The 71,752-nt window shown below is 41.0% G+C and overlaps 4 protein-coding genes and 1 pseudogene across 8 annotated transcripts; 3 read left to right on the top strand and 2 right to left on the bottom strand.

Moving 5' to 3' along the window:
* Window positions 1–657: 657 nt before the first annotated feature.
* Window positions 658–4,013, bottom strand: LOC120464407 (uncharacterized). Of its 5 annotated transcripts, none has more exons than XR_016147234.1 (6): window positions 2,903–4,012; window positions 2,390–2,469; window positions 2,063–2,140; window positions 1,877–1,932; window positions 1,249–1,309; window positions 658–976 (listed from the first exon to the last, which is right to left on the bottom strand). XR_016147234.1 is itself a non-coding variant. In XM_089122718.1 (4 exons), exons 1-4 carry the CDS (start codon window positions 3,044–3,046, stop codon window positions 933–935), a joined length of 327 nt encoding a protein of 108 aa, XP_088978844.1. In that variant the 5' UTR covers window positions 3,047–4,013; the 3' UTR covers window positions 658–932. The 5 variants fall into 5 exon arrangements, 1 of the variants encoding a protein (XP_088978844.1); XR_016147235.1 differs by having other exon boundaries at window positions 1,245–1,309; window positions 1,881–1,932; XR_016147233.1 differs by having other exon boundaries at window positions 1,881–1,932; window positions 2,903–4,002.
* Window positions 4,010–5,125, top strand: LOC148997528 (uncharacterized). Its single transcript, XM_089120071.1, has 5 exons — window positions 4,010–4,018; window positions 4,154–4,271; window positions 4,399–4,506; window positions 4,596–4,763; window positions 4,943–5,125. Exons 1-5 carry the CDS (start codon window positions 4,010–4,012, stop codon window positions 5,086–5,088), a joined length of 549 nt encoding a protein of 182 aa, XP_088976197.1. The 3' UTR covers window positions 5,089–5,125.
* Window positions 5,126–14,897: 9,772 nt separating this feature from the next.
* Window positions 14,898–16,096, bottom strand: LOC148997527 (uncharacterized). The gene is made up of 5 exons (XM_089120066.1): window positions 15,878–16,096; window positions 15,690–15,790; window positions 15,477–15,610; window positions 15,194–15,367; window positions 14,898–15,125 (listed from the first exon to the last, which is right to left on the bottom strand). Exons 1-3 carry the CDS (start codon window positions 16,094–16,096, stop codon window positions 15,493–15,495), a joined length of 438 nt encoding a protein of 145 aa, XP_088976192.1. The 3' UTR covers window positions 14,898–15,125; window positions 15,194–15,367; window positions 15,477–15,492.
* A 2,034-nt stretch (window positions 16,097–18,130) lies between these two features.
* LOC148997526 (uncharacterized) lies at window positions 18,131–20,493 on the top strand. The gene is made up of 6 exons (XM_089120061.1): window positions 18,131–18,153; window positions 18,370–18,750; window positions 18,866–19,104; window positions 19,214–19,426; window positions 19,527–20,300; window positions 20,414–20,493. Exons 1-5 carry the CDS (start codon window positions 18,131–18,133, stop codon window positions 19,931–19,933), a joined length of 1,263 nt encoding a protein of 420 aa, XP_088976187.1. The 3' UTR covers window positions 19,934–20,300; window positions 20,414–20,493.
* Window positions 20,494–69,220: 48,727 nt separating this feature from the next.
* Window positions 69,221–71,287, top strand: LOC148997525 (general transcription factor II-I repeat domain-containing protein 2A-like; annotated as a pseudogene).
* The last annotated feature ends 465 nt before the right edge of the window (window positions 71,288–71,752 follow it).

Raw genomic sequence — 71,752 nt, 5'->3', positions numbered from 1 at the left:
ACAGACGTCCAACAAAGTCCCTAGTCAGATGTGCAGATTTTTAACCAGTTTCGCACGTCCACAGACGTCACTAGGGGGTCCTACCCAGCAAACATTTTGACGTTTATTGACCGTTGAAAAGACGTCCATCCGAGACGTCCCGTCATGGTTGAAAAATAGTTCCAAAATGGAAGTTGAACCGACGTCTTCGACGTCATCTGGCCGTGAATTGCACGTCTTTTCTGCGCGTCCACGGACGTCTAAATGGGCTTATTTTTTTTAGTTCTGCAGGATCTTGCTACCTATTGTATGTGTATATATATATTCCTGCATATAAAATAATTACACCCATATTGTATAAGTTCGTGAAAGTCAATCAATCAGGATATTTCTACACATCTGAACTTATAGGTTCTAAAACAGGTCCAAAATCGGTCCGGTCAGACCTGGACGTCTATAAAACCGTTTAAACACGTCTACATCAACACATTACTTCTGGACTAAGGCAAAAGAGTTATAATTTACAACAACATTTTATTGAGAATATTACATTTGAAATGTCTTCCAGTTGTTAAACTGCTAAAAAAATAAAAATAAAATAAAAATAGTACAATGACATTTTCTGACAGTTGTGACAGTTTCACATTAGGGTTAAGCAGCCATTAATCAATACAGAATATAACAAAAGTACAGGAACAGTCAACACATTCTATAATATTACAGAAAAGTCGTTCTAAAAATATTCCACCATTGATAAATAGAAGTCAGAGCTGTGGCAGTACTAACTTTCAGTTACTTCAGTCTTGCATTACTGTTAAACAGACATAAATAAAATTATTTAGAGTCTTTGAAATTTGTTTATGGCTTTAAGGTTTTGGTTTTGTTTATGGCTATTTTTATATCCAGCTCTTCTTGAGTGTGCTTCAGGTGTTCGCCATTGCTGCATCAACATCTTAATCTGTGGCGTTTGGGCTCCACCTCGTCACAATCACAGCATCTGAGGGAAGAGAATGCGGTTTAAAAAAAGGCTCATTTTTAGGTTAATTACGTACGGTGTTTGAAAATGTCTGAAAATAGCAATGTTATTTTTCTGCATAATAATCTTATGCCAATAAAAGATGTTCTGGACTAAATGCGTTTGAAGAGTGAAATAATTAAAATAAAATTACATTAAGGAACAAGAGATGTATTAAATAAATATTTGTAAAATGTAAATTCAGTTTTGGATAGGACAACCCCATGGCTGGAAAAAAACATTAACGTACATACCCTCACTTCTGTGTTCTCTCCCGAATGCAGCGGTCAAGAGGCAAGACAACATTAGGAAATTCTGTTCATGAAAACATAACAGACTTAAATAAGAGAGTAGTTTAATAAATTAAAAAAAAAAAAAAACAGTAAACAATATTGTTTTATTTTAACTAGGCCTACTTTGTGGATGTAGCAAGGATTTAGACGTATTGTTATCCAATTCTACATAGTAAACTATTGTAGCCATATAATGATCATTCATAATGACTAAATCTAAGGTAGCCAACCCTGGTCCTCGAGAGCCTCACTCCTGCTATTTCCAAACTATCCCTGTCCTACTGCTGAGTGCTGACTATTAACGGATTAGGTGTGTTTTCAGAAGCTGCAAGGGCAGGAATAGTTGGAAAACAAGCAGGGTAGTGGCTCTCGGGGACCAGGGTTGGCTACACCTGGTCTGCGCATATTTTAAATTGTGTAATAAGACTGCTGTTCAAATGTTCACTTAACAGTGTAATAATGACTTAGATACTATGAAATTAGCTGGCTGTACTTTAGCTTTTTCTTGAGCAATGACAGACATAGGCTCTATATTTGTATTCAATGTAAATTGTGTAAAAAAATAAGATGCAAATAGCAAAGTTCTCACATACAATGGGGTGTCCTCTGGGACTGGGATGATAATGCAGAATTTGGAACTGGTGACTATAGACATTAAAAACAAATGGGTGAAAAATATTTTAAGTAAGTAAAGACACCTTAATCAATATAAACACCATTACAAAACAAACAAACAAAACTTTGTGAAGGACATAAAACAAGAAAAATGCCATGCCTCTTTCGGTTTTGCCAGATGGCCTGGAGAAGGATTCCTGAATTCTACGTCTGACAGATGGCTGTTCGTTATGTCACCCTGAAAGACAAATTGAAAAATAAAATTCACAAAAGTGATCACAAAATTGGTAATCTTTAGAGTATGGTTAGAGACTTGTAACAGAGCAAAACTGGAAAACTGCCTTATAGAGAGTACATTAACTGTCTTCTAAGTGACAATAATACACTCACATTACATTCCAGATATTATCAAAAACATAAGATTTATTCTTTGCATACAGACAGTATTTATAATCAAATGTGCAAAAATGTACAGTCAATACTTTACATTTAAAGCTGAGGCCATGGTTGAGGAATCAGATAGTCTCCATCCAGATATGTGCCTATTTTCATTGTGCATTACCTCACCTGCACAAAAAGTTAATTTTATTGTAGTGTAAGATATAAACACAGTCAATCACAGAGCCGTTTTGGGATATTATGTTAACACTTATGGAAAACATAACCTGACTTGGACCTGAAATATTCTGAAAGATCCTTAATGGTCCGAACCAATAAAGGGTCCGTGCAGGAGTAGCGCAAGATTCGTTCCGCTTTCGATTCGCAGATTCGTTCCGCTTTCATTTTGTTTGACTTTTGCAACGTTGCGGTCGCGTAAGCGCGACTTATAACAAAATCTGGTCTCACCGGCGGAGAAATGGTCGCAATCTGAAATCCTGCCAAGTTAATTTTATCCAAACTCAAACCTTTCAGTTGAAAGTGTACGCATCATTTATTCCGGTTCCTGAGTCAAATTACAAAACTCAAATCACATTTATAAAATAATACAAAATGTACTTACCAAACAGCAGATTTGTAGTAGTTCGTCAACTTTTTGTACAACAAATTGCCCCCGATCATCAAGTCCTTCTCGCCTCGTCGTGGTTGAAGAAGAAAAAACAGGAAATTGGCTGCGTAGTTGCTTTATCGCGAGATAATCAATCATATCGCGGGATTTGTTATCAAATCTCGGTAGCACAGTTAAGTGTAAAGGTTGAGGACGTAATTGTACATCAGAACCTCGTAAAAACTATTTGGGGCATTTAAATTATTTACTGCAATATCAGCCAAGGTGTAAGCATAATTGCTTTTTCATATTTCATAAGGATTTCATAGCGGGTCACGACGGACTATAAATGCACGTGTAAAGGACGTCACCTACTGGACGTCAACTTAAAACTGATCCACAACATGAATAAATGCAGTGGCTTTGCAATCACTTGACTACACTGGGCATTTTGTGATTATAATTTACATTGTATACAAATCGTGTATTTCATAAAGATAATTCCTGATAATTGTTTTCTGTCTGGCTAGACTAGACGTGCAAAAGACGCCAGTGGACGTATTCACAGCCAGACTAGACGTGTAAAGGACGCCATTGGACGTCTTCACAACCTCTTAAAAACTACTTCGGCAATTACATTAATTATTGCGGTATAAACCATGCGAGGATTAAGCGCAGCTTTTGCATATTTAACAAGGATTTCATAGAGGGTCATGATGGACTATAAATGCACGTGTAAAAGACGTCGCCAAGTGACGTCCTTTCACCCGATAAACTGTATATAACTACACGTACCTAAAACTTAAAATAACTATTATGCATGCAACTGTAGACATGTACAAATGCATCTGAATGCATTTTTAGGAAATTTTCTGTGTTACATATTTTTACCGATTTATGACGTCCTGGCCGCAACTATTTTTGGCCAGGGACACGACGTCGCCGTCGGACCAATGTTTGCTGGGAACACTCGTCTTAACCTACACTTCATTATTGTGCCTATTAACCATACATTTAGTCTAAGATGTCCATTTACAGGACACCGTTTCCAACTAAAAACGGATCAAGTTTTTGAAACGGTCTCTGTGTAAACAGCAAAAACGCCAATCTCTGAAAATGATGATGTCATGCGTATTGTGTTCAGATATAGCAGGGATCTCAAACAGTTTTTCATTTGAGAGCTACTTTTTAAAAACGAAAGAGGCCGAGAGCTACTCATGTAATACACTACTTAAATCTCTTACATAATCTCATGACTCATTAAAGATCTCAGAGAGGGCAAAGGTGGAAGCTGCCAGCTTCAGTGATTTCAGCCTGAGAAATGGCATCACTGAACAAACAGCACAGCAGTGGGTGTGTGATGTTCAGGAGTGGGCAATCACAGGTAAATCATGCACAGTGCTCGGACTCTTCAGAAATACAACTGTTAGTTACTTTGTTCAAATATGAACTACATAAGGTGATCAGAATCTTTCAAATGAAACTATCGCTTGACTGTGTTACCTATTCAGAGCCAGGTAGCACAACACAACAGGGAGCAACAGAGGATCTCAGGGCTGAGATAGAAAATATCATAGTGTCCCTGCTACGCAAGAAGCAGGACCTCTATTGTCAGCATGGTTGGTTGACAAATATTGAAATGGCACATTGCAAATGCAAACAAACAAAAACTCTGTTTTCCTTAGAGTTTTATTGTTTCACTTTGCAGATAGCAACCAGACCAGACAAAGAAAGAGAAGAAAAATAAGAGAATTAAAAAACAAACTAAGACAAAAGATTGTACTCTACGATACTGTTGCAGAGGATACGATTGATGGGGAATTGGCTTCCAATTTGACAGAGGACTACATCCTGCCTTGGGAGAGAAGTGAGGATGGTATGGTAGCCTATCTTGACATGTTTTCCAAAATGTATGCCTACATGCCTATGGTATAGCAATGACAAACTCTCTCTATCTCTCAATCTGTCTATCTATATGTGTATGTTTGTGTTTGTAACTTAATTGTGAATACTAAATCACTTTTTCATATTTCCATCAATTCCCTCTACCCATAGGCCACTCCTTCAGATTAAAACGGTCTGTTTTTGACCAAACAATGCTAATTAGACGGCTTGAGGAAGAGCAGAGCATCCTTGTGAAGGAGATGTCTCAGCACATCACGTCTCTACGAAAGGAGATAAAGGCCCAGATAGCAAACTGACATTGAATCAACGTGGAAATATGACATCGAAACAACATTGATCTGACATTGTTTTGCTCATCGAATTAATGTTGAACCAACGTCAGACGCGTCATTCTTTCAAAACTAACGGAAAATCAACTTGAAATCAACGTGTTGTTTCAACGTTATGAAAGCAAACCAATTTTCGATTTTCATTTAGCTTTGAAGAATGCCGCGTCTGACGTTGGTTCAACGTTAATTCGATGAGCAAAATCAACGTTGTTTCAATGTCATGAGAGACGTCGTTTCCACGTTGATTCAATGTCAGTTTGCTGTCTGGGTGCAGTGGATAAGCTTCAATAGAACATCAGAATGGGCTGTAAGTGAAATTCTGAATTTTTTTTTTTTTTTTCCTCACTAAATTAGTCCCTTTCCTACTGCTCAACTCACCTCAACTTGACTACAGTAATTTCCTGATTAGCCACATTGTGTATAAGCCGCAGGACAGTGTTTTATGCAAGTTAAAAGAAACAAAACCATATCACTTCCATATTAACTGCCCCCGTGTATTAACCTAATAGCTGAAGAAATTTTGCAAAATCAATATAAACTGCGGCTAATAGTTGGGAAATTACGGTTCTCTGGTTACAGACGTTTTGTTTACCACTGCATAAAAGTACCATTTAATGTAATTGGTGGCTATAGCGACACTGAAGTAAACATCACCAACGTGGAAAAGATGGTAACAGCAATGACTATAGCAGATAAAATCAACAGCATTCTGTATTCATCACAATACAGGCACGTTTTTGGGGAGATGGCAATATTTACTCTTAGGCATAAAAAAAAAAAGTTTGGTTCCGGTTGATTGTCAGTTCAGGTCATGGGTCGGTAGGGATTTTTTTTTTTTTATAATTTTTTTTTCAGTGGCAGCAACGGATGGGTAGGAAATTATTCAGGGCTTGACATTAAAGGGATAGTTCACAAAATTATTTTTTGATATGTTTTAGCTTACCTCAAGGGCATCCAAGATGTAGGTGTTTTTGTTTCCACAGTATTTTCAATTTTGATATTTTTAGGTCAAACCTGTGCTCCGCTCATGTGTGTAGATTTCTCTGCGCGAGCGTCAACAGCGCAACCTTACCATCAGTAATACAGTAGGCCTACATTTATTATCCACAATCGATCGCAACTTGCAATAAATGTAATAAAATCAGAATCATTCTCTCGGTTAAGTGATTCCCTAGTTATTTTTTGGTTTGTTATTGATGTTCTAATCCGGCAAAAAAAGACAGAAATGACAAAAAAAAGACTTGTATAATATGTATTATAGTTCAGTTTGACGAACGATATCTGCCTCGTTTGTTAATAGCATTGCTGGAGGACAAGATGCATATAAAAAGACGGTGCTGTACAAAAACGTAAATTTATAGTTCGCCTCAAAGTTTTTTATTTGTGTATTTATTTAATTTTTATTATTTCTTCCCCAAGCTCATAAAATAAATTTGGGTCGTAATAATTGACAGGGTCGGTCGGAAACCGGAAACAAACAAATTTTTTTTTTATGCCTTATCAGCCGTCCTGTCCGTGCTAACACTGACAGATAGCTGCTGAGGGCATGCTCAGACATTACGATGCTGGTGATAACGATGACAACTTAGCAATCTCCAATATTTACATATCATCGTTGGAACCTCAACAGAGGTGTAACCAAAAGTGGTAGGTACAGAGTGCTAAAAAGTCATGTTGAGCTGGTACCAGTCTATTTGTTTAGTTTTGTCCCACTGCCATCACACCCATATTAGTCATACTCCACCCTCACACTTTGTTTGGTCTATCCTCACCTCAACCCCACCCCCCAGTAACCACAGTATATGACAATTAAATGTCCTTGTTTCACTTGTTTAAGATTTCATGCAACAAACAACCAAATGTTTCTCTCTATGTGGCTCTACATGCTATGATTTTGGGACAATACTTGTAATTCTTATGTTTATGTATGTTACAGATTTTGGTGACATGTCAGAGGATGCTGCATCTGGTTGGAAAAGTGTCCTCATGCGGAGGTCCTCCATACTGGGGAGTTTATTCCAAAATGCTGTGAGCACGTACAGGGCTATAGTTGACGACCTCCAGATACAGGACACAGAATGCAGTACGGACATTGATGACGAGTATGACCTTAGTAGTCCAGAGTCAGAAGATTAGGAAAGAGACCACTCTATGTTTTGTTTTTAAAATCTGTCAACTTTGTGTTTTATTTTCCTTTTTCTTTTCTTTTTTCTTTTTTTTAAAGCCTAATCCCACTCATAGGATCTCATTCATGAAACGTTCGTAAATATACAAGTACATATGTGAGTGATTTGTGCGTAAAGAGACATTGCAGAAAATTCTTCTCCTGATTCACAACTACTTTGAAAACATCAGCTTACACAGAAGTGTGTGTGTTAATGAATTCCAATCAGTTGTAAATGGGACGTGCACGCTCATTCTCTCAATTACCATAAATCCTGCGGACAACTATATATGGGCATCATATTATGACACCAAAGGAAGGATTTCAATGTTACGTCAAAAGCGTTTTATTATCAGAAGTTTATTCAAAACGCCACATTTTATTTTCAAGCGTACATAGTGGTGTATCGGGTCCTAAAAAAAAGATTTTTTGAGGTAATAATGCTTTTACCTTAGTGCTTAATGGAAAAATGCTTTGCAGCACATTACAGATGCAGTTAATGGAGTTTCATCTGTTAATCGAACAGTCCCAGAAGTGAAAAGAAAATGGTTCGACATGAAGCTTGGCTGCAACACTTATTACTTGCAGACTAGTTTAAAAAAAAATTGAATAAACAGCTTGAATATATATATATATATATATATATATATTTTTTTTTTTTTTTTGAATATAATAAAAAAAGACTTGCGGACTTGTGTTCCATTTGCAGAAAATCCGTACGTAATTACTATATATATATATATATATATATATATATATATATTTTTTTTTTATGATGTGTAAACATGTACCCGATTAAGGTGAATTTTAAAATGATGCCTTTCAAAACGTTCTAATGTTAAACGCACTATTTACGCGTGGCAGGGAGCAGGTGTAGATTTCTTACGAAAAATTCACGCCAGAACCACTTTACACACGATTTACAATTTTTTTTTTCTCCTCGTGTCTCATGAATGAGACCCATTATGTTCTGTTTATGTACAAATGAAGAGTTCAGATGCAAAAGCCTCTAAGTGCCATTTGAAATTTTCTTCTAGAATGATCATTTTTATCAAGCTTTTATATTTAAGTTCAGTGATTTCACTTAAATGGCAATGGTGATTACCTATTAATTGTTATTTAAGTAAAATTACTGAACTTAAATATACAAGTTTGAAAAAAAATCATCATTAAAGAAGAAAATTTGAAATGGCATTTAGAGGCTTTTGCATCTGAACTCTTCAAATGTACATTTACACTGTAATTACACTTATACATAGCCATATTCTACTGCTCTCCATACTATTCATCCTGAAACATACACTTATTCTTACTACTCATAATGTTTCTGCACTACAATGGTACTGTTACCACACTGCACATAGATGTACATATGTCTATATGGTTCATACTGAATATCCATATTTATTTTGTTTTTCTTACACTGCATACACATTATTCTTACTACTATTATAATGTTACAGATACTACTTTTCACATATCGTATTGTTCATGCATTGTTCATATTACATAGCCATATTCTGCTCTTATGTGGTAACCGCTAATTCACTGCACACATTTATAGTTCATTTTCATTATTCTAAGCCATGTTCGGTAAACCAACTGTATACTTCTGTCTACACTGCATTATTGTCCTGTCTACTTTGTATATCACAATGCTTGTTTCTCTGTAAGTTCGTTCCTTCTTGACTAGTTCACATGATGTTTTGTGGAAATTGTATAGAGGATAAATTGTTATGGTCTTAAGGAAATAAATAGAAAATCCACCTTGAATATGATTTCCCGTTATCTCAGAAGAAATGTAAAAGTCTTCCTACTTGAGTATGGAAAGTGTGTATTTTTGACAACTCTGTCCATGAGTAATAAATTAAAAAAATTAGATGCCCGCACTCTGCTATTTCTCTCATACTTTTATTGTGCAAAAATGCAGGGTCAAAACGTTGCAGCACAGTATTTATGGGGAAAATAGCAGAGTGCGGGTATCTCATTATTTTAAGTTATCCAGCCCCCTTTTGCCCGGCACCGCACATGTGGGGATGAGCCAGCCCGATCTCATGAAAGTTCGTGTCTATGGCACGAATGTCATTTCTCGTGGCATTTATACGCCAAAAACAGTTTTTGCGTGTATTTGGCACGCGATTTTCGCGTACATATGATACGCACTTTTTTGCGTATAATACGCACGAACTCCCCACCCCCCTCCCCCCTAAACCTAACCCAGGGTTTTTTAGTGCGTACCATATACACGAAAAAAACACTTTTGGCGTATAAATGCCACGAGAAATGACACTCGTGGTATAGATACGCATCTTCATGAGACTGTGTTGGGATGAGCACACTACCATTACTGCTCAAATAATAATCCCTTGTACAAGCATTCCATGCTTTTAATGTTGCCTACTTTAACCAGATCAGGTATATGACTATGGATGGATTGCCTGTTTTCTGTTAATGTGGATTGTGCATAGGCTTAGGGTCACTCTTTCGCCGACTAAATGTTCATGGTAATCCATGAACCCAAACAATAACAATGTCCTTTTTTAGACGGTGACTTTATAGTCCTATTGGGTCCATGGGTCCATCACATGATTTCTGTAAAAAAAAATAAAAAAAATAAAAAAAAGTAACGCCATGAAAATTAATTATTTTGAAATTCACTAACAAAATAATTTTTAATTGAGTGGAACCGGAGTTTGTAGTCCTTGTTTTCCCCACGGATGAATCGGTGGTGGCATTACAAATTCACTTTTAATCTATTCAAATAAATGGCTGCAAAACATGATCAAACTGGATTTTATTTTGACAGGTCGATTGTAAAGTCGACCTGAAGCCTTAGGTTTCCAAATGAGCAGACAACATAAACCAACATCCAGATCAGGCTACTGAGGGAATCTGTGTGTCGACCATAGAAGGTTAACATGATCAAACTGAATAAATTACAGCACAGTGCAATAGCGCCATTGTTAGACAGTTGACCTGAAGTATTCAAGTTTAATGAGTAAACATCAAAAGCAAGACCATGTTGACCGTGGGTCCACCACAGATCCATTCCAGATCAGTGGTAATGTCGCAAGAGGCACAGCATTTCTCTGAAATGTAAAGATATCAAGGCTGGCTAAATGGAAAACGTGATCAAATTGGATTTTTCAATGACGGGGCAAATGTTGATTATACCAAACAGTCGACCTGAAGACTTGATTAATTATTTAATGATTAAATGAGCAAACGCATTAAAACATCCAGATTCCAGTGAGTAACAGAACTTCGGTTAGGCTAACAGAATCAAACTGAATTTGTATGATGACAGGACAATAACAGAGGTTAACGTCATTATGGCTTTTATTGTTGGAAAAGAAACTAATACTTCAAATGCTGCATTTCTAAATGAGAAAGCACTCCGTTGGGTGAGATCTGTACTCCGTCACTCAAACGGGTATCCGTGTGTGTGTGACAGTTTATAAAAATACTTGCTGCAATATTAATAGGATGTGAGGATTTTAAAAATATCTAAGATTAAAAAGGTAATGCATCCAGTATTCTTGTAGTAATAGGGATTGAAACAATTTATATAATGAAACAATTCATAATTTCAGTCCACATAATTGTGTAAAAAAGTTCCTCTGACATGTCTTCAAAGGGTTAAAATTAATAGAGCAACATGTAAACGTTCGAGTGATTAATTAATTTTGTTGTGCCTAATTTATGGGTAAAATGTGTTCATCTGTGATCGCCAAAGTGATCTTAATCGATGTGGCGCGATCGATTGCTTTTGTCTTCCACCCAAGTTTCCGGGGAAATCGCGGTCTTTTCCTGATAACAGTAAAAGTTTTCAGTGAGGAAAGTTGACTCGTATCACTCTCGTGATTATTTCTCCCCTTTTTCAGGGGTGTAACATGTGGACCACGGAAGATGAGTGTCATTGACTTGCGCTGGAGTTATCCGTGGTATCAGCACAGACTCACTCCGTGCCGCTATCACAGATTTTAGTTCTGACCGTAGCCAAGAGAGAAATAGGTGTAAACGCCATCAAACTGGATTTTATGAGGACGAGACAAAACGTCAAGTTAATTACATGCCATTATTGTAATAGAGTCGACATAAAGCTTGAGTTTCTAAACAAGCCAGCCACATTCACGTCCACGAGGTCAGGTTGTTGAGGTCCGTGGTGCCATCACGGGACATCGGTTAGGCTAAATGAACTGAATATGGCAAGACAGTGCAACAATAACAATGTCATTATGGTTTTTGATGTTGGAAAATAAACTAACACTTCAAATGTTGCGTCTCCAAATGAGAAAGCACGTCCGTTGGGTGAGATCTGTTCTCTTTCATTGAAACGGGTATCCGTGTGTGGACCACGGAAGATGAGTGTCATTGACTTGCGCTGGAGTTATCCGTGGTATCAGCACAGACTCACTCCGTGCCGCTATCACAGATTTTAGTTCTGACCGTAGCCAAGCGAGAAATAGGTGTAAACGCCATCAAACTGGATTTTATGAGGACGAGACAAAACGTCCAGTTATTACATTATTGTAATAGAGTAGACATAAGCTTAGTTTCTAAACAAGCCAGCCACATTACAACGTCCATGAGGTCAGGTTGTTGAGGTCCGTGGTGCCATCACGGGACATCGGTTAACTGAAACAAACTGAATTTGTATGACGGCAGGACAGAGCAATAGCTGTAATAAAGAGGTTAACGTCATTATGGCTTTTATTGTTGGAAAAGAAACTATAACACTTCAAATGTTGCGTTTCCAAATGAGAAAGCACGTCCGTTGGGTGAGATCTGTACTCCGTCATTCAAACGGGTATCCGTGTGTGGACCACGGAAAGTGAGTGTCATTGACTTGCGTTGGAGTTATATCCGTGGCCGCATCACGGAATTCGCGGCGATTCCGTGATGTTTCCACGGATTTTGAGTTAAGGGCCCGTGGTAGGGCTGGGCGATATGGCCAAAAAATCATATCTCGATATTTTTTGGTCAAATGGCGATATACGATATATATCTCGGTACTTTCTACGTTTTCTATTTAGATAAAGAAAATCTTTATATATAAAAAAAATAAATATTATATATATATATATATATATATATATATATATATATATATACAGTATATTCACATTCGGCCCAATGATATCCTACAAACAATGTTGATATTGAAGGATATGGAAACAAATATAATATAGGCTATGCAATATATTATGTGCAAAAAGCTTTTGTTTTTATTATTGACTAAAAGCTAAACTAAAAATGAAAATAAAAACAAAAACAAAAGCACAAACTAATTATATTAGCCTGCATTTAATTACCCCATTATAATCACTTTCACTTTCATTAAAAATATATACTTGTAGGTTTAAAATTCCACATATGGCACATTTATTTTCTCCAACAACAAATATTTTAGCAATATGTTTATTTTAGTCAGAATTATTGCGTACTACGTAGTACTATTCACACGCATGCGCGCGCCGGCGCTCGTTCAAGGAAGCATGAATTTTAGCGGAGATTTACTTGCAGAAGCTCGTCCTCTTCTGACATGGACATATTTGTTGTGAAATGGACATATTTGCTTTACTTTCTAACATTTACAGATGGAGAATATGTGAAATGTAAGTTGAGCACTGAGGAAAGCACCACATCTCAAACGCATTAAACAGCGCAAGTATATCTGTCAGTCAGCAACAGTGTCTGTCAGAGCATTTGACAGGGCGGCAAGCTGCCTTAAACTTGTTAACTATATCAAAGTGATTTTGACGCAATTAATATAAGCTTGTGTCATGTTTAGGACAAATTGTACTACGTAGCCTAGCTACTTTCACTGCAGCAGCTCACACTGCAACCTCCGCTATTTTTCAGATGTGCTCATTTCAAACTACTGTATCGATATAAACGGTATTGCCTCATTCCATATCGTTTCAAAAAATATAACGATACATCTTACATATTCGATATATCGCCCAGCCCTAGCCCGTGGACATTTCACAGAATCCTGTGAGACCAGGTTGGATGGAACAGCGTGTCCACACTGTATGGAGAGTATACTACGCACACACCACTGCCATAAAAAGGTTACCACAATATCAAACTGAAGACCTCAATAGACAAATCCGGCGAAACTACCGGAAGTAAGCGGGCGCCATTACTGAGCTGTTGCTGGGTAGCGTTGCGCCATTGCCTTCTATTGTTTTAGTTGCAACTTGCGTCCACTGGAATAAACAGCTCGCGATTTACGACTGTCACTAACGTTACAACGTTAGCCCTTGTATAATGTCGAGTGGGTAAACAGTTTCCGTTATAAATTGTTTCAATGGTGGCAGTAAAATTTCAATTTTGAAGAGAAAACATTGTGAATACCCCGGGTCGACTGCCCCTGTCTGGTGCCGTACGGTTTACACAGATTTCCTGGGCGAGTACAAGACGCGGACATTCGCGTATAATAACAATTATTTAATGACATAAGTAAAAAAATATAATAAATGTGTGATCTAGTGATCAGCAAAATCTCCTCTCTTGTTATTTTTTCTATTCAATTTACATGCTATGGTCATTAAATGGCTTTCCTGAGCTGAATGTAACGTTATGTGACATAATTGTTCTCCTGCTGTTATATTGACCTCTTTCCATGGTTTAAAAACAGTAGTTGGTCGATATTATGTATACTTTCTAGCTGTAACGTTACCTTACCCTTGCCCGTTGCAATGTAAAAATGAGATAAATAATGGACACAAATGAAAAACATGAAATTGTTTATTTGATTTCATTTATTTATTTATTTATTGTTGCCAAATGGACAGATCTTTTTTTAGTTTCCTCGGTAGTGACGTTAGCCTAGCTTGCTTGCCAAGCTATTTTCATAAATAATCTGTAAGATCGTTTGTACCTTCATCTGTGACTGGACTGGAGGCCAATGTCTAACATCATCAACCTAACAAGTCTGCCTGGCTGTAGCTGTCATCAGGGGTGCGTTATCACCTTATCTCCGAGGTTTGTTTACATACCGGTGCATATGTCTATGCCGGTGTAACAGCTCAGTAATGGCGCCGCCACAAGATGGCAGCCTACACAAGAACGCTCGTCGGATTCGTCTATAGGCAACCTCAGAATGCACAAAGATCCAGGGCAAATTCACTGGTCGTTTATATACGGTAGACCGGAGTCAGATAATTAGGATCTCCAATGGCACTTTACTGTTACTGCTGTCTCTCCTTCTCCATCCGGGTTGAACTGCTGTTTTCAGGCTCCTTCCCTGCCGTGGATTCCTCTGTCCCCTGCCGCTTGCCCTCTTCACTCGAACATCTGCTTTTATGATCCCCCTCGTGAACGCGATGATTCAATCTCCGCCCATCTCACAGCTGCCGCTCGTTTCTCCTTTGCGGAATCCAGCCGAACTGTTTTTCATGGGGCAACCGGTGGGGTGTTACATTAAATTAGCTCCCCATGGAAACAACACCGCGTTCATTGTTCCGCCCAATTGTCACCTGGTGACAATTACATGTAGACAAACAGTTCAGAATGTAAATGTAGTTCTTGCTGCAGTTATTGGCTGCTAAATTGTACATTTTACATTATTGTTTTTTTCTGCCCTTACAAGACAAATGAAAGGTTTTCTTACCAAAACCACGCTCATCACCAAAGTCTTTTATGGTCATGCCCGACCAGTTCTGCTCAGACACACAGCGAAGGATGAACTTGTCATCTTCAACTGCTGCCTTCGAAGGTGGTGTCCACAGCCGTTCGATGTCCTCCGGCTTGGGACAGTTGACCTTCCACCCCTCCTGTGTAATAAGCCGTGCCACCTTTGCGGCTGAAGGCTTGCGGACTGTGAAATGTGCTGAAAGACAGAATGACGTTACTTTGTTTGTGATGAGTAATGCCATGGTTGGATGAAGAGATGTGTACCTGACTAATGATTCCAGCAGCAGAGCTGCGTTGATGACATCCTGCGGCCGGACCGCACCAGCGCTGATGGACAGGTAATGGTGCAGCGCCTCCTGTTGCTGCGCCGGGAGCTTTTCTGCAGCCTCCTCAACAGCCCTCCGCACACACTGAGCAGAGAAAGGAGCCAGCTTGTACCTGCAGAAACAAAAAGGAAATATTAATTGTTATGTGACTGTGATGAGGCAAGATACAAAGAAGTGTATCCGTTCACACACACACACATGGACCCGTGTAAGGCACTTACAATTTATGGAGCCGATTCATGTCCCGAGAGACACTTTGAACCTCCACGCCGGATGACGAAACAAAGAAACTATTGCAGAGTTTCTCCGGCTGAATGTTCTCAGGCCTGATTCGTCTGAAGTACAGCTCCAAGCACTATGGAAAAAAGACAGATGAGTTATTCCATTTAAAACTATGGTGGTGAGAAATCAACAGTTTGTACAGTAAAACTTACAGCTTCCTCCTCAGAGCGATCTGCATACTCGAGGTTTTCTCCCTCTGTACGCCGATCACAAATCTGTCACCCAGCTTGGTCTTGTTCACCCACTCAGCATCCTGGAAAATATTGAAAAGGCGTTATTTACAAATGCACAAGTGTGCCAATATTAAAGCACATACAGAGTGTGTACAGAGTGAACTTACCGTCAAGGCTTCCACAGCTCTGGGACGCTGCATGTGGACAAACACCAAGAGCGCCTCGCAGTAATAGCGGTAGAGCGTCTGGTCCGTGTTGGAGAGCTCTCTGCCCGCCTGGAGGTCCCTCTGGATCCTGAGCACGTCCGGCTTCGCCACTCTCACGATCTTCTGGCAGTGTTTAATGCCAGGAGCCCTCTGAACCAACCGGCTGTTTGGATTAAACATAACAGACAAGACTATTAAAGTTATCAATAACATAAAGTGAGAAAAGAATTTACATTTAAAATGTTTAAGGTTTGCCCCTTACGTTTGAGGAAGATCAGATGAAGGAGCAGAAGCATCATCTTCATCACAGTCAGACTCGCGGGGCTGGTTCGTGATAAAAAAACCACGCTGAAGAAACATGATGACGCGAGAGCGGTGATGAGGCAGGAGCGCACAGATCTGGTTGTAGTCCCAGGTCCTGTTCATCCGAACCCACTCTCTGCTCGAAGCCTTGGCTTTCTGAACCTCGGCAGCTCTCTCCTCGGGCGTGCGTTTCTTCATGCAGACTCTGGCCAGGTGAGCAGCAAGGTTTTCCTGGGGTTTGTGGCACTGCAAGCAGTGGACAACGGTATGATCAGCGGACCTTAAAAACAAAATTACATGATATAGAATCCATTGTTTAAACTATGATCTGAAAGAATGAGACATAAGTAAAAAAAAAGAAATAAAATACTCTTAAATATGCAGCAAAACAGGGCATTGTCCTATTACCATTGAAATGGAGCTCAACAGAAAATACACAAAAACACAAACATTACCTCTTCTCAGCTTGTCCTTCCATTTCAGCAAAATCCGATTCAGATTGTCTCAGCAGTTCAGCAGAGTAGATAGAATCCAAGAGAATCTGCGCAGACCTGATAATGGGCCATCATGAGATAGCTGAGCCATCAGTGAGCCATCAATGAGCCATCAGTTTTACTGCCTGAGCTTGTGAAATGAAACTGAATAGTTCTAATGGTTTTTAAATGGGCAATCATATTTACTGCCAGGGATACTTAAGTGTTTGTTGGCTTAAGAGATGGAATTCATTTAAGTCCTGAGGGAAATAATCTTTTCCCCTCTCTGACCAGCAATAAGCAGAAACAAATTCGTACAGCCATTTTTAGTGCAGTCACTGTAAAGCTCAGAGGCCTAATTCGAGGCCTGTTTGACCCCTGCTCTCTCAGGCTGGGAAAAACATGAAACAGCCTGATATTATTATTTAATATAAAACTAATCTAGGGGTATGTGTGCTTTCATACCCCAACACTTATTTGTCTTTACCATGTTCATAGAGGGAATGAGAGGTCGTCAGGTTAGCTGACCTCTTTGCCGTGGTGAAAATCTGGGAGCACTTTACCAGTTTTCAACTTGGATTATTTTATTAAAATGAACGCATCTCAGTCATTGTTTATGCTACATACAAGTTTTGCACGTCTATTGAAAGCTTGAGACCTGCACTTTAATGTGTTTGCATTGAATTATCTGTATCTTGTTCAGGGAGTTGATAATACAGACTAAAGTTGCGGCGGTCACCGCTGAACTCACCCCAGGCCTTTGTCGTTACTGTTTTGTGCTAAAACGTCTTTATTTAACTCAAATCTCAAGCTTTCTTTCTGCTTTTAGCATCAAATTAATCAGTGAGTTCGGAAAGATTAAGAGTTGAGAAAGATTATTTCCCTCAGGACTTAAATTAATTCCATCTCTTAAGCCAACAAACACTTAAGTATCCCTGGCAGTAAATATGATTGCCCATTTAAAAACCATTAGAACTAATCAGTTTCATTTCACAAGCTCAGGCAGTAAAACTGATGGCTCATTGATGGCTCACTGATGGCTGACTGATGGCTCAGCTATCTCATGATGGCCCATTATCAGGTCTGCGCAGAGGCAGACACCCATTGTATAATACTGCGATCTGATTGGCTGGTTTGAGACACTCAGGAGGTTTATCTGGGAAGCATTCTGCTAGAGAAATCACTTTTCTTCAAATGATTCTACTGTGCTGATCTGCTGAGGACTCCTGGATTCTGCTGAGGACATCTGGATTCTATCTACTCTGCTGAACTGCTGAGAACACTTGGATTCTATCTACTCTGCTGATCTGCTGAGACAATCTGAATTGGATTCTGCTGAGGACATCTGGATTCTATCTACTCTGCTGATCTGCTGGGAACACTTGGATCTATCTACTCTGCTGATCTGCTGAGACAATCTGAATTGGATTTTGCTGAAATGGAAGGACAAGCTGAGAAGAGGTAATGTTTGTGTTTTTGTGTATTTTCTGTTGAGCTCCATTTCAATGGTAATAGGACAATGCCCTGTTCTGCTGCATACTTAAGAGTTTAAGGTTTAAGTTTTTATCTCTTTTTTAAGTTTTGCTGGTCAAGGGTCACATTAGGCCTCTGTTTTAAGAATTCACTGTCTTCATTCATTTGATTTGTAAGTTTTGGTGTGTCTGCTTTGTCTCACAGCCAGAAATTCAACCGTCGCATCATTCACTGCTTGCTGTGTGGGAAACCACAGGAGATGCTGTCGACGCATCTGAGCAGAGTGTGTATGAAAAAGAACACACCCGAAGAACGGATGGAGGAAACAAATAGGGCAAAGGAGTCTGCCAAGGCGTGGACACGGCAAGCCAGGAACTGGGACTACAAGGAGATGGTGAAACGTTACCCCCACAGACCATCCAGACTGGCTCTTCTGAAAGAGCTTTGCCAAAGAGACTTTTTTGTGGCTAATGCTCCTGAACAGGCAGACTTGGACTCAGAACAGGCGTCCACCAGCACGGCGGGTGAACCTTCTGGAGCAGCCGGTGGCCACTCTGAAGCAGCCGTTGTCAGCTCCCTGACACGGTATGTAATTATCTGTAATATAATTATGTTATAAATCTGTTATAATTATAATGTCTCTCAACGCTCATCCATCAGTTCGTTAGTGTGTAACCTCCAAACCTTTTCAATATTGCAGCTCCTCTTCTGACGACTCTGGTGAAGAGGGCACCCAGGCAGTGAAGAGAAGGCGGGTGAAAGAAGAGGTTGGCAGCCCAGCCCCGGACTTTAATGCTTTCCTGCAGGCCTTCCCTGTGGGAATCACTGGCCAACCACCCAACAAGACCCAGAGAGAAAAAGCTGGGTTCCCCGCCGACAGAGTCTTTTATGACAAGTGGAGGGCTCTGCAGTACAGCCTTCGGGAGCAACATCTTTTGTGTAAGTGTATATACTTCCTTATGATCCAATGATTAGATTTGCTCCAACAGAAACATTTTGAACTAGTGTGTGAACCTGAATTTTAATTCAAATGTGCTCTCTTTGACAGCAAAATTCTCAAGACGTGCCCCAACTGCAGCGATGGTGGCCAAAGTCATAGATGCAGAGGGCTGGACAGCCAATCATCCTCGTCCAGAGGACATCATGGCGAAGTGGAGGCCGCTCAGCAGAGCACAGGCGGAGAGTGACCCGTGCATCATCAAGAGGGTGACCAGGCAGAAATGGTCGGGTCTGGCTGTGAAGGCCTTTGGGGAGCAGAAAGGTATGTACAACTGTCTTATGAGCACAGTAAAATCCATAAATAAAATGAATATAATAACATCATGAACAGCACATTAATGACTCCCTCTTTTTGACCACAGGCGTTGTTGCAACCAAGGCCTTCGGGAAGGGCTCCATCCTGTGTGATTTCCACGGAAAGGTGATCACAGGTGCTGAGGGCAGGGAGATGGCAGAGACGCAGGACCAGCTGGGCAACCTGTTTTTCTTCAAACATGGCCCTGACGAAATCTGCATCGATGCGGAGACTTTCCCCTGTGAGTGCCACCCGTCTCTGGAAACCATCGGGAGATGGATTACACACTCAAAGAAGAAGCACAACGTGCAGCCATGCCACTGCATAGTGAAGCTTCAGGGGGGAGACGGGCACGTCCTGCTCTTTCAGGCCACCACGGACATTAAGAAAGATGATAAGATCTGCTTCGACCACGGCATCAAGAAGAGGACTTTTCGTGGGGAGATAGAGGAGCTGGAGTGGCTGAACATTTGATTCTTTACAATTTGTGTCACATTTTATGACACAAGACTATGAACTATCAATGTTTTGTTTTTCAACTGTGAGCTTGCGAATGAACTATAGATGTTTGGACAAAATTGGGAGCTTGCGTATGGACTTGATGTTCATGTAAAAGGAGCCTCAATAGCGTCTAAACATTGTAGTTTCATGTAAAAGGAGCCTCAGTGTGACCAATGAAATAATTGACCTTGATCTACGTCCTGGAGCTGGAGTGGTTGGATCTCAGACTCTATTTTTTCAGACTGTGATTTTGCCGGACGTCTGCTTGCCTCTCACAGACCATGTGTGACAAATTTAAATGGAGCCTCGTTGTGAACTGACAACCCAGACAGACTGTATTGTAAGTAGAGTACTTGTTGTAAGTGTATTGTAAATACTTTGAACAGTATTGTACATGAATTTATGCTCACTGTACATTAGTAAAATAACCTCTCTGTTTTTGGTTTACCACAGCAGGATTTTGAAGAGGGCACCACGCACTCTACCCGGGCATCCCAGGACAGTGTCTCCTTCCATCGTCGGCTCCTCAGAGCTCCTTGAGGGATGCTGAGAACGAGCCAGAACGGGAGAACAATTTCCATAAAGTTACGCATCTCTTTAACCATTCATTCACATACTGCTCACCTTTTATACTACTACTGAATCAGATCAAATGCATTAATATTATGAACATCAGCTATGCTAATTATTTCCCCTCTGCCTTTCTGCTTGTCCCGAGAAAATAGGGGTTCGTCAGGTCCAGTTTGTATCCAGCGTGTCACGGAGACTTCAGATGCCCCAACGCCTGTGATTTGATGACCAAATCATTATTTTAACATTTTTAAAATAGGACTAAAATAACTTTAACTTGTCATTTGATTTTGATTTTTCTACAGTATTTTACAGACAGCTGTCAAACTCTGTTGCAATTGTGTAAACTTTTCGTTTGATTTTTATTTCTCTACAGTATTGTGCCAACAATGAAGAGATGGAGGACTTACAATTTATTTTAAATAAATATCATTATGGTCTACTTTTCTCATTTTTTGAAATATATTTCCAAATCTGTCGAGGTTTTTCAGAGATATTTGCGTGTTATTTGTGTGTCTTGTAACATTGAGGGTGCAGCCATGTTTGTTTAGATGCAAAGCCCTCTGGGATATGACGTCTTAGCTTGTATTGTGATCAAATCAAACAATTTTTCAAAGCAAATTGTATTTTATTAAAATTACAATAAAGCAAAGTAAAAACTATATACACAATTAATACAGAAACAACAAAGAAATATATAGATGAACTCAATTGAAGCTTTAACAAGTTAAGAACTATACACACACACACACACACAATAAAAAGCAGAAAGACACTTTAAACATTAAACAGTGCATCTGTTACAGACAGACATCCCTCCAGTTGTCTGGCACAGGATCCTCCGAACGCAAGCGCCTGTTGAAACATACAGAATGATAATGAAAAGTATGGTTAAATAACATTTTGGAACAAAACAAAATAGAAATGGGTATCCAAATGTACTTTAAGCCTAAATGTTTGCCTAAAAATCTATATATTAACAGGTATATATAAAAACAGGTGATGCAAACTTACTCGTTGTGCTGTGCTCGAAGGCCACCCTGGCCTCGCCATCTTCGAGGACACAGGATGGCCTGGTGTATTCCCTGTATTGGGATCCCTGTATACAGGGTTATTGCGATAAGCAAGGGATGCGATCGCCGAATTACCCAGGTCACATGGGGTAACCGCATCTCATGTCATCTCAAACCTTTTTCTGAGTTGATCTTGATCTGGTCAGACAGTTCTTTCTCCAGCTTTTCCTTTACATCCGTCCAATGTGCAAATTCTTTCCGGAATCTCTTAAAGAATTGTGGCGTTTTCCCTTTATCTAGTACCAGAGAGCTGGAGATCAAGCTGGAGAGCTGGAGAGAATGCGAGTTAAGTCCCTTTGAGAAGGAGCATGACGTGATATAAAGCTAAACAAATCGCCAAACATGATGCAATGAAGCAGGAAAGACACCTCCTGTACCTGTCCGAGCCGCCGGACTCACTGGGCATCTCTAAAAACTGAACTCTGGGTTTGCGGAACAGAGACTCGTCATCGGTGGAGGTGGAGAAGTTCATGGCCGCTACAGAGACAGAGAGAAGGTTAACACTCCTGTAAGGATACCACAATCATTAACGCATGGAATCGTTAATGAATCAGATAGTCGTTATAAAACGAATTGATTCCTTTGTGAGCATTTCAATGACTTTAAAGAGCCCCTATCATGGATTTTTGAAAATGACTGTTCAAATGGTGTGGAATATAGCTCTAAGGGAATGAAAACATCCTGCAAAGATTTATATCTGAAAGTGCACCGTATATAAAGTTATGGTCTTTTAAAAGTGAGTCTATTAAATGAATTGTTTTTGAAACGAGTCATTAGCTGTAGATACATACTGGCCACGCCCAGTTACTGCGCGCGCAGACGGAAGTGTAAACTCGAAGTCAACACACTCAAACACTTCATCATAGCATCATGTCGAGAAGACGCTGTGTTCTACTATGCAGAGATAGTTCAGCCACTTTGTTTTCATTTACCAGGGACGAGCATGTGAAGAATCGGTGGTTAGAGTTCATATCAACACTATAGCCCGATTGTGTTCTCATCATTTTATTGACAAATAACGTTAGTTCAAAAACATAAATGAATTCAAATGTGCATTCACAAGCGGTTGTTCCAGAAGGAGGGCTCAGTAACTTACTTACCCAGTGTATATGGATCAGCTTCCTCCTCCGAATCACAACCTGTAAGTATTATTAATAATTTTTGCTTTTATGGGTTTTGAACGGTTTTGTTGCGTTAGAGCGCGAGGCAGTATGTGTGTGTGTGTGCGGGCGCGTGTGTAAGTTACGCTCAGCGCAGCTTCTAGGTCTCCAATGTCAATTTTTTTTAAATATGTGAAATGTTTGTCGCTGTTATTGGAGTTGTCAAAGAATAGAGCGTCTTGTAGTACTGTAGTGCTTTATCAATATGTTTATGGGTCTGTCATCTGACCAATCACCGCCGATTAGAGTCACGCTAGAGTGGTTTGGAAAAACGAGTCGTTGTACGAATCATTTGGGAGTCTGTGAGCAAATCAGTTAAAAATAAATGCATATTATACGACAAATAAAGTGTTTATCCTTGCATGGATGTTAAACTGTTTTTGGGAACTCCTAAAACAAAAATAGGAACATTTCAAATGCTGTGATAGGGGATGACTTGCACACTGTTTTGTGTGCTGCACACATGTGTAACAGTATATAGCTTGTTTTCACGTGACGTCACGCCACTGTGTTGCCATGGCGCGAAACGCAGATGGAGGGCAGGAAGTGATTTTCTATATTTAGGAAGCACTATAACACACTCAAAATGCCTATGTTTGGCGTCGTTTACGGTTGCTCAGATCGATCAAACCACAAGGAGTTTTTATCGTGTGGCCAAAGTTGTTGTTCATAAGGGGGGAAAATACAAGAAATTGACAGAAAAACACCGGGAAAAATGCTTTGCAAACCCTCGTCTGCGGTCGGGAAAAGCCAAATGGGAAAATGCCAGTGAGAGTGTGTGTGTGTGTGTGTGTGTGTGTGTGTGTGTGTGTGCAGTGATCACTTCATTAAATGTGAGATAATGAATACACTTAAGTGGCTGTTTGTGAAACGTACCAGACTAGTTTCCGAACTTCGTAAAGTCAAAGTATGTCTGTAAGACGAGTTATGGCGCTTTTCCACTGCATAGTACGGTACGGTTCGGCTCAGTACGCTTCGACTCAGCGCGGAAGAGTTCGGATCGCTTTGCGTTTCCACTGCAGTAGTACCCCTTCAAAGTGTGTGGGACTGATCGTTATTTGCGCGCGCCTCTACTGCCATGACATCATCTTAAAAGCGCCACATTTTCAAACCCACAACACAGGAACAATGGAGACTATCGAGGGGATGGTGTTCCTGATTCTCGGTATGTGGTTGTTTTTAACTGCTAGATGGAAAAATGTGTTTAAAATGAGGCTGATGGCAGCAAAACAAAAATACTGCTAAAAAAGTGTCTCGTGTCGCAAATCCAATGACGCTAGTAGTGACGCTGGTAGTGACGATTCTGTCTGACCAATCAGTGATCTGCAGTGTTTCACGTCACATTTTAGTACCGTTACGCTACGCTTGGAACCTCAACAGACCAGGTACCATTTAAAGAGACCTGAAGCGAACCGTACTGTACTGTACCATGCAGTGGAAAAGCACCACAAGTGAGCCGTACCGAACCGTACTATGCAGTGGAAAAGCGCATTAGTTGCTGATATCTACAGCCTCGATGGCAGGCAAATCTCTCAATTCAGTTGAAAATCGGTCCTCTTTATAACGTAAGGATCACGTCCAACATATGTCTCAATTTTCTGTTGATATATTTCTCTTGTAATAGCGTCCATTGCGCTCTTCACTCCTTGCCCTCCATCTGCATTCCGCGCGTCAACACAATCACGTGACTGCAAACCACCTATTGGATCCATGCAGCTCTTAAAGTGACAGTACACACATACACACACACACACACACACACACGACATGTGCCGGTATTCGGTAATGCGAAAAATCGCGGTAATGAATATGCACGATATTGTTATCGCGGGCTCTTCAAAATACCGTGAAAAATAATAAATTCAAATTTAGACTTTTAGAGCGTGCATTAGCTGCTTATTTTCCTATTTTCCTCCGCTTATTTCCAATAAGCAGCATTAGCTGCTTATTTTCCTGCGCACTCTGATGTAAACAATCCCCACATGTATAAGCACTGTGTGCATGCGGCAGAACGCTCCCGACGATGCATCCCCGCAGGGCTGCCAACTCACACATTCAGCTTGAGACTTTCAGACAGGACGCGGAATACGCGCAGGGTTTTGTTGCTGCACCGACCTGCATCGACCACGCCGGGGTTAAAGTTCAAAAACTGGAAAACGGCTCTTTTTTTAAGGTTTTTGTTTTTGGTTTGTTAGCTCTACTACATATAATTACATTTATATTTAATGTGGTTTCCACATTAAATGGACAGCGTCGCTAGCGCTATACAGTGTCAATAGAAATGTATTGATCAGGCTAGGTAATAGACTAATAGTGATAGTAGTTTGTTAATAATACAATCAAAAACGACATATGTGAAGGTTCTCAGTCCACTCCAACGAAGTTTAAAACCTAGGGCAGTTCAAAACGGTTACATAAACATACCAGTAGGTGTCGCACTGTGTTTGCTGCTGTGTGCAAGCTACTGTCATGGAGATTAACTTATGTTCTGTAATAAAAACTTTCCATTATAACTGTGCTTTCACAAATTAGCCTACTCACCAAAATGAGCTCTTTCTCCTCATTAGGCATATTTGATCATGTAGTCTATACAGTATGGTCATGATTTGGCAATTATTAAATAATAAAACAGTAGATCAACATGAAAATCACTGCAGTCTGTGATATTTAGAACAAGAATCTGCTGGATTTTTCTAAAAGAAAAAAAAAAAAAAAAAAAAGATTTTAGTCTGCCGACACCAAGCACATAGCTACACCTTGAGCCTACACAACTTTGTGTCCCAGCTAGCATGAACAATCAGCCCGAGCTCGGCTGCCCCGTGGCGTCTGCGGCTACGTGTTAACCGGGCCGATTGTGGCCCGCAGCTCGCTCTGGAACATGCATTTTTGTTACGGCTGTAAAACACTGGGCCGATTCATGTTCACCATAAAAACCGGCTCTGGCTGTATGATCTAGACCAGTGTTTCCCAACCCTGTTCCTGGCGGCACACCAACACTGCGTGTTTTCTTTGTCTCTCTAATCAAACACACCCGATTCAACCCATCAGCTGATTAACCCACCTGATTATGAGCTGATGGGTTGAATCAGGTGTGTTTGATAAGGGAGACAAAGAATACACGCAGTGTTGGTGTGCCGCCAGGAACAGGGTTGGGAAACACTGATCTAGACCACTTCTGGAAATGACTCGGCTTAGGTTTAATCAAGGATGGTTTAAGCAATAATAACATAAAAAAAAAATATTTTAAAATTGACGTAAATTCCTGACCGTATCAGATAATGTTAGATGCGGTAGCTATGCAGTAAATAATAATTAAATAGTGTTAAATAGTTAAATATTAAATAGTGCACAGAGGATTCTTTAATATACCAAAGCTTTACATTTATGTATTTTAAACATGCATTCGCATTTAAGCTGACATAGACGCACAATATGTTTAAGCGTAAATGGTGTGACCATGGGCGCGAATGCGCTTCTCCGAAGAACAGATTGCGTGACAGCGGTAAGGCAGCTTTGAAAAGCTGTCTATGGAAAAATCTACAGAAAAGTTTGGGCCCATGGAGGGACTATCATTGGATACCACCTGATGAATTTTGTTTTTCTAGCACCTCATATTCATTGTATAATAGTCTTCTTTGAAATGTGTAGGACTACCTTGAAATGTTTTGTTTACATTCCAGATTGATTATAAAGGCCAGATGTTGTCAGCAATTACTAGGCTGGTAATGAGCAGAATAACCTATACTTAACAACTGCCATCATTATTTGATTCAAGACCACTTGAGAACACCTAAAGTTTTATATTTATTGAATATAATTTATGGAATTCTACTTTAAAATAGCCTAGTTTTTTCAGATAAAGTTCAGCGTAGTAATGCATCATGCACAGTTCACTTCTCCATCTGTCATTGTTTCTACAGTGCGTCACCTCTCGTCACTACCGGATAAATTAAAATGGGCAAAGAGGCGTGACGCGGGTGGAGCTGAGGTGCTAATGCTATGCTACTGCCGCTGAATTGACAGCTGATTGAAAAAGTAAAGCCAATGGTTAAAGTTCATGTTTTGCCCTTCGAAATATTATAATAGTTAAGACGTAACTAAAAGTGAGACTATTTACTTTACTTTTTTATCAACTTTATTAATCTCACACAAGGGGCAATTAGTTGAGAGCATGTATACAAATACATTAACACAGATCACACACATTTCTCACAACATACAAGCAGTCAACTATGTGCATCGTGATGCATTATTATTCTGCTAGTTAAAAATGTATTAATTACTTACAATATTGCTCTAAGCTTGTGCATGTGACAGTGATTCAAGGCCGCCTCTCAGTTTCTCAGATGGTCAAACCAAAGATATTACCTCAGAACTTCAAGTACATGAACTAGAAATCCGCGCTCATTCAAAGCGCTGAAATCATCAGACATCCATTAGTGCATGCGAGGGAAACAGCTGGAAACACGGCGCTGGTTGTTCTCTCCGTACTCGACACGACGGAATCCAACGGCGTGCACGGGCGAAGGTACAATACATGTATTAAATTGTATGAAATAATCCCGGAAAAGCACAAACACAGCTGAGGGTGACGCTAACAGACAGCAGACAAACGACTAGCAGTGAAAGCGGCGGCAAGAATCCACCTGTCACTCAAGTGGCCACGCCCTTAATTATGCAGAACTTTAAGGCTTAAATATAATTTAAACAGATGAGTTGTAAAAAAAATTTACCCCCCTCACAGTTGTCATGAAGGGAAAAATGAGCTCTATAGACCAAAGCCACTTTTTGCTCCAGGCTGTAAACATGTTTTTTTCTGCTGTAAAGTTGGGCATTTTAACATGGGGGAGATTCAGATTTGAGCGGCCACTCGATAAATTGCAGTTTAATTCACTTCCGTGTTGGCTTCAAGAGAGAGACGGGGAGGTTGCCGCTTGGTCTGGATAGGCATGATATTAAATAGTTGTAATAAACTACTGTTGCTAACATATTTATTCCGGCCCAGGTTTCTATTTATTCATTGATTTTTCTTCTTCTAACGTGACTCTGGTATAACGTTAGCGTATTATGACCGTTCTAAAAGCTTGGCTTTTATTTTGATAGGCCATATTTACTATTACTTCCGGGTCACGTGGCCAACCTGTAGATCTTCAAACGGAAAAATGGTAAAGGAATTGAAAAAAAAAACAAAATCGGACCGTTTTCGTTTTTGGATTCAGAACCAAAAACTGGAAAACGGCTCTTTTTTTACGGTTTCTTTGTTTTTGGTTTGAAACGACAAACGAAAAAAGGGTGGTTTCTCGTTATTTTGTCTCTTTTGTTTCAAACGAAAAAACAAACTATCAAAACGTACACGTACCGACTTGGCATTTTGATAGTTCTGTATTCATTTGGCCATTTAGGTGCGCAACCAAAAAGCTAATCAAATGATCGATCTCCTAACTTGCACTGTTTGTTGGCGGCGTCACGGCGACCATCAGTAAACGTTATGGATACAAACAGGGGCGATTCTAGGGTCAGAGCTTTAGGGGTGCTGAGCACCCAATGAGCTCCACCGCCACCACCCACATTTTACATCCATATACGCTCCCTCTCTCTCTTCATTTTATTTATTTATTTATTTATTTGTAAGGGGGACAGTGTACACATTAATCAACATTAGAACAATGAAAATGTACCCGAGTTAGCTAAAAGAGCTAATTTTCATCGGTAGTCCCCCAGCTAGGAGTAAAAATAGGCAACCTTAAAGATCTTAACAAATTTGTAAAACTATGTTGGTTGGCCTCTGTTCCTAGGGGGGTTCGGGGGCATGCTCCCCCGCTAGAAAAATTTGTACATTTTAAGGTTAAATGCATCAATCTCGTGCTCTTTGAGAGATCAAAATTAAGAGCTTCAACCTTCAACGAACTGCTCATTGAACAAAGAAAAAGCATTGATTTGTACTAGGACAATAAACAGGGCTCAAACATCTTTTTAGTTGAGTCTCAGTCTACATTACATTATCAATGGTGTTTTAGGACCCCAAACAATTATAATAATGTAATAATGATTTATATAATTATTCCTATGATGTAAAATCCATATAGCCTATAAATGTACTATAGGCTATAAGTGAAAATTAATATTTCAAAAGTATATTTTAGTCAACATTAGGCTACACTATAGGAAAATTAAAATACGTTTGTCATATTTCTACACTTGCAAGAAATAAACCCAAAGCTTTTATTTAGGAGAAAACACCAGATATAACCATGCTGATCGCGTGAGCAAAGTGCACACTTTTCTTTAAATCACCCAGCAAAATTGGATGCCTATTAAAGTCTTGTGCTGTTTTATATAGGCACACAGCCATATCGTGGATTCGATTTTTTGCTTCCCCTCGCTTGGGCGCATGGCGAACTTGAAATGTATACATTTTATCAGACCGGCGCTCGCGGCCTCGAAACACCACCGGCTCACCGGGAAAACTCCCGACTCTCTCGATTGCCACTCTGTTAACGTTACTCCACAGCGGCGGCGACCCGCTAGACTAAAACAGTCCGAAAATAAACACTTATTATAGGTGTACCAATGATTCAGGATACTGACTCCAGTACTCACCGATATGGTTTCGGAATCGGAACAACTGAAAGAAAAGAAGTGTGAGACACAGCTCTGGAGCTTCTCAATTGATTCACAAAACTACCTAACGGCCCGGATTCTCACAATTCTGCGTGTTTCGCGCTGGATGACGGCCGTGCTGAGCGGTGCAGGTTCAAAGAAGTAACGTTAGAAGAAGAGAAATGTTTTCATTTTCATTTCATTTTAAACCACAAACTACTGAGTATGTTTTGGACATTATTTAACCGTGTCAAAGACGAACAAAATTTTTAGAATAACAAATTTCTTTCTCCAAGTTTTAGGGGTGCTGAGCTCCTTTTTAGGGGTGCTGAAGCACCCCTAAAAAGGGGCTAGCCTCGCCCATGGATACAAACAATATTTTATATTTTTTATTAAGCTGTTCATGTCTTTACTAAAATCTAAATTAGATAATCAAAGGGAAGAGTGCTCTTAAAACTCACGAGCTGGAGCGATTTACCGAACGTAATAGACTCGCTGTTTTTGCTGATGGTGAATCGTCTTTAGCATACAATGCATTCTTTACAAACGTAACTAAGTTAAACGCGTGTTTAAACAACACCTAGGGAAACTCACTTCACCTTCAGAGGTTCTGAGTCTCTCCAGTCTCTCCAATCGTGCAGGGCCTTCTCGCGCTGTGTGTGTGTGTTTGTTAGAGCACGACAGCGGACGCCGCTGCCGCTTTTAGCTCCACGTCGAATCAGGGGGAGGGGCTAATAATATGAAGGTATATTTGTTTCTTTATTATTCAATCAAAAAAACTATTTTCAATTAAAAAAACCTTCACTTCACTGGAAAAAAAAAACTTTTCAATCAAAGAAAAAAGTGTTTGAATTCAAAAATATATTTGAGACAAAAAAAAAATACATTTGACCACTGCTTTTCTTTGATTGAAAATGTTTTATTGGATAGAAGTCCGTTTTTTTGTTTAAAGTAACCTTTTTAATTAAAGTAACATTGTTTTTTGATTGGACCATATAATGGGGACATTTGTGTCTTTATCATTCAATCAAAAAAGAAGTTGCTTCAAACAAACAAACAAACAAACAACAGAATCAATAAAAAAAGTCACTTCAATGAAAAGATAAACATTTTCAAAAATAGAAAATCGTTTTTGAATGCAAATAAAATATTCGAGAGTCCAAAAATTGCATTTGAACACTTTTTTTTTTAAAAAATAGAAATTTTCTCTTTGATTGAAGTAATCTTTTTTGTGTTTGGGCCATACATGGGTAGGATATTTGTCTTAATCATTCAATTCCAAAAAAGTTGTTTCAATCAAAAAAAAATATATATATTTTCAATCAAAGAAAAAACTGTTCAAATGTAAAAAAAAAAAAAAAATACCCTGTGAATAAAAAAAGTATTGAAGAGAATGTGTTTTTTCGTTGTTTTTGTTTTTTTATTTGAATTAAGTGCAAAAAGTTTTGAAGTTAAATTTTTTTTGATAGGGGATTATCACGCTGATACGTAGTACTTCCGGATTCTGTGATCTTTGTGCACTGCCACTTCTGTTGAATCACAGATCTCGCTGGCGAACTGATGACAGACTACACTAAGTTTATTTATACGGCATCCCTGGTAAATTCATCGGATTCACTAAAGTGCCGGCTGCAAACAAACGTGCTTGTTTTATCTTAATGTTTTAATCCACTTCTTCCTTATACTCAATTCAGTCGGGAATCCATGGAAACTTACGTAGGGTTGGCGTTGTTGGCTAAATTTACAAAGTGGAACAGAGCAGTGACATAAATAGCATTCGTCTCAGCCATTGTTGAACTGCGTCGGAAGTGGACATGCACAAAGTTGACAAATCCCGCCCATGAAACCCGGAAGCGTGATAAAAGAGCGTAAAAAGCGTAAAAAAAAGCGTAAAAAAAGAGATAATTTGCAGGTCACCGCACATGCGCAGAGTATAGTGCCTTCTTCCCGCGCGCTTTTCAAATACTGAACTGATTGATGATGAAGAGCAGACTGGTTAAACAGCCAAGGACAAAACAGCGGATTCGGTAATTTTTTGAGGGTTTATCATGATCAAGAGACAAACGTTTTGTGAAGGTTTTGTAAAAGATTTTGTTTTTGTAAAAAGTTTTTGTAAAAGATGCGGAAGGATTCTAATGTAAGGAGGTGTTTCACGTGACGTTACTTGTCCTAACTGTACATGTGCTTCAGATACCTGTGTGTGTGTTTAAGTCAAGTCAAGTCAAGTCACATTTATTTATATAGCGCTTTTCACAATACAGATTGTATCAAAGCAGCTTCACAGTGATAACATGAAAGTAGTACAACACAGATCAATAATATTGTTAAATATTAAATATTAAATATCCCCAACTAAGCAAGCCAAAAGCAAGGCGACAGTGGCAAGGAACCAAAACTCCATCAGATTGGATGGAGAAAAAACCTTGGGAGAACCCAGGCTCAGTCGGGGGCCAGTTCTCCTCTGGCTTACATTCATATTGTTTAAATATAAATGTTAAATATAAATATTGTTTATATATAAAACGGCGCCATAACATATCGCAGGCGTTGAGTCGTCTCTTCAAAGGCGTTGGGGCATCCGAAATCCCCGTGAGAGGCTGGATACAAAACTGGACCTGACGAACGCCATTTTTCTCGGGACAAGCGTCCCGAGATAACAGCAGAAAGGCAGATGGGAAATAATTAACATAACTGATGTTCATAATGATTTCCATTATACGGGAGTCGGTGTTAGAAAACCACTATCTAGAGTTAGTTAAAGTACGTAATGAGTAAATCATCAAAAAATGGCGGTAAAATTATAAATGGCCAACTTCCTGTTGACTTAAGGGTATCCTTTTCTGTGCGTCTGGACATGGTAGATGTACCACAGAAATATCGTACATGTCGGTCAAACATGCGACGGGGGCTGCTTCGTTAAATGTCACTTCCTGTTGCCACTAGGTGGCGCTATGACTGTGAGTGAATGTCGGCATGTAGATTTGTTCAGGGCGGGTCTCTTGTCAAATGTGTAAAATTTCGTGCAGATCTGGGCATTTACAGCCAAGTTACTACAACTTCCTGTTTCATGGCGAATCATCGACGCCACGGACACGCCCATTGAGGAAAACGCGCAGATAGCACAACTTTACATCGTCAATGCCTTTAAAAGGCACAGCAGAAATTTGAAGTCTTTAACCTTTAACCTTTTTTACCTTTTTTAACCTTTAACCGTTTGACCTTTAACGAAGCAGCCCCTGCCGCATGTTTGACCGACATGTACGAAATTTCTGTGGTACATCTACCATGACCAGACGCACAGAAAAGTTTCATGGAGCGATGCCCTAAACTCAACAGGAAGTCGGCCATTTTGAATTTGGCGACCGATTTGGGACGATTTACACACTCCTTACTTTAACGAACACCTCCTAGGGATTTTGTCCCATCAACTTCAAATTTCTGCTGTGCCTTCTAAAGGCATTGCCGATGTAAAGTTGTGCTATCTGCGTGTTTTCGTCGATGGGCGTGTCCGTGGCGTCGATGAGTGGCCATAAAACAGGAAGTTGTAGTAACTTGACTGTAAATGCCCAGATCTGCACGAAATTTGACACATTTGACAAGAGTCCCGCCCTGAACAAATCTACATGCTGACATTCACCCACAGTCATAGCGCCACCTAGTGGCAACAGGAAGTGAGATTTAACAAAGCAGCCCCCACCACATCTTTGACCGACATGTACGAAATTTCTGTGGTACATCCACCATGTCCAGACGCACAGAAAAGTCTCTTGGAGCGATGCCCTAAACTAAACAGGAAGTCGGCCATTTCTAATTTTACCGCCATTTTTGGATGATTTACTCATTACGTACTTTAACAAACTCCTCCTAGGGATTTAGTCGGATCGACTTCACATTTCTGCTGTGCCTTCTAAAGGCATTGCCGATGTAAAGTTGTGCTATCTGCACGTTTTCGTCGATGGGCGTGTCCGTGGCGTCGATGATTCGCCATGAAACAGGAAGTTGTAGTAACTTGGATGTAAATGCCCAGATCTGCACGAAATTTTACACATTTGACAAGAGTCCCGCCCTGAACAAATCTACATGCTGACATTCACCCACATTCATAGCGCCACCTTCTGGCAACAGGAAGTTACCTTTAATGAAGCAGCCCCTGCCGCACATTTGACCTACATGTGCGGAATATGCTACGTGGCTGCCTCACACCCTGACGTGCTACAGGTGCGAGGGCCCGCCCATCGCTGCTTGCAGCTTTAATTAGGGCCCGAGCACTAACAGTGCGAGGACCCTATTGAAACTGTTAGGGTTTTTAGGGCCCAAGCCCTGAAAGGGCGAAGGCCCTATTGTTTTCCTTAGGATTATTTATTTTTAGGGCCCAAGCCCTGAAAGGGCGAAGGCCCTATTGTTTTCCTTAGGATTATTCTTTTCTATTATTATTATATTTATTATTATTATTTTTTTTACGACTAATCGGGCACTTTTGGGGCCCTAAACATGCTCGAAAACTCTTGAAACTTTGCACAAAGGTCAGAACCCGCGGCCAGGCTGAAGATGGTACCCGGGCGTGGCAGGGGGGCTCGACAGCGCCCCCTGGAACGGGGTCCGAACACTCGGTCCATAACTCAAACACGCTTGCATGTAATAATATGAAACTCGGTACACATATGGATCTCATCGTTTCATATATACTTCGCACTTTTACTTTTTACCCCAGCCCAACAGGAAGTCGCTGGCGCTATGACTGTGGGTGAATGTCGCCATGTAGATTTGTTCAGGGCGGGACTCTTGTCAAATGTGTAAAATTTGGTGCAGATCTGGGCATTTACAGCCAAGTTACTACAACTTTCTGTTTCATGGCGAATCATCAACGCCACGGACACGCCCATCAACGAAAATGCGCAAATAGCACAACTTTACATCGTCAATACCTTTAGAAAGCACAGCAGAAATGTGAAGTCGGTCCGACTAAATCCCTAGGAGGAGTTCGTTAAAGTACGTAATGAGTACATCATCCAAAAATGGCGGCAAAAATAGAAATGGCCCACTTCCTGTTGAGTTTAGGGCATCGCTCCAAGAGACTTTTCTGTGCGTCTGGACGTGGTAGATGTACCACAGAACATGCCGGTCAAACATGCGGCGGGGGCTGCTTCCTTAAAGGTCACTTCCTGTTGCCAGCAGGTGGCGCTATGACTGTGGGTGAATGTCGGCATGTAGATTTGTTAAGGGCGGGGCTCTTGTCAAATGTGTAAAATTTGGTGCAGATCTGGGCATTTACAGCCAAGTTACTACAACTTCCTGTTTCATTGCGAATCATCGACGCCACGGACATGCCCATCGATGAAAACGCTCAGATAGCACAACTTTACATCGTCAGTGGCTTTAGAAGGCACAGCAGAAATATGAAGTCGATCCGACTAAATCCCTAGGAGGAGTTCGTTAAAGTACGGAGTGTGTAAATCGTCCAAAAATGGCCGCCAAATTCAAAATGGCGGACTTCCTGTCGAGTTTAGGGTATGGGTTCTTGAGGCTTTTTTGTGCATCTTGATATGATACACATTCCCACCAAATTTCGTGCATGTAGGTTGAACATGGACGAGGGGCTAATTTTTTCCAATTTTCTAGGTGGCGCTAGCGTACCATTTTGCCACGCCCATCCGTGAAACCCACAAAATACGAAATTTTTCACCAGTCCTGACATGCGTACCAAATTTGGTGAGTTTTTGAGCATGTTGCGGCCCCGAAAATGGCGCTTACTTTGCAGAAAAAAGAAAAAAGAAAAAAAAATTAAAGCTGCAAGCAGCGATGGGCGGGCCCTCGCACCTGTAGCACGTCGGAGTCTGAGGCGTCCGCGTTGCACATTCTGGAGCTCAGCTGTGTACATGCGGCCGGGCTGCTTTTTTAAAGGTCACTTCCTGTTGCCAGCAGGTGGCGCTATGACTGTGGGCTAATATCGGCATGTACATGCGTTCAGGGAGGGACTGTTGTATAACTTATAAAATTTCACGCAGGTCTGAGGATGTACACTGAAGTTACAACAACTTCCTGTTTCATGGACGAATCATCAACGCCACAGACATGCCCATCGACGAAATCGCGCAGATAGCACAACTTTACATCATCAATGCCTTTAGAAGGCACAGCAGAAATCTGAAGTCGATCCGACTAAATCCCTAGGAGGAGTTAGTTAAAGTACGTAATGAGTAAATCATCCAAAAATGGCGGTACAATTAGAAATGGCTGACTTCCTGTTGCGTTTAGGGCATCGCTCCAAGAGACTTTTCTGTGCGTCTGGACATGGTGGATGTACCACAGAAATTTCGTACATGTTGGTCAAGCTTGTGGCGAGGGCTGCTTCGTTAAAGGTCACTTCCTGTTGCCACTAGGTGGCGCTATGACTGTGGGTGAATGTCGGCATGTAGATTTGTTCAGGACGGGACTCTTGTCAAATATGTAAAATTTCGTGCAGATCTGGGCATTTACAGCCAAGTTACTACAATTTCCTGTTTCATGGCGAATCATCGACGCCACGGACACGCCCATTGACGAAAATGCGCAGATTGCACAACTTTTCATCGTCAATGCCTTTAGAAGGCACAGCAGAAATTTGAAGTCGATCCGAATAAATCCCTAGGAGGAGTTAGTTAAAGTACGTAATGAGTAAATCATCCAAAAATGGCGGTAAAATTCCTGTTGAGTTTAGGGCATCGCTCCAAGAGACTTTTCTGTGCGTCTGGATATGTTAGTTGTACCACAAAAATTTCGTACATGTCGGTCAAACATGCGGCGGGGGCTGCTTTGTTAAAGGTCACTTCCTGTTGCCACTAGGTGGCGCTATGACTGTGGGTGAATGTCGGCATGTAGATTTGTTCAGGGCGGGACTCTTGTCAAATGTGTAAAATTTCGTGCAGATCTGGGCATTTACAGCCAAGTTACTACAACTTCCTGTTTCATGGCGAATCATCGACGCCACGGACACGCCCATCGACGAAAACGCGCAGATAGCACAACTTTATATTGTCAATGCCTTTCGAAGGTACAGCAGAAATTTGAAGTTGATCCGACTAAATCCCTAGGAGGAGTTCGTTAAAGTACGGAGTGTGTAAATCGTCCCAAATCGGTCGTCAAATTCAAAATGGCGGACTTCCTGTCGAGTTTAGGGTATGGGTTCTTGAGGCTTTTTTGTGCGTCTGGTCATGGTAGATGTACCACAGAAATTTCGTACATGTCGGTCAAACAAGCGGCGGGGGCTGCTTCGTTAAAGGTCACTTCCTGTTGCCAGCAGGTGGCGCTATGACTGTGGGTGAATGTCGGCATGTAGATTTGTTCAGGGCGGGACTCTTGTCAAATGTGTAAAATTTCGTGCAGATCTGGGCATTTACAGCCAAGTTACTACAACTTCCTGTTTCATGGCGAATCTTCGACGCCACGGACACGCCTATCGACGAAAACGCGCAGATAGCACAACTTTACATCGTCAATGCCTTTAGAAGGCACAGCAGAAATTTTAAGTCGATCCAACTAAATCCCTAGGAGGAGTTCGTTAAAGTACGGAGTCTGTAAATCGTCCAAAAATGGCCGCCAAATTCAAAATGGCGGACCTCCTGTCGAGTTTAGGGTATGAGTTCTTGAGGCTTTTTTGTGCGTCTTGATATGATACACATCCCCACCAAATTTCGTGCATGTAGGTTGAACGTGGACGAGGGGCTAATTTTTTCCAATTTTCTAGGTGGCGCTAGCGTGCCATTTTGCCCCGCCCATCCGCGAAACCCACAAAATACGAAATTTTTCACCAGTCCTGACATGCGTGCCAAATTTGGTGAGTTTTTGAGCATGTTGCGGCCCCGAAAATGGCACTTACTTTGCAGAAAAAAGAAAAAAGAAAAAAAAAATTAAAGCTGCAAGCAGCGATGGGCGGGCCCTCGCACCTGTAGCACGTCGGGATCTGAGGCAGCCGTGTTGCATTTTCTGCAGCTCAGCCAGTGCGGATGTGCATTTGCTACGCTGCTTCGTTAAAGGTCACTTCCTGTTGCCAGGAGGTGGCGCTATGACTGTGGGTGAATGTCGGCATGTAGATTTGTTCAGGGCGGGACTCTTGTCAAACGTGTTAAATTTCGTGCGGATCTGGGCATTTACAGTCAAGTTACTACAACTTCCTGTTTCATGGCGAATCATCGACGCCACGGACACGCCCATGGACGAAAACGCACAGATAGCACAACTTTACATCGTCAATGCCTTTAGAAGGCACAGCAGAAATGTGATGTCGATCCGACTAAAGCCCTAGGAGGAGTTAGTTAAAGTACGTAATGAGTAAATCATCCAAAAATGGCGGTAAAATTAGAAATGGCTGACTTACTGTTGAGTTTAGGGCATCGCTCCAAGAGACTTTTCTGTGCGTCTGGACATGGTGGATGTACCACAGAAATTTCGTACATGTTGGTCAAGCTTGTGGCGAGGGCTGCTTCGTTAAAGGTCACTTCCTGTTGCCACTAGGTGGCGCTATGACTGTGGGTGAATGTCGGCATGTAGATTTGTTCAGGACGGGACTCTTGTCAAATATGTAAAATTTCGTGCAGATCTGGGCATTTACAGCCAAGTTACTACAATTTCCTGTTTCATGGCGAATCATCGACGCCACGGACACGCCCATTGACGAAAATGCGCAGATTGCACAACTTTTCATCGTCAATGCCTTTAGAAGGCACAGCAGAAATTTGAAGTCGATCCGACTAAATCCCTAGGAGGAGTTAGTTAAAGTACGTAATGAGTAAATCATCCAAAAATGGCGGTAAAAATCCTGTTGAGTTTAGGGCATCGCTCCAAGAGACTTTTCTGTGCGTCTGGATATGTTAGTTGTACCACAAAAATTTCGTACATGTCGGTCAAACATGCGGCGGGGGCTGCTTCGTTAAAGGTCACTTCCTGTTGCCACTAGGTGGCGCTATGACTGTGGGTGAATGTCGGCATGTAGATTTGTTCAGGATGGGACTCTTGTCAAATGTGTAAAATTTCGTGCAGATCTGGGCATTTACAGCCAAGTTACTACAACTTCCTGTTTCATGGCGAATCATCGACGCCACGGACACGCCCATCGACGAAAACGCGCAGATAGCACAACTTTATATTGTCAATGCCTTTCGAAGGTACAGCAGAAATTTGAAGTTGATCCGACTAAATCCCTAGGAGGAGTTCGTTAAAGTACGGAGTGTGTAAATCGTCCCAAATCGGTCGCCAAATTCAAAATAGCGGACTTCCTGTCGAGTTTAGGGTATGGGTTCTTGAGGCTTTTTTGTGCGTCTGGTCATGGTAGATGTACCACAGAAATTTCGTACATGTCGGTCAAACAAGCGGCGGGGGCTGCTTCGTTAAAGGTCACTTCCTATTGCCAGCAGGTGGCGCTATGACTGTGGGTGAATGTCGGCATGTAGATTTGTTCAGGGCGGGACTCTTGTCAAATGTGTAAAATTTCGTGCAGATCTGGGCATTTACAGCCAAGTTACTACAACTTCCTGTTTCATGGCGAATCTTCGACGCCACGGACACGCCCATCGACGAAAACGCGCAGATAGCACAACTTTACATCGTCAATGCCTTTAGAAGGCACAGCAGAAATTTTAAGTCGATCCGACTAAATCCCTAGGAGGAGTTCGTTAAAGTACGGAGTCTGTAAATCGTCCAAAAATGGCCGCCAAATTCAAAATGGCGGACCTCCTGTCGAGTTTAGGGTATGGGTTCTTGAGGCTTTTTTGTGCGTCTTGATATGATACACATCCCCACCAAATTTCGTGCATGTAGGTTGAACGTGGACGAGGGGCTAATTTTTTCCAATTTTCTAGGTGGCGCTAGCGTGCCATTTTGCCCCGCCCATCCGCGAAACCCACAAAATACGAAATTTTTCACCAGTCCTGACATGCGTGCCAAATTTGGTGAGTTTTTGAGCATGTTGCGGCCCCGAAAATGGCACTTACTTTGCAGAAAAAAGAAAAAAGAAAAAAAAAATTAAAGCTGCAAGCAGCGATGGGCGGGCCCTCGCACCTGTAGCACGTCGGGGTGTGAGGCGGCCGCGTTTCATTTTCTGCAGCTCAGCCAGTGCGGCTGTGCATTTGCCACACTGCTTCGTTAAAGGCCACTTCCTGTTGCCAGCAGGTGGCGCTATGACTGTGGGTGAATGTCGGCATGTAGATTTGATCAGGGCGGGACTCTTGTCAAATGTGTTAAATTTCGTGCAGATCTGGGCATTTACAGCCAAGTTACTACAACTTCCTGTTTCATGGCGAATCATCGACGCCACGGACACGCCCATCGACGAAAATGCGCAGATAGCACAACTTTTCATCGTCAATGCCTTTAGAAGGTACAGCAGAAATTTGAAGGCGATCCGACTAAAGCCCTAGGAGGAGTTAGTTAAAGTACGTAATGAGTAAATCATCCAAAAATGGCGGTAAAATTAGAAATGGCTGACTTCCTGTTGAGTTTAGGGCATCGCTCCAAGAGACTTTTCTGTGCGTCTGGACATGGTAGATGTACCACAGAAATTTCGTACATGTCGGTCAAACATGCGACGGGGGCTGCTTCGTTAAATGTCACTTCCTCTTGCCACTAGGTGGCGCTATGAATGTGGGTGAATGTCGGCATGTAGATTTGTTCAGGACGGGACTCTTGTCAAATGTGTAAAATTTCGTGTAGATCTGGGCATTTACAGCCAAGTTACTACAACTTCCTGTTTCATGGCGAATCATCGACGCCACGGACACGCCCATCGACGAAAACGCGCAGATAGCACAACTTTACATCGTCAATGCCTTTAGAAGGTACAGCAGAAATTTGAAGTTGATCCGACTAATTCCCTAGGAGGAGTTCGTTAAAGTACGGAGTGTGTAAATCGTCCCAAATCGGTCGCCGAATTCAAAATGGCGGACTTCCTGTCGAGTTTAGGGTATGGGTTCTTGAGGCTTTTTTGTGCGTCTGGTCATGGTAGATGTACCACAGAAATTTCGTACATGTCGGTCAAACAAGCAGCGGGGGCTGCTTCGTTAAAGGTCACTTCCTGTTGCCAGCAGGTGGCGCTATGACTGTGGGTGAATGTCGGCATGTAGATTTGTTCAGGGCGTGACTCTTGTCAAATGTGTAAAATTTCGTGCAGATCTGGGCATTTACAGCCAAGTTAGTACAACTTCCTGTTTCATGGCGAATCTTCGACGCCACGGACACGCCCATCGACGAAAACGCGCAGATAGCACAACTTTACATCGTCAATGCCTTTAGAAGGCACAGCAGAAATTTTAAGTCGATCCGACTAAATCCCTAGGAGGAGTTCGTTAAAGTACGGAGTCTGTAAATCGTCCAAAAATGGCCGCCAAATTCAAAATGGCGGACCTCCTGTCGAGTTTATGGTATGGGTTCTTGAGGCTTTTTTGTGCGTCTTGATATGATACACGTCCCCAACAAATTTCGTGCATGTAGGTTGAACGTGGACGAGGGGCTAATTTTTTCCAATTTTCTAGGTGGCGCTAGCGTGCCATTTTGCCCCGCCCATCTGCGAAACCCACAAAATACGAAATTTTTCACCAGTCCTGACATGCGTGCCAAATTTGGTGAGTTTTTGAGCATGTTGCGGCCCCGAAAATGGCACTTACTTTGCAGAAAAAAGAAAAAAAAAAAAAAAAAAAATAACCCTAACAGTTTCAATAGGGTCCTCGCACTGTTAGTGCTCGGGCCCTAATTAAAGCTGCAAGCAGCGATGGGCGGGCCCTCGCACCTGTAGCGCGTCGGTGTGTGAGGCGGCCACTTTGCATATTCTGTAGCTCAGCCGGTGCGGCTGTGAATTTGCTACGCACTTCATTTACCAGAACTTCATTGCCAGCAGGTGGCGCTATTACTGTGGGGTAATTTCGGCATGTCGGTGTGTTGAGGGCGGGACTGTTGTATAACATATAAAATTTCGCGCAGGTCTGAGGATGTACATTGAAGTTACAACAACTTCCTGTTTGACGGCGAATCATCGACGCCTCGGACACGCCCATGGACGAAAACACGCAGATAGCTTTTTTGTGCGTCTGGTCATGGTAGATGTACCACAGAAATTTCGTACATGTCGGTCAAACAAGCGGCGGGGGCTGCTTCGTTAAAGGTCACTTCCTGTTGCCAGCAGGTGGCGCTATGACTGTGGGTGAATGTCAGCATGTAGATTTGTTCAGGACGGGACTCTTGTCAAATGTGTTAAATTTCGTGCAGATCTGGGCATTTACAGCCAAGTTACTACAACTTCCTGTTTCATGGCGAATCATCGACGCCACGGACACACCCATGGACGAAAACGCGCAGATAGCACAACTTTACATCGTCAATGGCTTTAGAAGGTACAGCAGAAATTTGAAGTTGATCCGACTAAATCCCTAGGAGGAGTTCGTTAAAGTACGGAGTGTGTAAATCGTCCCAATTTGGTCGCCGAATTCAAAATGGCAGACTTGCTGTCGAGTTTAGGGTATAGGTTCTTGAGGCTTTTTTGTACGTCTGGTCATGGTAGATGTACCACAGAAATTTCGTACATGTTGGTCAAACAAGCGGCGGAGGCTGCTTCGTTAAAGGTCACTTCCTGTTGCCAGCAAGTGGCGCTATGACTGTGGGTGAATGTCGGCATGTAGATTTGTTCAGGGCGGGACTCTTGTCAAATGTGTAAAATTTCGTGCAGATCTGGGCATTTACAGCCAAGTTACTACAACTTCCTGTTTCATGGCGAATCTTCGACGCCACGGACACGCCCATCGACGAAAACGCGCAGATAGCACAACTTTACATCGTCAATGCCTTTAGAAGGCACAGCAGACATTTGAATTGGATCCGACTAAATCCCTAGGAGGAGTTAGTTAAAGCACGTAATGAGTAAAGCATCCAAAAATGGCGGTAAAATTAGAAATGGCCGACATCCTGTTGAGTTTAAGGCATCGCTCCAAGAGACTTTTCTGTGCGCCTGGACATGGTAGATGTACTACAGATATTTCGTACATGTCGGTCAATGGTGCGGCGGGGGCTACTTCCTTAAAGGTCACTTCCTGTTGCCACTAGGTGGCACTATGACTGAGGGTGAATGTCGGCATATAGATTTGTTCAGGGCGGGACTCTTGTCAAATGTGTAAAATTTCGTGCAGATCTGGGCATTTACAGCCAAGTTACTACAACTTCCTGTTTCATGGCGAATCTTCGACGCCACGGACACGCCCATCGACGAAAACGCGCAGATAGCACAACTTTACATCGTCAATGCCTTTAGAAGGCACAGCAGACATTTGAATTGGATCCGACTAAATCCCTAGGAGGAGTTAGTTAAAGCACGTAATGAGTAAAGCATCCAAAAATGGCGGTAAAATTAGAAATGGCCGACATCCTGTTGAGTTTAAGGCATCGCTCCAAGAGACTTTTCTGTGCGCCTGGACATGGTAGATGTACTACAGATATTTCGTACATGTCGGTCAATGGTGCGGCGGGGGCTACTTCCTTAAAGGTCACTTCCTGTTGCCACTAGGTGGCACTATGACTGAGGGTGAATGTCGGCATATAGATTTGTTCAGGGCGGGACTCTTGTCAAATGTCTAAAATTTCGTGCAGATCTGGGCATTTACAGTCAAGTTACTACAACTTCCTGTTCCATGGCGAATCATCGACGCCACGAACACGCCCATCGACGAAAACGCGCAGATAGCACAACTTTACATCGTCAGTGCCTTTAGAAGGCACAGCAGAAATTTGAAGTTGATCCCACTAAATCCCTAGGAGGAGTTCGTTAAAGTACGGAGTGTGTAAATCGTCCCAAATCGGTCGGCAAATTCAAATGGCGGACTTCCTGTCGAGTTTAGGGTATGGGTTCTTGAGGCTTTTTTGTGCGTCTGGTCATGGTAGATGTACCACAGAAATTTCGTACATGTCGGTCAAACAAGCGGCGGGGGCTGCTTCGTTAAATGTCACTTCCTGTTGCCAGCAGGTGGCGCTATGACTGTGGGTGAATGTCGGCATGTAGATTTGTTCAGGGCGAGACTCTTGTCAAATGTGTAAAATTTCTTGCAGATCTGGGCATTTTCAAACAAGTTACTACAACTTCCTGTTCCATGGCGAATCATCGACGCCACGGACATGCCCATCGACGAAAACGCGCAGATAGCACAACTTTATATTGTCAATGCCTTTAGAAGGCACAGCAGAAATTTGAAGTCGATCCGACTAAATCCCTAGGAGGAGTTCGTTAAAGTACGGAGTGTGTAAATCGTCCCAAAATGGGCGCCAATTTCAAAATGGCGGACTTCCTGTCGAGTTTAGGGTATGGGTTCTTGAGGCTTTTTTGTACGTCTGGTCATGGTAGATGTACCACAGAAATTTCGTACATCTCGGTCAAACAAGCAGCGGGGGCTGCTTCGTTAAAGGTCAAACGGTTAAAGGTTAAAAAAGGTAAAAAAGGTTAAAGGTTAAAGACTTCAAATTTCTGCTGTGCCTTCTAAAGGCATTGATGATGTAAAGTTGTGCTATCTGCGCGTTTTCGTCGATGGGCATGTCCGTGGTGTCGATGATTCGCCATGAAACAGGAAATTGTAGTAACTTGACTGTAAATGCCCAGATTTGCACCAAATTTTACACATTTGACAAGAGTCCCGCCCTGAACAAATCTACATGCCGACATTCACTCACAGTCATAGCGCCACCTAGTGGCAACAGGAAGTGACATTTAACGAAGCAGCCCCCGCCGCATGTTTGACCGACATGTACGAAATTTCTGTGGTACATCTACCATGTCCAGACGCACAGAAAAGGATACCCTTAAGTCAACAGGAAGTTGGCCATTTATAATTTTACCGCCATTTTTTGATGATTTACTCATTACGTACTTTAACTAACTCTAGATAGTGGTTTTCTAACACCGACTCCCGTATAATGGAAATCATTATGAACATCAGTTATGTTAATTATTTCCCATCTGCCTTTCTGCTGTTATCTCGGGACGCTTGTCCCGAGAAAAATGGCGTTCGTCAGGTCCAGTTTTGTATCCAGCCTCTCACGGGGATTTCGGATGCCCCAACGCCTTTGAAGAGACGACTCAACGCCTGCGATATGTTATGGCGCCGTTTTATATATAAACAATATTTATATTTAACATTTATATATAAACAATATGAATGTAAGCCAGAGGAGAACTGGCCCCCGACTGAGCCTGGGTTCTCCCAAGGTTTTTTCTCCATCCAATCTGATGGAGTTTTGGTTCCTTGCCACTGTCGCCTTGCTTTTGGCTTGCTTAGTTGGGGATATTTAATATTTAATATTTAACAATATTATTGATCTGTGTTGTACTACTTTCATGTTATCACTGTGAAGCTGCTTTGATACAATCTGTATTGTGAAAAGCGCTATATAAATAAATGTGACTTGACTTGACTTGACTTAAACACACACACAGGTATCTGAAGCACATGTACAGTTAGGACAAGTAACGTCACGTGAAACACCTCCTTACATTAGAATCCTTCCGCATCTTTTACAAAAACTTTTTACAAAAACAAAATCTTTTACAAAACCTTCACAAAACGTTTGTCTCTTGATCATGATAAACCCTCAAAAAATTACCGAATCCACTGTTTTGTCCTTGGCTGTTTAACCAGTCTGCTCTTCATCATCAATCAGTTCAGTATTTGAAAAGCGCGCGGGAAGAAGGCACTATACTCTGCGCATGTGCGGTGACCTGCAAATTATCTCTTTTTTTACGCTTTTTTTTACGCTTTTTACGCTCTTTTATCACGCTTCCGGGTTTCATGGGCGGGATTTGTCAACTTTGTGCATGTCCACTTCCGACGCAGTTCAACAATGGCTGAGACGAATGCTATTTATGTCACTGCTCTGTTCCACTTTGTAAATTTAGCCAACAACGCCAACCCTACGTAAGTTTCCATGGATTCCCGACTGAATTGAGTATAAGGAAGAAGTGGATTAAAACATTAAGATAAAACAAGCACGTTTGTTTGCAGCCGGCACTTTAGTGAATCCGATGAATTTACCAGGGATGCCGTATAAATAAACTTAGTGTAGTCTGTCATCAGTTCGCCAGCGAGATCTGTGATTCAACAGAAGTGGCAGTGCACAAAGATCACAGAATCCGGAAGTACTACGTATCAGCGTGATAATCCCCTATCAAAAAAAATTTAACTTCAAAACTTTTTGCACTTAATTCAAATAAAAAAACAAAAACAACGAAAAAACACATTCTCTTCAATACTTTTTTTATTCACAGGGTATTTTTTTTTTTTTTTTTGCATTTGAACAGTTTTTTCTTTGATTGAAAATATATATATATTTTTTTGATTGAAACAACTTTTTTGGAATTGAATGATTAAGACAAATATCCTACCCATGTATGGCCCAAACACAAAAAAGATTACTTCAATCAAAGAGAAAATTTCTATTTTTTTAAAAAAAAGTGTTCAAATGCAATTTTTGGACTCTCGAATATTTTATTTGCATTCAAAAACGATTTTCTATTTTTGAAAATGTTTATCTTTTCATTGAAGTGACTTTTTTTATTGATTCTGTTGTTTGTTTGTTTGTTTGTTTGAAGCAACTTCTTTTTTGATTGAATGATAAAGACACAAATGTCCCCATTATATGGTCCAATCAAAAAACAATGTTACTTTAATTAAAAAGGTTACTTTAAACAAAAAAACGGACTTCTATCCAATAAAACATTTTCAATCAAAGAAAAGCAGTGGTCAAATGTATTTTTTTTTAGTCTCAAATATATTTTTGAATTCAAACACTTTTTTCTTTGATTGAAAAGTTTTTTTTTTTCCAGTGAAGTGAAGGTTTTTTTAATTGAAAATAGATTTTTTGATTGAATAATAAAGAAACAAATATACCTTCATATTATTAGCCCCTCCCCCTGATTCGACGTGGAGCTAAAAGCGGCAGCGGCGTCCGCTGTCGTGCTCTAACAAACACACACACACAGCGCGAGAAGGCCCTGCACGATTGGAGAGACTGTGCTGGCTCAGAACCTCTGAAGGTGAAGTGAGTTTCCCTAGGTGTTGTTTAAACACGCGTTTAACTTAGTTACGTTTGTAAAGAATGCATTGTATGCTAAAGACGATTCACCATCAGCAAAAACAGCGAGTCTATTACGTTCGGTCAAATCGCTCCAGCTCGTGAGTTTTAAGAGCACTCCCTTTGATTATCTAATTTAGATTTTAGTAAAGACATGAACAGCTTAATAAAAAATATAAAATATTGTTTGTATCCATAACGTTTACTGATGGTCGCCGTGACGCCGCTGGCAAGTTAGGAGATCGATCATTTGATTAGCTTTTTGGTTGCGCACCTAAATGGCCAAATGAATACAGAACTATCAAAATGCCAAGTCGGTACGTGTACGTTTTGATAGTTTGTTTTTTCGTTTGAAACAAAAGAGACAAAATAACGAGAAACCACCCTTTTTTCGTTTGTCGTTTCAAACCAAAAACAAAGAAACCGTAAAAAAGAGCCGTTTTCCAGTTTTTGGTTCTGAATCCAAAAACGAAAACGGTCCGATTTTGTTTTTTTTTCAATTCCTTTACCATTTTTCCGTTTGAAGATCTACAGGTTGGCCACGTGACCCGGAAGTAATAGTAAATATGGCCTATCAAAATAAAAGCCAAGCTTTTAGAACGGTCATAATACGCTAACGTTATACCAGAGTCACGTTAGAAGAAGAAAAATCAATGAATAAATAGAAACCTGGGCCGGAATAAATATGTTAGCAACAGTAGTTTATTACAACTATTTAATATCATGCCTATCCAGACCAAGCGGCAACCTCCCCGTCTCTCTCTTGAAGCCAACACGGAAGTGAATTAAACTGCAATTTATCGAGTGGCCGCTCAAATCTGAATCTCCCCCATGTTAAAATGCCCAACTTTACAGCAGAAAAAAACATGTTTACAGCCTGGAGCAAAAAGTGGCTTTGGTCTATAGAGCTCATTTTTCCCTTCATGACAACTGTGAGGGGGGTAAATTTTTTTTACAACTCATCTGTTTAAATTATATTTAAGCCTTAAAGTTCTGCATAATTAAGGGCGTGGCCACTTGAGTGACAGGTGGATTCTTGCCGCCGCTTTCACTGCTAGTCGTTTGTCTGCTGTCTGTTAGCGTCACCCTCAGCTGTGTTTGTGCTTTTCCGGGATTATTTCATACAATTTAATACATGTATTGTACCTTCGCCCGTGCACGCCGTTGGATGTGGTATTTTGGAATAATAGTGTGAAAGAATGCTTGTATTTTGAAAATAAAAGGGCTGTTCCGGGGCTTGCCGGATGTTATGTGCTGATGGCTAAATAAAGACCAGCTCCAAGTACGTCGTTGTACGAACCTTATTTGTTTCTTTACAAAGAACGCGACATGGTGTCAGAAGTGGGCGACTTGTGAGCGGAGAAGGGAAAAGGAATTAAGCGATCGTTTTGGCATGAAATAGGAGACGAGCCGGCAGAGATGGCGAGATCTACACCAACTGCTACGTTCACGATACAACCTCCAGAGCCATTCGATTTTACTAAGCCTCAAGAATGGGAGCGCTGGATTAGGAGATTTGACCGTTTCCGGCTCGCAAGCAATCTAAACGCAACGTCGGAAGAAAACCAGGTAAACACGTTAGTGTATTGTATGGGTGATGAAGCCGAAGATGTGCTAAAGGGGCTAACGCTAGCAGCAGAAGAGAGGAAGAAGTACACGGATGTTAAGGCGGGCTTTGATGCATTTTTTGTGCCTAAAAAGAATGTGATATATGAAAGAGCCAAGTTCAATCAGCGTGTGCAGTTGCCGGGAGAAACGGTGGATTCCTTTATAACTGCTCTGTATGGACTAGCGGAACATTGCAAGTATGGACAGCTACAGAATGAGCTGATACGAGACAGGCTGGTGGTCGGGCTGAGAAACGTCTCATTGTCAGAAAGGTTGCAGCTAGACCGAGATCTAACTCTTGAAACTGCTATAGCTAAGACAAGGCAGTCTGAAGAGGTTAGACGACAGCAGTGTGATTTGAGGGGAGAAAATGACGGCGATAGCAAGTGCTCTAATGTTGATGCTGTGCATGCAAAAAGTTACAGAAAATATAAATTTCCCTCAAAGCTTCAGCCATCTGCACAATCTTCGCAGCCATCTGGAAAAAAATTTCAGCCACAAGCACAAACATCAGGCAAATATAAATTTAATGTATGGCCACAGCAAGGTTCAAAGGCCTGTTATAGATGTGGGAAAATGCCCTCACATGGAAGATTAGAATGCCCTGCTACAGATGCTGTGTGCCACAACTGTGGAAAAATGGGCCATTATGGGAAAGTGTGCAGAACCAGTGTGAAATTTTTGAATGCTGTTACAACAGAAGAAGAGGAGAGTTTATTCCTGGGCGCCGTGGATGCGGGAAGAGACCCTTGGACCGTGCAGCTACAAGTGAGAGACAAAAAAGTGTGCTTTAAAATCGACACTGGTGCTGATGTGACCGCCCTGCCAGCCGAAGTGTATTATGACATTATAGGGGGATCTGAGATGAAGCGTCTGGCAGTGTCGAGCCGCCCATTGTTTGGGCCAGGTGGCAATTTATTGTCTGTCCTAGGGGTCGCCAGAGAAACACTGCATAGAGGCGCACAGACAGCCACAGAGGACATTTATATAGTTAAAGATCTGCACACTGCACTTCTGGGAAGGCCGGCCATAGAACAGCTTCAGCTTGTGTGCAGGGTTGACAACATCACCCTGGAATCGCTGAAACAACAGTATCCGAAGCTGTGCAGCGGCTTGGGTCTTGTACGGAGACCATACTCTATTAAATTAAAACCAGAGGCTGTGCCCTTCTCTCTTCACACACCACGCAGAGTCCCTCTGCCACTTATGGGAAAAGTGAAGAAAGAGATAGACCGTATGGAGGAGATGGGCGTAATCACCAAGATTGAGGAGCCGACTGATTGGTGCGCCGGGATGGTGGTGGTGCCGAAAAAAGAAGGTACTGTTCGCATTTGTGTGGATTTTACGAGGATGAATGAATCAGTATGCAGAGAAAAGTTTATCCTGCCTTCTGTCGAGCACACTCTGGGCATGCTAGCTGGGGCAACAGTATTCAGCAAATTAGATGCTAATATGGGCTTTTGGCAAGTACCGTTGACAAAAGAGTCTGCCAAATACACCACCTTCATCACGCCTTTTGGGCGCTACTATTTTAACCGGCTACCCTTTGGCATAGCCTCAGCCCCCGAGCACTTTCAAAGGATGATGATGACAGAGGTGACTGGTGGTCTAGAGGGGGTACTGTGTCACATGGATGACATCCTGGTCTGGGGACAGACGCAGGTCGAGCATGATATACGGCTACAGGCGGTGCTTGAGAAGGCACAAAAAGCAGGTATTACGCTCAATATGGACAAATGTGAGCTTGCACGGCATACAGTCAGATTTCTGGGTCATGTGATTTCCGTAGATGGAGTGAAGCCAGATCCAGAGAAGACGAGAGCTGTGCAAGAGATGGACGCACCTAAAAATGTCAGCGAGTTAAGGAGTTTTCTGGGCATGGTCAATCAGTTGGGCCGCTTTTTGCCTAACCTGGCGGAAAAAGACAAAGTGCTAAGAGACCTGCTGTCTAAGAAGAACCACTGGTACTGGGGGACGGAGCAGCAGGCGGCCTTTGATCAGTTAAAAACAGAGTTGTCATCTATACCAGTGCTCGCACTATACAACCCGAATAGTGCACTAAAGATCTCTGCTGATGCCTCTTCCTTTGGCCTGGGGGCAGTCCTGCTGCAGAAGAATGATACCAGGTGGTCACCGGTGGCATATGCGTCCAGGTCAATGACACCGACAGAGCAGCGTTATGCTCAAGTGGAGAAGGAGGCATTAGCTGCAACATGGGCTTGTGAAAGGTTCAGCTGTTTTATCTTGGGAAGACCATTCGAGCTGGAAACTGATCATAAGCCGTTGGTGAGTCTGCTGGGCGGGAAGGCTCTGGATGACCTCCCACCAAGAATTCAAAGATTTAGGATGCGACTCATGAGGTATGATTATACAATTAATCACGTCCCTGGGAAAAGCTTGTGGACAGCCGACACCTTATCTCGTGCTCCTATAAGAACTGCAGAGGCATACACTGATATAAGCCTACTAGAAGACACCAACATCTATGTAGACTCTGTCATCTGTAATATTCCTGCCAGTGGAGACTATCTGAGCAGCTTACGCGAGCACCTGAGGGCAGATGGTACATGCTCTGCACTGATGAAGTACTGCACAGACGGCTGGCCGGACAAAAGCCAACTGCAGGGAGAGCTGAGACATTACTGGCCCGAGAGAACCGTGTTGACGGTGCATGATGGACTGCTGCTGCGGGGCACAAGGCTCGTTATTCCATCTGCCTTACAAGGTGATGTGCTCCAGAGACTTCATGAGGGACACCTCGGGGTGACAAAGTGCAGGGGCCGGGCCAAACAGACAGTGTGGTGGCCAGGGCTCAGCCGTCAGCTGAACGACATGGTACTGAAATGTAGAATCTGCATTCAAGAGAGAAGGAATGTCAAAGAGCCGCTGATGTTGACGGAGATGCCAGATAGGCCGTGGCAAACGGTGGGAGCAGATTTATTCATGCTGAAGGGCAAGACATACCTACTCGTAGTAGATTACTTCTCAAGGTATGTGGAAATTGAGCTGCTGTCACCCACAAGGTCTACAGATGTGGTGGTGCACCTGAAATCCATTTTTTCTCGTCATGGAATTTGTGAAGTTCTTAGAAGTGACAATGGGCCACAGTTCTCTGGTAGCCATTTTAAAGCCTTTGCAGCAGAGTATGGCTTTGTGCATGTTACAAGCAGCCCCAAGTTTCCCCAGAGCAATGGGGAGGCGGAACGCGCGGTACAAACTATGAAAACCCTACTAACAAAGGCATCAGACCCATATCTAGCGTTGTTGGCTTACAGAGCAACCCCTCTACAGAATGGCTATAGTCCAGCGGAGCTGTTGATGGGGCGCCGCCTCCGCACTACTGTTCCTGCCCTTCCAGCCCTGCTGACTCCAGTTTTGCCTGACTACAACGCGCTGGAGGCTAAAGAAAGGGAGAAGAGGAGAAACGATGCAAAGTACTTCAATAAGAGACACGGAGCAAGAAACCTGGAGCCGTTAGTCCCTGGAGAGGATGTGTGGATCACTGATTCAAGAGTTCAGGGCACAGTGGTATCTGCACACACCACCCCTCGTTCATATATTGTCCAGGTGCCTCAGGGCACGTTGAGGAGGAACCGGCATCACTTGGTGTCACTGCAGACCAACGGTGGGGTGGTTGATGTCGATAAGTCACCTAAGGAAGACAATGCACCAGATGCACCAGAGCCAACATCACCAGAACCAGCACCACCAGTGACAATATCTCCCAGCAGAGAGGGTCCAGAGACTGTGCGGACCAGATGTGGGAGAGAGGTTAAAAAGCCGCAAAGACTTGATCTGTGATTTATTGACTGGTTGTTAGAGAGGGACAGGTCTTCCAGCAAAAGGGCAGAATAAACCCCTTAAGACCTGCAGAGACAAAGGTAGTCTACCCTTTGTTCTCAAAGAAAGGGAGATGTGGTATTTTGGAATAATAGTGTGAAAGAATGCTTGTATTTTGAAAATAAAAGGGCTGTTCCGGGGCTTGCCGGATGTTATGTGCTGATGGCTAAATAAAGACCAGCTCCAAGTACGTCGTTGTACGAACCTTATTTGTTTCTTTACAAAGAACGCGACAGTCGTGTCGAGTACGGAGAGAACAACCAGCGCCGTGTTTCCAGCTGTTTCCCTCGCATGCACTAATGGATGTCTGATGATTTCAGCGCTTTGAATGAGCGCGGATTTCTAGTTCATGTACTTGAAGTTCTGAGGTAATATCTTTGGTTTGACCATCTGAGAAACTGAGAGGCGGCCTTGAATCACTGTCACATGCACAAGCTTAGAGCAATATTGTAAGTAATTAATACATTTTTAACTAGCAGAATAATAATGCATCACGATGCACATAGTTGACTGCTTGTATGTTGTGAGAAATGTGTGTGATCTGTGTTAATGTATTTGTATACATGCTCTCAACTAATTGCCCCTTGTGTGAGATTAATAAAGTTGATAAAAAAGTAAAGTAAATAGTCTCACTTTTAGTTACGTCTTAACTATTATAATATTTCGAAGGGCAAAACATGAACTTTAACCATTGGCTTTACTTTTTCAATCAGCTGTCAATTCAGCGGCAGTAGCATAGCATTAGCACCTCAGCTCCACCCGCGTCACGCCTCTTTGCCCATTTTAATTTATCCGGTAGTGACGAGAGGTGACGCACTGTAGAAACAATGACAGATATCACAATAGATGATGGAAAAGTGAACTGTGCATGATGCATCACTACGCTGAACTTTATCTGAAAAAACTAGGCTATTTTAAAGTAGAATTCCATAAATTATATTCAATAAATATAAAACTTTAGGTGTTCTCAAGTGGTCTTGAATCAAATAATGATGGCAGTTGTTAAGTATAGGTTATTCTGCTCATTACCAGCCTAGTAATTGCTGACAACATCTGGCCTTTATAATCAATCTGGAATGTAAACAAAACATTTCAGGGTAGTCCTACACATTTCAAAGAAGACTATTATACAATGAATATGAGGTGCTAGAAAAACAAAATTCATCAGGTGGTATCCAATGATAGTCCCTCCATGGGCCCAAACTTTTCTGTAGATTTTTCCATAGACAGCTTTTCAAAGCTGCCTTACCGCTTTCACGCAATCTGTTCTTCGGAGAAGCGCGTTCGCGCCCATGGTCACACCATTTACGCTTAAACATATTGTGCGTCTATGTCAGCTTAAACGCGAATGCATGTTTAAAATACATGTAAAGCTTTGATATATTAAAGAATCCTCTGTGCAAATTAACAACACTATTTAATTATTATTTACTGCATAGCTACCGCATCTAACATTAGCTGATACGGTCAGGAATTTACGTCAATTTTAAAATATATATTTTTTAATGTTATTATTGCTTAAACCATCCTTGATTTAACCTAAGCCGAGTCATTTCCAGAAGTGGTCTAGATCATACAGCCGGAGCCGGTTTTTATGGTGAACATGAATCGGCCCAGTGTTTTACAGCCGTAACAAAAATGCATGTTCCAGAGCGAGCTGCGGGCCACAATCGGCCCGGTTAACACGTAGCCGCAGACGCCACGGGGCAGCCGAGCTCAGGCTGATTGTTCATGCTAGCTGGGACACAAAGTTGCGTAGGCTCAAGGTGTAGCTATGTGCTTGGTGTCGGCAGACTAAAATCTTTTTTTTTTTTTGTTTTTTTTTTGTTTTTTTAGAAAAATCCAGCAGATTCTTGTTCTAAATATCACAGACTGCGGTGATTTTCATGTTGATCTACTGTTTTATTATATAATAATTGCCAAATCATGACCATACTGTATAGACTACATGATCAAATATGCCTAATGAGGAGAAAGAGCTCATTTTGGTGAGTAGGCTAATTTGTGAAAGCACAGTTATAATGGAAAGTTTTTATTACAGAACATAAGTTAATCTCCATGACAGTAGCTTGCACACAGCAGCAAACACAGTGCGACACCTACTGGTATGTTTTTGTAACCGTTTTGAACTGCCCTAGGTTTTAAACTTCGTTGGAGTGGACTGAGAACCTTCACATATGTCGTTTTTGATTGTATTATTAACAAACTACTATCACTATTAGTCTATTACCTAGCCTGTTCAATACATTTCTATTGACACTGTATAGCGCTAGCGACGCTGTCCATTTAATGTGGAAACCACATTAAATATAAATTTAATTATATGTAGTAGCGCTAACAGCAACACATCTGCACCACCCTTTTTTCGTTTGTCGTTTCAAACCAAAAACAAAAACCTTAAAAAAAGAGCCGTTTTCCAGTTTTTGAACTTTAACCCCGGCGTGGTCGATGCAGGTCGGCGCAGCAACAAAACCCTGCGCGTATTCCGCGTCCTGTCTGAAAGTCTCAAGCTGAATGTGTGAGTTGGCAGCCCTGCGGGGATGCATCGTCGGGAGCGTTCTGCCGCATGCACACAGTGCTTATACATGTGGGGATTGTTTACATCAGAGTAGGGATGGCTCGATACCACAATTTTGGCTTCGATACGATACCAGAACCTAATACCTCGGTATCGATACTAAATCGATACCACAGTCGGAAAAAAAAGTCTAAATTTAAGTGAATTGAAACAATTTTATTAAACACTGCTTGAAACTCTCAACTACCATATGTGCAAAAAAAAGTATCCAAAAAAAAAAAACATCAAAATTAAAAAAAATAAACAAATTATGCGTAGGTAAAATTTTGATTTGGGGGAAAAAAACACTGATATTATACAATTAAAATAGGTTAATATCTATAATAATAGATTAACATAATAGAATAATAAAATGACGTAAACCATTAGCTGTCATGCATCAACAGAGAATTATCAACATTTATTGCATTTATTCATCTTGGTTTGGTTACTGTTTTTGTTTGGGTTCATATTATGCATATAATGCATTGCAAAAAGTAATGTTATGATGCTAAACATTTATTAGGATATTACATTTTTAGGTCATTTTATTACTGATTGATCTAGATTAATCAATGCTATATTGTTAGGCCAGGTTCCTTAATGAATGTTGACAAATGTAGCTTAATTGTAGGCTAATATTATTAATATTTATTAGGGGTGTCACGATTCTCCAAATCCTCGATTCGATTAAGTTATCGATTCTAAGGTCACGATTCGATTCGATTCTCGATTTTAAAAAAAAATGTAAAGCGCAGATTGCTATGCAATTTTTAGACTACACATTTATGCATTATGCAATATAAATTTGTTCACAATGTACACTACACCATTGCCAAATTTAAAATACAACAAAAACAAGTAACATCATAAATGTAACAATAACTTTATTAAGTCAATTGGAAACTTAAGAGAAACTAAATGGCAGGTTACTTTGCTTTTGTAACTGCAGTCTTCTCAGAAGATGAGCTTTATGTTCACAATCACAACAAAACAAACAAAAGCAATAAAACAGCAATGTCCATAGACTCCACACTAGTCTTCTCTGAATAATTAAGCATCTTAAACTATTTCCGAACAGTTATATTCTGTTATAAAAAAAAACATATACCACACAAATAACTACTTTTTATCCCCTGAGAATGATGACTGTATTTTTCATTATTTTATGTTCTTCCTAAAGAGGGATATGTTGTTTTGTTTAGAGCTGCTATTATCAGTTTCACATAGCGCCTAAAAACGCGTAGAAAACGCTGGGTGCGCCGCATTCTTCATTTTGCAAAGCGCCAGGGCGGTTGCGCTTCAGTTGGTTCTTGTCACATGACCTATTGTGTGCGTATGGTGCGCTTGCGGTATTCTGAAAAGTTGAGATGTTTTATCTCGACGCGGCGCGGACGCGCATGGAAAAAAAGAGCGCGCCGCACCGCTTCCATTATGAGCGCGCATACCGTGCGCCTACATTTGAAATAACGAACTTGAGCGCGCAAAAGATGCGATATGTGAACCGGCCCTTAATCGTGTTGCCAGAGGACGAATATGGTACGCACATAGCAGAGCTTGCAAACTGTGGCTGTTTTGTCGACAACGCGAACGCTGTCAACATACCGCACTGCAAAGATACCTTCACACCGGCGAAGCCGGGTGTTCAAGTTCCGTTGATGGGTCTTCTATAGTTGCCATATGTGTCAGTTATGGCTCTTTCAGACTGCACGATTTTCAAAGTAGTCAGGTCGCTGCTCTTTTCACACTGCATGACTATCTTGGCCAGCATTCAGTCGCTGCTGTGTTCACACTGGACGATGGATCGGCGACAGAAGGTTTCACACTGCATGACTTTAGAAAAATCGCCGACAGACTCTGTCTAGCACGCTGCACGCAAACTACATTTCACAACAAACACGCGTGAGATATGAAAAGGAAACAACGCGCGACACCACACGTACAAGACCGGAGTTCTCACGTGAGACTTTTTTTTTCGACCCGGTTGTGGTACAGCTGGTGAAACAGACACGAGTGCTCCTGCCAAATTTCTACTAATTTTTCTTCCATTTATTGTGTCCAAATAGACCGAGAAGAAGCTTTTTTTGTTGAAACAATGCCATATCATGTTGATATGTGATCTATAACTCCTCCCCGAACTCCCTGCTGCTCTGTATCTTGCTCTCTCACTGGCTGCCGGTGATCGCCGATGTAGTTTTCAGTCAAAACACTTTTCACACAGCAGGATTTTGAATCGCCGACAGGTCCAGATATTTAGCATGCCAAATATCTCACGGGCGTCGGCGACTCGTCGGTGATTCTCTCAGTTCGCGTCTTTGTTCATTCACACTGCGTGATTGTCACTCGCGTGAACGAGCGCCGATTTGCCTGTGATTTCGGGCATTTGTCGGCGATTTCTCAAAACCTGTCGGCGAGCCAAAATCGTGGCTAAAATCATGCAGTCTGAACTCGGCATTAGAGGACTCGCAGCCTTTCAACAGGTGTTTTGTTTTCCGCACTGTGATGAGTCGTTCATCATGAATGAGTCATTCATCATAAACGATCTGTTCATTGCCTCTGTCACGCGACAAATGAACAAAAGACTCGGGAGGTTAAGTAATTATGTTCTCTGTAAATTATTTTTCACTGCATTCAATATGTACATCTTCTTAATGTTCGGGGAATTTGCATGTTAATAGTATAACATTTAAAGCCCCTGAAATGACTAGCAAAAAAGTTTAGTTAATTTTGATGAACGAGATTGAACAATAGAGTCAGTAAAACGATCCGAACTTTCCATCACGGACACGACATGGGGCGTGGCAGTATCGACGATACCATTTTTTATTTCGATTTCGATACCATTGAATTAATTTCGATCGATTTCGATTTAAAATCGAAATCGTGACACCCCTAATATTTATATTACTACCATCTCTCTCTCTCTCTATGGGTCGCCACAGCGGCAGTAATGCCATTCATTTTACTATCACTTTTATGCTTTATTAATTCAAATTAAATGAATATATTTGTTTGAAACTGCAAAAATGATGAGCTCATGAGACGGTAACTGAATTGGTTCTAGCGTGTCATGCAAGAAGATTTGAGCTTTCGTGTTTACCGTATCATATTTAATTGATAAGCTCTTATTTATGTGCGCTGTTCAGTGTTCAATAAAAGTCTAAATTAAATCAGTTGAATGATGAACTCACCAGTTGATCTCTTGAACAAGTCAGGATGAGCAACTGACGAGCGCTTTGGCAGATTTGATGTGTTGCATTCCATGGCAACACATTATTGAAAGCAAAGTTTGCAGAGTGGTGCATTGAGGTCTGTTTCTACACTATTCTCATTAATTTAGTAGGCAAAGTAATGCCTTATTTCACTCATACTGCTCTCTCTATTTGTTAATTTCGGGCGTGTAAAAATCCGAATGAGCTTCATTTCCACCGTGTTCCTTCGTTTGCCGGTTTTGCGTGACTCGCGTCAGTTTCGGTAGCGCACTGCCGCCTAGTGGATAACTTCGGAACAGCAGCTCATCAAATACCGAATTTAACAAAATGATGATATTGTACCGTTTGAAATTTATTATATACCAGTATTTTTGCAATACCGGTATACCGCGCATCCCTACATCAGAGTGCGCGCGTGTTTTGCGCAGCACGCAGTGTTTGAGCGTTTGAAGGAAAATAAGCAGCTAATGCGCGCTCTAAAAGTCTAAATTTGAATTTATTATTTTTCACGGTATTTTGAAGAGCCCGCGATAACAATATCGTGCATATTCATTACCGCGATTTATCGCATTACCGAATACCGGCACATGTCGTGTGTGTGTGTGTGTATGTGTGTACTGTCACTTTAAGAGCTGCATGGATCCAATAGGTGGTTTGCAGTCACGTGATTGTGTTGACGCGCGGAATGCAGATGGAGGGCAAGGAGTGAAGAGCGCAATGGACGCTATTACAAGAGAAATATATCAACAGAAAATTGAGACACATGTTGGACGTGATCCTTACGTTATAAAGAGGACCGATTTTCAACTGAATTGAGAGATTTGCCTGCCATCGAGGCTGTAGATATCGGCAACTAATGGCGCTTTTCCACTGCATAGTACGGTTCGGTACGGCTCACTTGTGGTGCTTTTCCACTGCATGGTACAGTACAGTACGGTTCGCTTCAGGTCTCTTTAAATGGTACCTGGTCTGTTGAGGTTCCAAGCGTACCGTACCGGTACTAAAATGTGACGTGAAACACTGCAGATCACTGATTGGTCAGACAGAATCGTCACTACCAGCGTCACTACTAGCGTCATTGGATTTGTGACACGAGACACTTTTTTAGCAGTATTTTTGTTTTGCTGCCATCAGCCTCATTTTAAACACATTTTTCCGTCTAGCAGTTAAAAAAAACCACATACCGAGAATCAGGAACACCATCCCCTCGATAGTCTCCATTGTTCCTGTGTTGTGGGTTTGAAAATGTGGCGCATTTAAGATGATGTCATGGCAGTAGAGGCGCGCGCAAATAACGATCAGTCCCACACACTTTGAAGGGGTACTACTGCAGTGGAAACGCAAAGCGATCCGAACTGTTCCGCGCCGAGTCGAAGCGTACTGAGCCGAACCGTACCGTACTGTGCAGTGGAAAAGCGCCATAACTCGTCTTACAGACATACTTTGACTTTACGAAGTTCGGAAACTAGTCTGGTACGTTTCACAAACAGCCACTTAAGTGTATTTAAATACCTGAATAATGTAATTATAAGCCACATAAATAATGTATTATCTCACATTTGATGAAGTGATCACTGCGCACACACACACACACACACACACACTGGCATTTTCCCATTTGGCTTTTCCCGACCGCAGACGAGGGTTTGCAAAGCATTTTTCCCGGTGTTTTTCTGTCAATTTCTTGTATTTTCCCCCCTTATGAACAACAACTTTGGCCACACGATAAAAACTCCTTGTGGTTTGATCGATCTGAGCAACCGTAAACGACGCCAAACATAGGCATTTTGAGTGTGTTATAGTGCTTCCTAAATATAGAAAATCACTTCCTGCCCTCCATCTGCGTTTCGCGCCATGGCAACACAGTGGCGTGACGTCACGTGAAAACAAGCTATATACTGTTACACATGTGTGCAGCACACAAAACAGTGTGCAAGTCATCTCGTGCTTGAAGGGTTTAAAGAGCCCCTATCATAGCATTTGAAATGTTCCTATTTTTGTTTTAGGAGTTCCCAAAAACAGTTTAACATGCATGCAAGGAAACACTTTATTTGTCGTATAATATGCATTTATTTTTAACTGATTTGCTCACAGACTCCCAAATGATTCGTACATAAATAAACATATTGATAAAGCACTACAGTACTACAAGACGCTCTATTCTTTGACAACTCCAATAACAGCGACAAACATTTCACATATTTAAAAAAAATTGACATTGGAGACCTAGAAGCTGCGCTGAGCGTAACTTACACACACGCGCGCGCGCGCACACACACACACACACATACTGCCTCGCGCCCTGAAGCAACAAAACCGTTCAAAACCCATAAAAGCAAAAATTATTAATAATACTTACAGGTTGTGATTCGGAGGAGGAAGCTGATCCATATACACTGGGTAAGTAAGTTACTGAGCCCTCCTTCTGGAACAACCGCTTGTGAATGCACATTTGAATTCATTTATGTTTTTGAACTAACGTTATTTGTCAATAAAATGATGAGAACACAATCGGGCTATAGTGTTGATATGAACTCTAACCACCGATTCTTCACATGCTCGTCCCTGGTAAATGAAAACAAAGTGGCTGAACTATCTCTGCATAGTAGAACACAGCGTCTTCTCCACATGATGCTATGATGAAGTGTTTGAGTGTGTAGACTTCGAGTTTACACTTCCGTCTGCGCGCGCAGTAACTGGGCGTGGCCAGTATGTATCTACAGCTAATGACTCGTTTCAAAAACAATTCATTTAATAGACTCACTTTTAAAAGACCATAACTTTATATACGGTGCACTTTCAGATATAAATCTTTGCAGGATGTTTTCATTCCCTTAGAGCTATATTCCACACCATATGAACAGTCATTTTCAAAAATCCATGATAGGGGCTCTTTAAAGTCATTGAAATGCTCACAAAGGAATCAATTCGTTTTATAACGACTATCTGATTCCTGACCTCAAGATTTTCGATTCCCAACCCTACAGTTGAGTGAGGCATGCGTTAATGATTGTGGTATCCTTACAGGAGTGTTAACCTTCTCTCTGTCTCTGTAGCGGCCATGAACTTCTCCACCTCCAGCAGTGAGAGCAGCTGCGGTACACCGATGACAAGCCTCCGTTCACCAGCCACTTCCGCACACCCAGAGTTCAGTTTTTAGAGCTGGACAGTGAGTCCAGCGGCTCGGACAGGTACAGGAGGTGTCCTTCCTGCTTCATTGCATCATGTTTGGCGATTTGTTTAGCTTTATATCACGTCATGCTCCTTCTCAAAGGGACTTAACTGGCATTCTTGATCTCCAGCTCTCTGGTACTAGATAAAGGGAAAACGCCACAATTCTTTAAGAGATTCTGCTATCGATACATGTCCCCTTTTAAACCAACGCGAGAACGCGCTGTTATCTCAGATAACTCAATCCAGCGATACTAATCATAAACAACAGGTGTGTTCAAAGAACCCAATGGGCTTTATCAGTGATGTAGTGGTGCCTGGAGAAGTGGGTATACTCTTAATTTATGCCCCCAATATTTTTTTAAGCGACCCAGCAAAGGATGAACGCCCTGTATTATAAACATGTAAGACTACTAGTCTTGCATTAGTATTCAATATGCAAGACTATAGAATAGAGTATTATGAATACAATAGAACACATATAATCAGAAGTATTCTTGCATATCAGGGCCGCACATATAGTTTTCTAAATACCCAGGTGCCAGGTCCCATAAATTGTATTGTTAGGGGGGTTCGGGGACATGCCCCCCCGAGAAAATTTTGATTTTCCTGATCTCGAAATGAGCATTTTAAGGTGTTTTGATGGCCAAAAAAATTGACAACAATAGCTTTAAAAGCATGAAGTTGCCTATTTGATCAGATTCTTAAACATGAGAATCAGTTCCAGTTTCAGCGACTTTTCTTTCCTAAATTAATCAATGTTTTTTGGACTAATCTGGTAATTTAATTAATGGTTCAATTGCTCACTCAAAAAGACAGTCACTTGTCGCCACCCTCTGGCTAAATGATGCAATTGGCGCAAACGCAGACAAGTCAAACACATTCGAAAAAATGTTATACAAATATATTTATACAATAATAATGGCAATATATTTAATAGGGTGCTTGTGTTGTTAAATTGAGCTTGTAATTTCCACTGCCTTTAATCAAACAGATTATTTCTGTCGGTCATTTAAAACGTCTATTGAAAAACAGACGAAAATTTGAGCTACTTACATCTTATCTCGCACTGTCGTTCCTTCTATGAACAAAAATCCTGCATTCTTTGATTGGTATCACGAACATTTTGACATTGACGAGCAGGTGAGTGCTGAAGCAGATCAGATGAGAAGGTCAGTTATCGTCGCGATGGGAGAATCATTGCAGCAACTAATTAGAGTTAATATTACGGGTACAACTCTAACGGGGTGTTTTTTTTTATTCACGAGTATAGCAACTAAATGATGCGCATCAGAGGGGCTTTAGAAGTGGGTATACGCAATGCCGACTGAAAAGGAAGTGGGTATACGCCGTATACCTGCGTATACCCTGCACTACACCACTGGGCCTTATGCACAGCTGCACTACTTCCTGAACTTCAGCCAGCTCCTTGTTTCCTGTCTGCCATTATTGGACACATTGATTAATCCAGGTGTGCCTGACCTCAGTAGTCACTGCAACAATAATCAGACACACCTGAATTAATCAATGTGTTCAATAATGGCAGACAGGAAACAAGGAGATGGCTGAAGTTCAGGAAGTAGTGCAGCTGGGCATAAAGCCCATTAGACGGATCATGATTAGCACGATGATATTATCTTGGATGTCTCATTTGTTCTCGGATGTTTTAAGCAAGGTACGAAGAACAAAAAAAAAAAAAAAAAGAGGGGGACGGGTGTCGACTTTCTTTTAGAATACATGCAGGATTTTATGTTCATTTGATCCGAAACACATGACAGGTTGATTATTAAAGGTGAAAAATGATTAGGCACACACACACACATTTGCACTCCCAAACGTTCAATTTTACAGAAAACGGCTAATAAACAGCTAATAAAAACCAAAATAAACAGCTCCCCACAGAAGCTGATTATTTGGATCTATGTTTATCCCACATCATAAACCCATATTGATAGGAAACTTGTGCAAAAATTCACACTCCCAAAGCAGAGAATCACTGTAACTGTACCCTTTTTTTCCTTTCCATGCCAAGCAAAAAATGCAGCATTTTAAATATTTTCATTTTGAATAAATGCAGGATTGTTTTATTTGAGTTCATTTGGTCAAAAACACATGACGGGTAACATTACACACTGATCAAGTAAATACAGGCGTATCGATTATAAGAGTCTTCTTCTTAAAAAAAAATAGTATATGCAGCATTTGTGTTTAATGATAGAAATAATAGACTGTATATATGTTTCAGCTTAAAAATGAGTGACAGCGGCTGGACGTCTGATTATGGTTATACATCAGTAAGTATCTGTTATGGACAGAGATTATTGTGTGATGTGCATTTGGACAGATGTTTTATTGTTTTATTTTGCAGGACAGTGAGCATATACCTCTTCGGCAGAGGAGAACAGAGGAGCAGGCAATATTCGTCGTCCTCCTCTTCCTCCTTCTACTCCTCCACCTCCACCTCCACCCAACAGCCCAAATATGCCCCGCCATCTGCCACGCTGTCCACCCCCGACCCCTCCACAACCACGACAGGAGGATGGAGACGCCCCACTCCCTCCACAACAGGAGGATGGAGACGAGGTAATGGACATGCAGGTATTCAATGTGTCAAACTCCGTTGCAATTGTGTGAACTTCTCATTTGATTTTTATTTCTCTACAGTATTTAGCCGACAATGAAGAAGAGGAGGACTTATAATTTATTTTAAATAAATATTTGTAAATAGCATTATGGTCTACTCTTCTCATTTTTTGAAATATGCTGTATTTCCAAATCTGTCGAGGTTTTTCAGAGATAAAAAAAATTTGATATGTATTCAAAACAACAGAATAAGCTCTAATCCCTAACTGTAAAACTGTGTGACGTGTTTTTGAGCATGTGATGAGCAGTGTTGCCAGATCTCACGAGACAAATAAGCAACCAGGCCGGTGAAAACAAGCCCAAAACAAGCGACTTTTTCTCATAGACCGTAAAAGAGCTATTTTAGAGCTTTTTTAAAGAAAAGAGCACCTCTAGGTTTCGGGAAGAGAAAAATAAACTGTGTGCATGGTTTTACAATCCGTGGGGATGGATGGTTTTAAATAGGGCTGAACGATTAATTGCATTTGCGATAAAATCGCGATATGATGAAACGCGATTTCGTAATCGCAAGAGCTGCGATTACACTGGTCACGTGACATGCGAGAGAAAAGCAGTCTGCGAGATAAAGCATCAACTTGCCACGCTACACGGTCAGGCGTTCAGAAAAGAACAGTTTATTTTTAATGTATGTGATATTGTGTTATTTATTCTCTCCTCAACAATCCTGGATCGATTCAGAGAATTTCAGAATCGAGTATGAGCTTATAGTTTTTAAACACAGATGCGTGATGATGCTGCGCGTGCTTTAGAAACGAACCGGGTTCTGAATCTGCTTGCTTCTATTTTCTCGCTCTCTCTCTTCCTCACTCACACACACGACACCGCTCGAACCTTACAAAACATAGTAGCTAACGTTATTTCATAAAGTTCGGGACTGAACCGAATTACAAGGACATTCGCGGGCTTCATTGAACAGGTTATGCCGCTTTTCTTGATGTTATCCACAAGTTTCCTACGCCCCATGAGGCCTTGCGTCAAAAGTTGATGCATGTTGGTGTTCACAGACACTTGACACACAAAGATTAAAAAGGTTAAAACAAAGATTAATGATTCTATCAGGTAATCAGTGTCAGATCATATCAGATTCAGTCAGAATGACCGTATGAATGAGGGCAGCCTTTTTGCACTCTGTACAGTCTAGCCTACACCAAAGAACCAACATCAACTGTGTGTGTGTGTGTGTGTGTGTGTGTGTGTGTGTGTGTGTGTGTGTGTGTGTGTGTAAAATGAGAAGTCATTTATTATGAGGGTTCAGAGGGGGTGTAGAGTATGCACTTTCTTTTACTGTCTATGACTATGCACGGAACGATTTTTTTTTAAGCGGAAAATTAATAATTTTTTTCTGAAATGTATTTATAGTGTCTATATAAACCACTATATATTTTATAATGACATTATAAATATACATGTAGCCTACATTAATATGTTTTAATTAGAATTGCAATTATTGTAGGCTAATATATGTAGTAGGAAATTCAGTTACTTTTGAAAGGACAATAATAAAGGGTCAGTGTACTTCATAAGACTTTAACTTTGCCAGCTATATAAAAATCTAGCATTTCCTCACGTTTTACCATTGCTTTTTAGTGACAGTCGAAATGCATGGGACAGTGACAGTGATGGTCATACAACACCCACTCCCTCCCTTCTTCTCACAGCTAGCCACGCCCATTTCAGTTGCATTTTTCAAAAAGATTGAGCTAGACTTTAGCTGAAAGGGGGGGTTCATGACCCTTTAAATGCATTTGATAATTCATACTCAAAGTAGACCTGAAATGACATGCATTAGTGCATTATTAGTTAAAAGTAGGGCTGTCAGTTTAACGCGTTATTAATGGCGTTAACGCAAACCCATTTTAACGGCGTTAATTTTTTTTTATCGTGTGATTAACGGACTTTTTGTCCTAGCAAACTTTGTAGTTTTTTCACATTCTTTTGCAACAGGACCTGGCAACAGGCATGCCTCCTGATCCATTTTGGCGTCTCGCGCTCGTCATCCACTCAAAGCAAACACACACAAAGATGATGCGAATTCTCCACCCCCTCGTCACTATCAGGACCTCGTCAGTATTTCTTTCACCCTTTTATTGATAGACAGTGTTGCATTGTGTGAGAGGTTATTTATATACGTTAGTGTGAAATTGAGCACTATTCCAATGTTATTTTCAATAATAATAATAATAAAAAACATTTGCACTAAACAAGCCAATCCACTTTTCCATGTTGATAAGAGCATTAAAATGAGAAAAAAATAATGTAACGAAAAGAAATCAAAAGACATTTAGAATAGATAAAAATGTATGAATAATCGCAAGTTAACTATGACATTAATGCGATTAATCGTGATTAAATATTTTAATTGTTTGACAGCACTAGTTAAAAGATTGCAAAATGCACCTGCATGCCATTTTTCCAGTCATGCATTTTGTCATTGAGGATTTCTGAAAAGTTGTGCAAAAATCTCGTCTCGTTCTCGTGAATCTCGTGTCCGGTCTCGTCTCGTGGGATAAGCATCTCGTGACACCCCTAGTTCTCGCACATCAGTAAAGCATAGTTGAGCTTCCTTTTACCATATTTGATGTGGGGTTTTTTCACCTAAAGTCTTCATGTCTCTTCGGAGGACTTTCATTACACCGTTTGTCTAATTTGGATTTAGTTTAAAATATTTTTATGAACTTTGTGATCAAAAAAAGTTTTGGTAGACTGGCATAAATCTCATTATTTCATTAAAAAATATCTTAATTGGAAATGGCACAAGGATGTTTTCCTTTTAGGGTGAACTATCCCTTTAAGAATTACTGTAATATCTAAACCTGTTAATTAGAAGTGATTGTCCATTTACTTTGAGCTATATTGTATCATTATGACAACTTAAAAGTTTTGTTTTTGTGTACCATTGCAGCTAAAATCCTTGACCCAGGCCAAGAGTGTTCTACATCAAGTCACCGCAGCTTTGGCTGTTGCTGAGCAAGCCCTGAGCTTTGAACACAGGTAACAAGTGTGAAGCTGAAATTTAAATGACCGCATATGCAGAAATCTGTATGCATCTAAATACAAATAAAAACTAAATAAATATACATAAAAAAGCTCAATATTTCTTTCTTTTTATAGACACTTTTAATGTTCATATAATTTGGTAAACTAAGTGGGGGCATTAATTACAATACGAAGAATTCCTCCATAAAGTTTAACTACATTTCATTCTTTTTATTTTTAACTAATTTAAGTGACTTCCTCAGCGAATGTTGTGTTTGTTTTTCGCGGCCTTCAAACTGAAAACATGACGTCACGATAGTTCGCGCTAGAGCGCTCAGAGCCGTTGGAATGCACGTGACACGTCACTTTTAGAACTTCATTTTACGTCACAGTAGACTGGAGTATATTGAACAATGAAAGTCACTTTTTCAGTTTGTAGGTAGTAGAAGATTTGGATTATCTGTTATCAGAGTGAATTTTGTAGGTAGAAGTTTTGGATTATCTGTTATCAGGGTGACAACGTATTTATCATGGGACAGCTAAGTTCACGACCGAACACAGAGCGCGTACGCGAACCCTGTGTACTTCTCAAATACACCACCAACACGGCAGAAAACCATCCTCATCGGCTTGATGAGACTGTTGGGACTGGTGAGATTGATGGAGGGAGAGAGGAGAAAAGGAGCTGGAGGAGATGGCCCACTCTCTACTTTCGTCGTCGAGCTGCAAAATACGACCTGGCTCAGGCTGAGAAAGAGTTCCAGAATAATTCGGGATTATATCGGAGATTTGGCCAAGGTAAAGTCACGAACATGTCACCGTGATACAACTTTTCTGCCCTACAAAGGCAAAGCGCAGTAACTATACAATTGGTCAAAGAACGGGCTTTATGACATGTGTTCTGTCTTGTGAAAAAAATATCTGGGTTAAATTATGACCCGTTTCGGAGATGTATTACCACATAATTCCCATAACATGTTTGACTGGCTGGTATAAAAACTTTAAAGGCCCTTTTCTCCGTTGCTTTGTTTGCGTAGTTACTGCACTTAGCCTTTTTAGGGCGGTATTGATTAATGGATGATTCTTCGTAATAAATGAGAACTATTTGCTGTCATTATGGCATCCATTTTAAAGGAGCAGTCCGTAACTTTTGGCGCTCTAGCGGTTAATAAACAGAACTAAAACAGTCTAAAATAGTCCAAATATAAACACTTATTAGTGTACCATAGTGATTCAATTCGGGATAAGACACAAACACTGTTTGGAAAACGGGTTCATGATTGTTTTAATTTTGAACGGACAGTAGCTTTAAAGTTGCAAATCAAAAATGAAAAGAAAGATTTTGATCACGGCATGATTTGAGAGTAGTTTGATTTGATGCCATTACAAAACCAGTCAGTATGTGAGAATTTAAACTCGGCAACAAATTGATTTACATTTTTAGAGAAAGTTGAATTCAAGTGCCCCTACACTGTAAAAAATGATTTTTTTGGTGAAGTAAATCCTAGTGAAAAAACAACAAACAATGTAATTTACATGAAAAAGTTAGTTCAGGCAAGAATAAAAAATCAAAAAAACTAAGTAAATTCCATATCAGTACTTAATTCAAGCTAGTAGAAATTAAAGTGTAAAATCAACTCATTAAAATTAAGTAAAACTGACTAAATTTTTCTGATACTGGGGTTCCCATAATGCACTGGACCTTGAATAATTACTGAGGTTCATTTTCACCGTTTTCCAGCTGTAGTTACACTGTTTTATCATTGATTTTTGTTGTCAGTATTAGTAACTTGCCATTTTGTGATATTTTGAGTATTTCTTTTGCTCAAAATGACGCATTCAAACACAAAAAACGACCCATGAAATGTGTATTGTCTACCAAGTATTGAGGTCTTTGCGTTCACATGATGCTTAACATCTGATGATGTAATATAAATTACGTAGATGATCTAGAACACATACTATAAATGACAAATAAAATTCAATATTATTGTTTAAGTGAAATGTAATGCAAAGGAAATCGGTATTAATCAACCTTTTACTAGCCGAGTTAAAATTACTTATTTTCCGTAAAGTTTACTTAATTCCATATTCCATGTAAATTTAACTTAAAGATCTCTAATTAAAGCTACTGATAAATTTGTTTAGGTTTTTACTTGGCAAATCTTTGTAAATTTACTAGCATTTTCTGAGTTTTTCTGAGTTTTTGAATTTACTCCATTTTTTTTAAGTGTACATAAAGAACCACTCTAATTTTGTTCATTATTTTTGTTTGATTTAACATATAGCTCCAACTTCTGAAGTCCTCCCTGCTGCCGAGGAACAGCCAGAGGAGGAACAGCCAGAGCTGAATGTCCTGCTCAAGAGTAAGAACAAGTCATCAATCAGATTAAAAAAAAATATAACTTATAAAATAAAATGTATAGATATAATTTAATTTCATACTAACCGTGATTGTTTCTTTTAATAGGCCCCATTTGTGAGTTTTATGAAATTGGCCAGAAGCTGGGCGAAGGAGGATTTGGCTCGGTCTACGAAGGAACTCGACGCGTGGATGGACTTAAGGTTTCTTTTTATTCCTTTTTCTACATATCTGTTCAGGATTTATGTTTGCTATGATATGACTAATTTCTGTGCACACACTAATTCATACATGGGCAACATACGGCCCGGGGGCCGGATCCGGCCCACATAGTGCTTTAATCCGGCCCCCGCGATGCACTCGCAATTTTGATGAAACACCTTAAAAAAAAAACAAAAAAAAACACAGTCTTTATCTGAACTGCGATCCTGCTATTAAAAACAATCCAACAGATGTCGCTGTGCGAATACAATTTGCGACTTAACTTGTCTTCTTCCCTCCTCAAAGTATCTAATTCTAAACGGCCAGGACATAAACAATTTGTCAAAATGAGTGGAGTAAAAAAGAGAAAAGTGGACTCTGAATGTCGAGCATTCAATAAAGAATGGACGTCAAAATATTTCGTCACGACCGTCGGCTCAAAGGTTATTTGTCTGATATGTCAAGAGAGCATCGCTGTCTTTAAAGAATATAATATTAGCAGGCACTTCAATGCTAAACATGCTAATTATGCCGTGAATTTCTCCGCAAAGGAGAGAGAAGAAAAAGCCACGAGATTGTCCTCCAACTTAACTGCCAGGCAGAATATTTTTACCAAGCAGTCTAATGTACAGGAGTCAGCAACAAAAGTGAGCTATATGTTGTCCCACAAAATCGCTAAACACAGCAAACCATTTTCGGATGGTGAGTTTGTAAAAGACTGTATGGTAGAGGCAGCTAGCGTGCTGTGCCCTGACAACAAAAGTCAGTTTGAAAATGTGAGCCTGTCTCGCCGCACAGTTACTCGTCGCATCGAGGTAATTGATGATGAGCTGACATCAGCATTGCTAAATAGGGCCACTGATTTCACATACTTTTCACTGGCCCTGGATGAGAGCACTGATATTAAAGACACTGCCCAGCTGCTTATATTCATCAGAGGTATTACGGACAAATTTGAAATAGTGGAGGAGTTAATTTTCAGACCTCTATGATACGGTGTCAGGATGCATGCAGAGAATGAACCTACCGTGGGCGAAGTTACTGAACATGACCACTGATGGCTGTCCAAACCTCACCGGGAAGAACACTGGGCTATTGCGTAGGATACAGGACAGGGTGAGAGAGGATGACCCAAGCTCAACTCTGATTTTCTTGCACTGCATCATCCATCAGGAGGCCTTGTCTAAGTCGGTGTTAAAGCTTGATCACGTCACCAAAACTGTGGTGAAACTTGTCAATTTCATCAGGGCACGGGCGCTTAACCACCGCCAGTTTATCCAGTTGTTGGAGGAGAGTGAGGCAGAACACACTGATGTCCCATACCACTCAAACGTCCGCTGGCTGAGCCTGGGCACCATGCAAAGCCGTGTGTGGGACCTGAGAAGTCAGATAGAGGTGTTTCTGGAAAATGCCGGGAAGGCTGTTGACTTTCCAGAACTTAAAGATTCCAATTGGATGTTTGACTTTGCCTTTTCTGTGGATTTAATGGGCCATCTGAATGACCTCAATAGGAAGCTGCAGGGGAAGGATGTGTTCGTGCACAAACTGTATTCCTACGTGTGAGCATTCAAAGAAAAGCTGACTCTGTTTTCCCGGCAAATGACAAACAAGAGCTTTACACATTTCCCAACTCTTGCCACAATGAAGGATGTGCCATCCCGACTCACTGTCAAATACACCACTACACTCGAGGATCTGCACACTGAGTTCAACAGGCGTTTCTCTGATTTCGGTAAAATAGAAAAAGAGATGGAGCTGGAGTCCGGCCCCTTTTCCTTTGACAGCGACCAAGTGCCTCCGGACGCTCAGCTTGAGTTGATTGACATGCAGTGCGATCCCTCTCTCAAGGAGAAATTCACCTCGTCATCATTGGACAGGTTTTATGGTGCATTGAGTGAGGGCAAGTTTCCTAACATGCGGAGGCATGCGCAAAGGAGGCTAGTTTTATTCGGGTCCACGTATGTATGCGAGCAGACTCTCTCTGTAATGAACTTTAACAAGTCACGCTACAGATCACGACTAACCGATGCACACCTGTCGTCCGTGTTGCGCATCTCTACGTCGAACACGACCCCAGATTTCGATGAGTTAGTAAAGAAAGGCGACCGCCTCAATTGTTCACATTGAGTTACAGAACACCGACAAAAACGCTCTTCATGGTCATTTCAGTTGCATAGGATGAAATAAATTTTTCTAAAGTAGCCTATGTTTGGCTAGTTCCATCAAGTTACCCTTGATTGGTGTTATTTTTAAAACATTTTTCAGTTTCATGTTGCCATTTCTTATGCATGTCCCGCGTAGATGGTTATGATACAGCTAAATCAAATTTAAATTTTGTGGGATGCATAGGCCTATTTCAATGTTGTCCTTTATATCGTTCAAGCAAACATATGTTTGAAGTTAATCTGCACTTACTTAAATTGTGTTCTATTTTATAAAAGATTTGAACAAAATATGTGAAAGAAATTACAAAAAATGAATAATCACAAATGAAATCAGCTGAAAATGTTTTTTATTCAGTGATGAAGTTCTCCCTCTGGTGGTATATAGCCTCAATAAAATTTGATAATTCCGAGCCAGATTGCCTGAAGTCTGTATCAGTATGTAGAGCTGTCACGATAACTACTTTTTGTTGTGCGATATATTGCACCAAAATTAATTGCGATAAACGATATTATTGTAATTTTCAGACCATTTTATGCCACTGATTACCTAATGACAATATAATAGCATAATAGAGAGCCTAAGT

This window comes from Pimephales promelas, chromosome 2 (genome assembly GCF_988280905.1).
Source record: "Pimephales promelas chromosome 2, fPimPro1.hap1.1, whole genome shotgun sequence".
NCBI lineage: Eukaryota > Metazoa > Chordata > Actinopteri > Cypriniformes > Leuciscidae > Pimephales > Pimephales promelas.
Note: the sequence above shows the minus strand (reverse complement) of the source record. Positions and strands in the feature narration are given on the sequence as shown.

What these genes read in the sequence shown, in the direction of transcription:
- LOC120464407 (XM_089122718.1), bottom strand. Translation starts at nt 3,046, where the DNA reads ATGATTGATTATCTCGCGATAAAGCAACTACGCAGCCAATTTCCTGTT. An exon ending in TACTACAAATCTGCTGTTTG is followed by an intron (nt 2,141 to 2,902) that starts GTAAGTACATTT and finishes TTTGTCTTTCAG; the next exon opens with GGTGACATAACGAACAGCCA. An exon ending in GAGAGAACACAGAAGTGAGG is followed by an intron (nt 977 to 1,248) that starts GTATGTACGTTA and finishes CTCTTCCCTCAG; the next exon opens with ATGCTGTGATTGTGACGAGG.
- LOC148997528 (XM_089120071.1), top strand. An exon ending in TCAGGAGTGGGCAATCACAG is followed by an intron (nt 4,272 to 4,398) that starts GTAAATCATGCA and finishes TTACCTATTCAG; the next exon opens with AGCCAGGTAGCACAACACAA. An exon ending in TTGGGAGAGAAGTGAGGATG is followed by an intron (nt 4,764 to 4,942) that starts GTATGGTAGCCT and finishes CTCTACCCATAG; the next exon opens with GCCACTCCTTCAGATTAAAA.
- LOC148997527 (XM_089120066.1), bottom strand. Translation starts at nt 16,096, where the DNA reads ATGTTTAATCCAAACAGCCGGTTGGTTCAGAGGGCTCCTGGCATTAAA. An exon ending in GAGCTGTGGAAGCCTTGACG is followed by an intron (nt 15,791 to 15,877) that starts GTAAGTTCACTC and finishes AATATTTTCCAG; the next exon opens with GATGCTGAGTGGGTGAACAA. An exon ending in ATCGCTCTGAGGAGGAAGCT is followed by an intron (nt 15,611 to 15,689) that starts GTAAGTTTTACT and finishes TTTTTTCCATAG; the next exon opens with TGCTTGGAGCTGTACTTCAG.
- LOC148997526 (XM_089120061.1), top strand. Translation starts at nt 18,131, where the DNA reads ATGGAAGGACAAGCTGAGAAGAG. An exon ending in GAAGGACAAGCTGAGAAGAG is followed by an intron (nt 18,154 to 18,369) that starts GTAATGTTTGTG and finishes TTTGTCTCACAG; the next exon opens with CCAGAAATTCAACCGTCGCA. An exon ending in GGCCTTTGGGGAGCAGAAAG is followed by an intron (nt 19,427 to 19,526) that starts GTATGTACAACT and finishes TTTTGACCACAG; the next exon opens with GCGTTGTTGCAACCAAGGCC.